General features: G+C 36.7%; 2 long non-coding RNA genes across 4 annotated transcripts; one reads left to right on the top strand and one right to left on the bottom strand.

Moving 5' to 3' along the window:
• Positions 1-23305: 23305 nt before the first annotated feature.
• LOC310896064 lies at positions 23306-37173 on the bottom strand. Of its 2 annotated transcripts, none has more exons than XR_014581156.1 (5): positions 35236-37173; positions 28483-28558; positions 27395-27446; positions 26708-26797; positions 23306-26403 (listed from the first exon to the last, which is right to left on the bottom strand). It is a non-coding gene; the product is annotated as an uncharacterized lncRNA (long non-coding RNA). The 2 variants fall into 2 exon arrangements; XR_014581157.1 differs by having other exon boundaries at positions 23306-26244.
• An 11472-nt stretch (positions 37174-48645) lies between these two features.
• Positions 48646-51854, top strand: LOC310896057. Of its 2 annotated transcripts, XR_014581149.1 has the most exons (3): positions 48646-49760; positions 49853-49961; positions 51341-51854. It is a non-coding gene; the product is annotated as an uncharacterized lncRNA (long non-coding RNA). The 2 variants fall into 2 exon arrangements; XR_014581150.1 differs by lacking the exon at positions 48646-49760 and having other exon boundaries at positions 49809-49961.
• Positions 51855-69094: the final 17240 nt, after the last annotated feature.

Raw genomic sequence — 69094 nt, 5'->3', positions numbered from 1 at the left:
AAATCTCTTTTATGCCGAATCCGTGGGAGAAAGAAAAACAAACCAATCTCTAACAAAGTTGATAAACATGAAACGAAATACAACTGTATTTATATGTCATATTTTTATTCAGGTATTTATATTGCTGCTGTTTTATACTTTGATTCTGGTAATTATTGTCTTAAATAACTAAAATAGCAGTCAAGAAGTTTTTTTTTCTTTTTTTTTTTTCTTTTCTTCCCAGTGACATCTGTTGTACATGTAATCAGGCATTTTGTTTTGCATCATCTCCAAGTTACTACTCCCCAGTATAAAAATATGATAATATAGAATCACAGAAACTTTTAGGTGGGAAAAGACTCCTAACATCATCAAATCTAATCAGCACCTAACACTACCAAGTCCACCACTAAACCTTATCCCTAAGCACTACATCCACATGTCTCTTACATACCTCCAGGAATGGTGACACCACCACTTCCTTGGTCAATCTGTTCCAATGCCTAACCACTCTTTCTGTGAATAAATTCTTCCTGATATCTGATCTAAACCTCCCTTGTACAGCTTGAGACCAATAATAGGTACCTTCAGAAATCCTTACCTACACTCCAGAAAAAAAGAATGCACTTAAGAAGACCAAAAGGTGCATGCTGGAAACCATTTGCATTTTTATGGAAACTAACATGTCTCTGAAGAATTCAGCATATTCATTCTTGAACACAATCTACCATCACTTTATATATTATCTAGCACTCTCAACATAGGCAGTTGTACAGAGTTCTGTCACAAAACTATTTCAGATTTCAGATTCCCACATTTCTTTGAAATAAGGACAAATCATAGAAAACACTTGACACCTGTAAATAAAAATCATTCTAACAGCCTCCTTATTAACTCACAGGCCTTCACATATATCCTTTTTTTTTTTTTTTTTATGAGTATTTTAAAATATTAGGGTTGTCTTGATCCCACAATTTTAACTTTTCTGGTTTGAGCCCAGTCAAAAGAAAATCATTATGTTTGCCCAAAATCAAATATTCAAACTGCATGCTTTTTGAGAAGTTTATAGGCATCCCATTGACCCAGGATAAGGCAGTGAAGATAAATATTTCCTCCTTTTCAGATGGCTGCTATTTCCAAATATGTTTTCTTTTTTATATCTGCTCAGAAATCCTTCCTACACTACAATCCTTTATTTTCTTTCTAACTACACACATAGGAATGACACAGAGGCCGTAAGTGGCATACTAGAGCTTTCTGACACTGTATTGGGAGCTAAAATTATGTAAAAAATGTAAACCAGTTCTCTATAGCATGGATGCATTTCACCAATAGAGCTCCCGAGTCACAACATCTGCTATACAACTGTAATTGCTGGTCAAAGGCCTTCTTCTTCACTTCTGTTCATAGCACAGAATCTATTTACTTTGTTCTATGCATCAGAATAGTTGAATTTCACCCTATTGCAATATCTATCAAAATCGTGTTTGATGTGATGCTAAAGTAATTGTGTGTGCAAAAATACAAAAAGAATTGCAATTCAATGACCATCATCACTGGAGTAATAGTTTCCAACTCCCATAAAAATTGGTCCAATATATAATAGACCATTATGATAATGATTTTTTTTTACTAACTTGGCTCAAATCACAAAGCTAAATCTCTGCATAATGTTTTCACTTTTGGATTACTCTAGTGTACTCAATTCTTTTGCCTGTGGCAGTTACATATTCCCAAATACTATTTTGCTCTTACCTTCTTTGTTGGTCAGCTGTTTGTGACAAAAATCTTGACAAATTAGCTATGTTCAGAAGCCAGCTGCCTTGACCTATTGACCTAAAACGGGAAAAAAAAAAATAAATAAATACATCTCTCTGACCCCAGAGTGTGCTGATATTTAGGGAAAAGGATTACATTTGAAGTAGATAATTCTTCCATTTAATACTGTTTTTACAACCGAGGATGCAGACGTCAATAAAAAGCAAACAAATTATTATGGCTATTTTTGTTGTTGTGTTGCTGACATTGTTTTACAATGTTGTTATTCTGTGCAACCCATTCTTTGGGGATTATGGAGGAAGGGGGAATTTTTATGAAAAGCCACATAGGAGATGACAATTCACCATGGGACTGAAACAAAAGAAAGGCTCATTTGCATGCCTACTATGGCTGGTGAGGTCACTCACCTTTTTTAAAAGGATACAAACTAAATATATGCAGGTACATTTTTCAGTTGGTGTTGTGTGGTTAGCTTGATGTATGCTTATTGGCTTTATTCTCTCTTCTGGGTAAATACATACTATCCAGACATGAAATTTCAAATAACATTTTTCGGTTGGTGGATGAAATTTCTGTGTAAATATACAAAGATTAAGGTATTGTGCCTGCTCCATATCAGGATAATTGGGACTGCACAGTTTGAGAAGGTTGTATTTTGACTTCCTGCATTTGCACAAGGAAAATCTGATGTTTTATCATCCTGTGTTAGGTCCATTCCATCAGAATGCAAAGCAACTCAGATAGTTGTATTTTAACTACACTTAGTCCTTCCTTAAAAGACTAGTAACATCGTACACATTTTAGAAATCTTTTCCAGCATTTGTTTAAAATAGATTTTAAGTTAAAATGGCTTTTTAAATGCTGTTTTCATTTTAAATTATTTCAAAATAGGTGGGAACAGGAGACTCAGGATTTTGTAACCCACAAACATATTTGTGTATTGCAGCATAAAACATTACATTGTCCAATATCTAGTTGTTCCAGATACCTAAATCAATCATATCTAAATTAAAGTCCAGGTTCTACACAAAATGCATGAGAAAATTAAAACTCTGAAGAAATGTACCACAAGATCTATGGAGCTTTTGAATCCTGTCATGGTTTTCATCCCTTGTCCCACTCTCTCCGTAAGCACAGCAATATGTGAGTAGATAGAATTGAAATGAGCTTTTTAGTACTGACATTGACCTTCAAATAATCGTAACAAAGAGCTCTGCTTACATATGTTTTTTGGCAGTATAGATGCCTTTGACTGACACTGATTTAAACTTGAGGAGAGAGTTGATAATGAGCATGCTGAAGGAAATATCTGAGGTCAGCTCTTCACTTACAGAGTTGAAAAATTCACAAAGGATTGAAGTTCTTAGAAATTTAAGAATAATTGTGGGATGGAATTTAGTAGGACACTGCCTGTGCCAGCTTAATTTTATGGAAAATGCTTGATGGGTAGACATACACCATTTTGTTTTTTATCTGACACTTATGATAAAATTAATTAATTAATTAATTAATTAAACCTATTAAATCCACAATTCCTATAAGACAGCCAATCATACAGCATACAAAAGCAGATGACAGACTAATTTTGCAGGGTTTGAGTATTTGAATCACATTTTCTTATAAGTTTCAGCTATTCTCTACTTAGGTAATAATGTTGGCAAATGATGGATTTAGAGAAAATAAGCAAATGAACAAAATAACATAAAGTTTTCCTAGAGAAGAAAATAATTTGAAGATGCATACTTTTTAAACGTATGTGAAATATACTATTTGAGAAGAGTGTAATGTAAACTTTTCTTGCTTAAAATGAAAATTTTTAAAATAATAACAGAAGCTTCAATGAAATAGTAATGGAACAAAGAAAATATACGATAGAGGTCGGGTCAATGTGGTGATTTTTCTCATCCTAATTGTGAAATAGGCACAGGCCAATTTTTTTCATGTTCCCCTTATGAAATGTTCTGTCTTCTGAAATATGTGCAACAAACAGTACCAAATGGCCATGACCTCTTTCATAGAATCACTGAATCACAGAATATCCTGAGTTGAAAGGGACTCAACAAGGATCATTGAATCCAACTCCTGGCTTCACACTGGACCACCCAAAAACCAAACCATAACCATTCCAATGAGGTAAGGAAATATTTCTATTTTATGGCTAGAAAAGCTGAGACAAGTGTAGCTGAAATTTATTTCATCAAAGGTTCCAACTGAATTATATGTGAAAGGTAAGACCTGGAAACCAGATATTTTGATTCACAGTCCTGTTTGCTATCCAGAAATCTCACTTGACTGTTTGTGACAATATTTCTGTAATCTTCTATTGACATCAATACTAAGTACCATTAGACCATTAAAATGGGCAAACCGTGTCATTCTGCAAATTCAGATGCAGTGATTTATTATTATTATTAATTATTATTATTAATAATAATATTTTAAATTGGGAAATGGGGCTTTATTATCTCTCTGGTATGAAATCTAGAGACTGAGACAAATGGTGAACATTTTATAAGACCATTTCCTTGGAAAACAGTGTGGGGTGAAAATAAAGTATGGTGTTAATTATGGCCCTAAGATAGGGATCAAGCAGTGCAGTCAGCACAGGCCCTTTCTGTTCAAGTGTTCCAGTCTTAGTGACAGCCTGGATGTTAGCTTTTCTGTTAGTGTAATCAGAACTATCTTTTCTTTTGGGTTTCATGTTTATCCTGTATTTTTCCAAGAAGAAAATTTAGGTTGATAATAATATTAACTTTATAGTTTTCACAAATACCTAATATAAATGTGTGCATAAATCTGTGCACTATGCTTACAACATTTTGCAAAGTGAAGGGTAATAAAACCAAGAATGAATCAGGGGATTTGTGAGAGACATTGACATGTGTTATGAAATGGCCTTCATATGTGCAAAAAATAACATCATTACAACTTCCCATTTATGTGATGTTTAGGCAACTATTTTCACAGATTCTTAGACTGATAGCAAAAACAAACAAATAAACAAAAACCACCACCACCAACAAAACAACTGGGTTCTGTGGAGATGCATGAAATTTTGTAATTGGTTTTAATGTTCTAAAGCTTGGAAGTATTTATTATATGGTATGTATATATCACAGATTTTGCTCCAGCTGACTTATTTCCACAGTAGAGTGTTTCCACATACCGGCAAATAACCCACATTCTCTGCATTCATTTATATGCCTTTGCAACTATCCTATCTTTCTAGACATTTTATGAATTTTCTCATCTTCCCTGAATGAGCAAACACTTTGCAAAAGCTACACAACATCTATTATCTACTAGATTGTGGCAGAATAGTAACAGCAGCTGCAACTGAAATGGAAAAATAGTTTCCATTATAAGACCCTAAATTCAAATGGCCATTTTCTAACATTTCCTCTTAAACTGGATTTCCATTTTTGTTACTGGCAGATTTTATTTTCCATGAAAACAAGGAAAGAATGAGAAAATGGGCTCCAAAAAGTGACTCGGATGTTTTTGACATAGTTAAAACTGACAATCAGGCCATTATCTTAGATGACGTATGAAAGTTTTATTGCTGATGTCTACATCAGCAAACAATGATGAACAGAAGCATAAGTGTCAAGTGCCATGCAAAGAAATGTTGGTAAGATGTTAGAAATATTAAGATGGTTGTTATTACAGACTGAGATTGGGAAACAAAGCTAAGGAGAGGACTGACATCTATTCCCAGGTGAAGATATTGAATCTGGCTTCTCTCCAACTGAATCTAGCTGTTATAAGAGAAATAACTAATTATTCCCTTTCATGTCCTCCTAGGAGCAGTATTCATCCCAACTGCACAAACACACATGAAGAAGTTTAATGCCTCAAATAAAATAATGGAAAAGTCTTAAAAAAAAAAAAAAAGTTGTTTATAAAACAAATTTTATGAAATGAAAAAAAGCATTAATAGTGGCTCCTGTATAGTGTTGAAAAATATCATTGCCTTTTCTGGGAAAGTAGAGCTGAAAGGAGCAATGAGAGTGTTAACTCAAGTCATATATAGCAGTCCTGTAGTAGTAAATAAAAAATAATGTAAAAATACCTGGGTTTGTTTCAGTCCAGTCACTGAAAGCAAGAATTTATATTTCTTACATTATTAAGCAACATTTACCTGTATTATTTGATAGCTACATACTGACTACAATTCTGTGATTCTGTGATTCTGTGACTTAGTCTGTGGTCTTGGATGGGCAGACAGTGGGATGGATATCTGAAAGGATGGAAACCAGATCTCCTATGCCAGTGGACACAGGGGAATAATTTGGCAATGAACACTTTTGTGCTAAGTTCATTTGACATTAGAACTGCTCAGGTGTCACTTACCGAACAGTGTAATGATATATGTTTGTAAGACACATAAACAGGACTTGCATTGTTTCTGTGCTGGGAAAACCTGACATGAAATCAACCTGCAGTTCACACCTCTGATATTAATAGTATATTACATAATTTTTCAGTTACTGTATGCCACATAAAGCTTTAAGTGACCTTCTTAATATAGTAAATCCTGCACTATGTACTCCAGTACTTGAACCAGTTACTCTTGTATCTTTCATGATTGAGTCACCTCCTCTAAATCTGAATCTTGAATGTAGTATTTTTCTGGTGGATTTGTGCTCAATTTTATCACAATCCTCTTTGAAAACCAAAATATTGATCTGATAATAGTCTGGAAACTATGTGTGCCATGTACATGTACTAGTATATATATATGTATATATATATATGTATAAAATTTAAATACTTGGCTGAAAACTAGAAGTTCCCCACACTGCATTTTGAGTACAGGCATGACCCATTGTTATACATTGTTTCAAAAAGTGTAGATAAGCTTACACTTAAGAAAATGTTTTAGTGGTCTTTAGAGAAAATGAGGAGTGAAAACTTAGATCTGTCAATCCTGAGTATGTGCTTGAACTTGTGCTATTTGTGATATTCAGCCCGGTACCTGGTCTTGTCAATTTACACTGAGTATTATGGTATGTATGATATCAAATGGATAACTTAAAGATCCCTGATTTCATTATCCAACAAAGCTTATGAGATCTGCAAGTAGCCACATCTTCACTTCTCCCTTAATGCATAGCGAAAAACGTTGCACACTGCAGACTGCATAGAGGAACAGTGAATGTTATGTCTAAATTAGCAGTACAAAAAGAACCAAACGTTGAACAAAGCAGTTAGTGCTGGAGATTTGTTGTGCACACAGTATGCACTTGAGTGAATTTAATTTCATTTTGCTCTAGCCTGTTTCCAGGACTGATGACTATTAGCAGACAAAGAACATTTAGGTACATTCCTGGAGCACATCTTCTGGTTTAATTTCATCAGAAAAGAACCTAGGTTGTGATCTTTGAGCCCATGCTAATTTATACGTGCAATAAAAAGCAGAAAGTGGGATTATCAGAAGAGTTGAGTGAAAACCACAGTTCTAACTTGAACTAAAATGCTACTTTAGGCACAACAATATAGTACTGAGCAAGAGTACGTACTTCTTTTAGAATCAACTACATTACATATAATGTCGATTTTGCCTACTATTCTCAGCAACAGGAGAAAAGCTTTTACTGGTGACTCTCAATACTGTTAGGTAGCCTGTGCATAGCCACTTCTCACTGTTCCCCATATAAAAGCCAGTCCAGTCACAATGTAATCAAAGAGGAAAGTCACAATGTAAATTTTAGGCAAATTTTCACTTTTGCATCACTGGTGCCAAATTACAGCATAGTACTGTAGTGGATAATACAACATTTTTACTTTTCATTTTACCCTCATTCCTTTTAGCCCACTGTCTGTTCCTTAACAAATGCTGATTTTAAAATTCAAAGTTCTTTCAGTGTTCTGGATTTCATTCATTTCAACATTTACATCTTTCTCTGACAGACAGAATACAATAACAGAAATCAATACAAATTATTAGTGTCCATAATATTCTCTTTTCCTGGAGGTTACTGTGCACACATTTACCAAAGAGTAGCACATTGAACTACCAGAAAGCTTCCCTTATGAAAGGAGGGCTTTGTGAATTCTTTTGTTCCTAACTGCAGGGGCTTCTAGCTCTAAAAAGATCTTGTGATCTGATAGCTGTTTTTCACTTCTGTGATCATGGACAGTTTGCATAATATGACAAAGGTGGAAGATTATTGCCTTCCCCAGGGTTGCTTAAAGTTACAGTCCTGATCTTTTGACCTTTAATTTCACCAGGTTTGATTGCTCGAGGAACCCTGGTATGCGTACTTGGAGGTGGTATAGCATTTTGCTGTTCAGTTTATTCTAAAAGTTTTAACACTGACATAGTTTTAAGAGAGCAATAGTTTCTGGGGGTCTCATGCATATCTTATAAAGAGCAGCTGCCAGCAGAGAATAACCCCGAGACTCAGAGTACTGTTCTGGATATTATAAGTACTGATGTGTCACAGGACAATGATGCAAATGTCAGAGGCTGTTTGTGTTATATTCACTCAGTAGATGATAAGACCTAAGCAAGGGGGAGTAGAGCTCACAGAAGAGAGACCAGAATAGAGGTTAAGAATAAATTATAAAATTAAATTAGCTTATCAGATGAATAAAAGAACAATAATAGCAACAAACAAGATGGGTCAAATAGTTTCCCTTACCAGACCTTTTTTGTTTGTTTGTTTGTTTTGTTTTTCTTTTAAGCAAAATAAATAAAACCTTCTTTTCGCCATAATGTATAATATTTTGAAAATGCCTAAACTGTTTTAAAAAAAATATTTTCAAAACGTTTTGCTTCCAATTTTTAATGTATGATAGCTGCAGTTTTTAGCTAGGAAATGATTCACCAAGAGAAAATGTGTCCAGTTGGGAATCCTTAAGGCACATCTCAAAGTCTGCACACTGGAAGAATGGGTGATGCACCAAATGATCACCAGAAACATTTAAATGGCTTACAGCATCACGAAGACAACCCCTCTGTGGTGAACAGCACTACTAACTCAGGGAAAAGATTTGTCTAAGTTGGACTACTGGCAACAGTGGACTGAAAATCTAAGTTTAATCTATATTAATGACTATATACTATGGTATGGCAAAATGAAACAGAGCTAGCTATAAGGGGAGATACAAAGGGACAAAGAAAATGACATAAACAAGTGAAAAAAGCTACAATTAGCTACAAACATTTTCAAGAGCTATTTGAACCAAAGAATAGTAACTGAGAACAGTCCTGGGTTTCATTTCAGAAGAACAGTCTTAGCTCAGACTAAAAGATTTATGTAGACACAACCACAAAGACATTTATACTGATGTTGTTCAGCTGCCTCCTTAAACATCAGTGCATTAATTGGTCCTCCATGTACAAACCTTGAGAACCACTTTGCATGACAATGCCAGTTGTCTAAATCATTTCATATTGCTTCTGAAGAACTAACTAGCCTTGAGACTTCCTGTGTTTCTGCATACCACCTTGCATTATACTGTATAGCATAATTTTCTTCATAGGCACCAAGATTTCAAGCATGCAGTTATTAAAAATAATAGGAGTTATTTCAGCAATAATTTGCTATTAGCAAACAATGGAAATCTTGGTGAGACCTGTTGCATTCTCCCTCTGTTCCTGATGGATATCTAATCATGACATTTCTCATTTATTCTACCAGAGTAATGAAGAGTAATGACGTTGCACTTGTGCTTGATTTGTTTCACAGATCTCTTGTGTTAGGTTCACTTTTTTTTTTTTTTTTAATCAAAAGACTTGGTATTAATCCCAGCTTCTATGCAAATATTAAAGTTCTAGTCTTCATGGTTATGAGGCAAAACTTAAATACCTGACTCGAATGCAACTCAAACAGCTCAAAGATAGATGCAAAGGAAAAAAACAAAACAAAAAAACCCCACAGCTTTTATTAGTACATGTAAAAACAAACAAACAAACAAACAACAACAAACAAAAAAAAACCAAACAACTAATTTGGGTTATATGTCTTATTTATCTCAACATGGCAACAAAGCAAATAACTATATATACACAACACATTGATTCTTTTTTGTAGGTATTTGCTTAGACCCTGGTGTTTTTCTAGTAGTTCCATAGCTGTAACGTAAAAAGCTTAGCTGGATGTTAATTTAATGAGACTATTTATTTATTTATTTCTCTTTCACATCACATAAAATGAAAACTTGTTTGTGTTTTTGCAAAAGAAATGCAGTTTCTAAGGAGTTAAAAAATTACAATGGAAAACACCAGGTTTTGTGCTTACATCTGTTATTTTCTATGTATTTTGTATCTCCAGTGGTCACCAGAAATTGAAAGGTTTGACTTGCCGTCCTATGTCACACCCAATCTATTATTGTTCTCAGTGTGTTATTCTTTTAATGTAGAACTCCCACTTCAATTTTTTTTTCCACAGCCTAGTGAACAGCATAAACTGGAAGAAATATCAAGCTTTCTTTTGCGCTCAGGAGCTCTATATTTCATATAAATAAACTGGGACACATGCTCAGTCTTTAAAATGCTTCAGTCTCTTAAATGTTGCTGAAGACTATTTGTTTTTTCAATGTTTCAATTGTCATTAGTTACCTCTGACTGCTGGACAATATCAACTACCTTCATTTTGTTTTTAGTGATATTCTTATTGCCCAGTGATCTGAACTTCTAGCATACCTTTGAATTAAAGTGTTGATTTTAGAAGAAATTTTTCATCAGCTTGAATTGGAAAATAACCAAAATGCCAGCAGTATGTATTTCCACAACACTTATTCGTTCTAACCAAAGATGAAAGGGTTTTCATCTTTTGCTGCATTATTTTCCCTTATTTTTCCAATTAATTAAAAACTAAATCAAATAAATAAATAAATAAATTGCCCTGGTGTTCTTATGATTTTCCGATGACTCTGTATAACTCTTTGCCCAGTTCTGTCAATGAAGACAAACTGACTTGAGAGAGTATAACTATCTCTGAAACAACCAATTAAGTCACTCCTGTGCTGTTTAATAAAGCAAAAATCAATGTCAGAGTAGTTTTTGTGAACAACTGCCAAAACAATAAACAGTGTTTATTCTAGTAATGGCCTTTAAAATATTGAGATGAAAAGCAGTGATCTCTGGGGAAAAAAAAAAAAAAAACTTTGTGCGGAAAATTTAATACTTTTATTGTAGCATTATTGTAGCACCTGAACATGAACATATCCATGGTCATTTTGCAAATGTAGATATTTGTCAGCTTTTACCCTGGAGATCTCTAATCCTTCCTCTAGCATAGATTTATTTTTTCATCATTGCTATCTTGCTGTTGTTTCATCTCTGATGAAAAATGCTATATATATGCCATATAATACTAAAGAAAAGTAAATATATAATATATGATCTGAGACAATAAGTGGGAGGTTTCTATAAAACCTTTTTTTGTGAAGTTCACAAGTTATGTACATGACAAATTTTAAGAAAATTTTATATGTTTCTGTTTCTTGCCTCAAAAGAATACTATAAAATGATTTACAAAAGGGAATCAAATGAAAGCTTTTCATTACTGCCAAAAAATAATTTTAAAATGTTATCCAAATTAAAGATTTCATTTTACTTAGAAATAAGAAATAGGTTAGTAATGCAATTAAATCTTTTTTTTTAATGCCTAAAATTATTATTTTTAAATATATATAATTTATATACAGTATTTGTATTCCTGAGCTTTATTTAGATAGAAAAACGTTTACTGAAATAATTTCTAGAGTTCTCCTGAGCACTGATTTCCATCACAAGAACTTGTCTCAGTTGAAGTATGGTATTAAATTTCACGCTCAGACTAGCACTTTTCAATGTGAATTAGCATATCACCATCTGATTACTACTTCAAAAGAAATCCTGTGAAAATTTAAGTGCCTGTGGTTGATCCAGTTGATCCATGCCCCTTAACTCTCACAAGAGTCTAATATCCTCTGTCAGCTTTTCCATTCAACTTCAAATCTCTTGATAGAAAATTTATTTGATTTATCTGTAGTCTTTATTTACCTTTACTATTAAACACTGACATTGACAAGGCCTTCGTAAATAGGTGAATGCTATGGTGTCTGTCTATCGGATTCATACATACACAGTGTTTTAGACTTAATCATCTCAGAATTTCTCAGAATTTCTCACCTCAACCTCTCTTTTTCTTGTGTTTCCTTTCCTCGGTAGAAGGACATGGACCAAAGTTAGTTTAAGTGAATCCCACTGGAATTTGTACGATTCATTGTTTTGTTTACACCTGAGTTAGTTTAGTGACGTCTAATTAGATTGTAAAGTGATGAGCATAAATTCTGACCCTACCTATTATAAGTGAAAAACAAACAAACAAACAAAAAACTGTTAGTTCTTGTCATTTGTCCTTCCACCACAACTGTTTATGTCCACTACAAAGTTAAATATATGAGGCAATGGGAATTTTCCATGTTCCTCAGGAATATGAATACAGAATTTAATGGATCTCAGTGTTCAAGTTTTTATTTCAATATTTAAATTTCTCCATTCCTAAATTTCAATGCTTTCATTCTACTTAATCACCCACCCTTCCACCTGATATTTATGCAGACCTATTAATGTAAGCATAACTTTTACTCTCTTGGTAATTTTTTAGCAAACTCTATACTGAAATTTCATTTTGCCACCCTTTAAACACTTGAATTGTTCTTTTCTAAATGTTCATTACCAACTCATCAGTGCCAATATATTTTAAATATATTTTTATTTCTACCTATTGCCTTTCAGATATATCTTTACCATATTTGAGGCTCAGGGGAAACCTCATTGCTCTCTACAAGTACCTGAAAGAAAGTTGAGAGGAGCTGGGGGTCATCCTTTTCTCTCAGATAACTAGTGATAAGACTAGCAGGAATAGCCTCAGGATGAATCAGGGGAGGTTTAGGTTGGATATTAGGAGACATTTCTTCTCAGAAATAGTAGCCAGACATTGGAACAGGTTGCCTAGGGAAGTGGTGGAGTCACCATCCCTGGGGATGTTTAAAGAAAGGTTGGACTTGGTGCTTAGGGACATGGTTTAGTGGGTGACATTGGTAGTAGGGTGATGGTTGGACCAGATGATCTTGGAGGTCTTTTCCAACCCTAATGATTCTATGATTCTATGAATCTATGAATCATAGCAAAAATTTCAGTTATGATGATCCTCAGTGAAAAGTTAAAGTGCTGAAATCTAAACTTCTTTTTCAGTTTGGGTATTCCATGAAGATAACTGGATTTATTTTATTTTATTTTATTTTATTTTATTTTATTTTATTTTATTTTATTTTATTTTATTTTATTTTATTTTTAATTTTCTTATCATATATTCTTTTAGATAATAGCTTTTGAGTCTCAACTGACGCCTCTTACTACAGCCTGAGTTTTTAAACCCTGAGCTAAGATGTGTATCATCTGACATGTAGTCCCCTGTTAATTTAAAAAGTCTTGCATTATATGTCATGGCAATAGTGCTCATGACATTTCTTGCTGTGAATAAGTGGTATCAGAGCCTGTGACAGAGGACAAAATAGCTAGACGTTTAATACATCTGCCCCCTTGAGACTCTCTGTAGGTGGTCAGCTATTCTGAATTACTTTTGTTGCCTGATTTTGCTTGCTGGTATAATACTCTAGAGTACAATGTTTCAAACCAAGTGCTCTGTCTTCGAGTTTGTCTAATAACAACACCATAGTGTTGTTAAACATAGATCTCAATGTCAAAAGGAATCACTTTTGTCATTTAGTCTGATTTGCCACAACACTGTGGTTGTAAGATTTGCAGGACAATCTTTTTTGCTAAAACTGAGATTGTCTCTCAGAAAGCAACTGCTGATTAAACGTTCTTGAAAAAAGCAGAACCTAATGCTGGAAAAAAAAAAAAAAAAGGAATGCAGCAAATTGCAATAACTTCTGGTAGTAGGAACTGTTAATTTTATTATTATTATTGTCCATTGCATCTGGTTATTTGATATTCGATTCCTATCTCTGCTTCATGAAATCTTCAGCCAAGGCCATGGTTCTGTTCAAATAAAAATGACTTTCCATTTACTGTGACATTTTTGAAATTAGAATTCAGATTCCAAAATTACATTCCTATCTTATGTCCTAGCTTGTCCTTTATTTAGCTGCCAGCTAGAACATGCATGGAATTGCTTCACAGAGAAGGGTTAGTGAAGCTCTGGCAAAACCTGACCACAGCTAGATTTCTTTTTCACAGATCTGCCTTTCAGGTATAATTCCATATGCCACTATGTGACTTATACATAATTTCAATAAGTGGTGTACAGACTCAATCAACAGGCAGATTTGATACTCCAACATAAACCATTCTTTATACTTGACTTACAAGGCTATGGTAAAGTATTTATTTTCCTTTGTATTTCTCTCAGGATCTGTACTTCTGCAGAAAGCTGTAAACACAATGTGTATTAGATTCAGTTCAAGGGAGCTAGCTCTGTTTGTCCTCAAGCTCTTTTTTTGAATTGTCCTGCAAACAGCAGTAAGAACAGAAAACAAGATGAGTAGATGATGGTCTGTCAGTGAGAGCTCTGAGATTTTTCCAAGCCTGTAATAAACAGAAACAACCAAGATCAAAGAAGGGAATAGAGTTCATCCCTAGACTTCAAAATCTGGCAGGTATAGGCCTATCTTACCTTTTACTTTGTTTATTTTCAAACACACTTTTAGACACATTAAACTTTACCTGTAAATGTTGCTGGAGGCCTATTATTGACTAAAGTCCTTGAAAATGTAGAGGTTGAATAAGGTCTCTGGAGATGTGCTTTAAAGAGTAGAGAAAAATGTCACTAAAACACTGATTTCCATTCTTTCCATCACAAATAGTGATGTAGAGAAAATTTTGGACCTAGAATCTTATCATTTGGGGTATCTGTTTATAGGGGTACCTGTTTATAGGGGTGTTTGATTCCAACATTGCCAGAATGGTATGAGATACAGAAGGCCTACCTAATCTAACAGACTTAGTAGAAAGGACTGTGTTCAACATTTCAAAGACTAAACTTCATGAGATGGTGTGGTGGTTTTACTCGGGTGGGTAGCTGAGTTCCACCATGGCTGCTCTCTCACTCTCCCTCCACAAAGGGGAAAGGGGAGAAAATACGACACAAAGGGCTCAAGGTTTGAGATAAGGATGATTTAATTAAAGGGAAAAGGGAGAGGGAAAAAAAAAAAAAAAGAAAAAAGAAAAAAGAAGCAAAGGCCATGCGGAGACACAGGGAGAGAAAAGCAGTTACTCTCTGCTTCCCATCAATGAGCGATGTTTGGCCACGTCCTAGGAAGCAGGGCCTCAATACCTGTAGCGGTTGTTCGGGAGGACAGACGCTTCCACGACGAGAGCCCCATCCCCCCTCCTTCCCCTTTCCCACCTTTTGTTACTGAGTAAGACGTCATATGGCTTGGAATATCCCTTTGGTCGGTTTAGGTCAGCTGCCCTGGTGATGTCCCCTTCCCATCACTTGCCCACCCCCAGCCTGCTGGCTCTGGGGGGGGTTGGAGGGAGTCCTGATGCAATGCCAGTATTGTGCAGCAATAGACACAACACTGGTGTGATACCAGTGCTGTTCTAGCTACAAGTGCAGAGCACAGCACTGTATGGGCTGCTGCAGGGAAAGTTAACTCCATCCCAGCCAGACCCAGCACAGATGGCTTGGAGATCGGAAAGACAAAGGAGAGCGCTGACTGGGAACCCTCTTTGTATGTTGTATAATCTGTACTTTGCATTAGCTGTTTTGGATGGAGGACATGTAAAGCTACTTCAGCCTTTAAGATGTGTTAAATTGGAACATCTCAAGTTATTTTCATTTGATTGGTTGTATTTGTACAGAAGTCTTACTGATAGCAACTTATAGTAGCTCATTCTGCCTCCTAAGCACTTTCCTTCTCCTGTTTCATAGTTTATCTTCTATTATGGTTAAGATTTACCTCACAATTCATTTTGTCATTGTGTTCCCCCTGAAAAAAAATGTAGGCTTTAGATATCTTTGTAGATAAAGCAAGACTGATTTCTGGCACTGAGGCCAGATGGGACAGATTGATCACATCCACATTAGTGGCCCCTTCCCCTAGATTTTAAACTTTCTGTGAATGTACATTACATTAATGTACATCCTGTACATTAATTCAAAAATCTCCAGAAATCAGAATCAGTTGCTGTTTGAAATTATTTTTTTTTTTGCAAATATGCAATTTCAACTTTTAATGTTCTCTTTTAAAAAAAATATTACTAATTCTGAATTCCTTCTTTTTTGAAAATGAATATTCTTAAAGGATATCTTGTTAGTTCCCTCTAATGAGCAAATACTCTTGAGTATTCAGAACTTGAGGAATGCTGTACTGTATGTATTAACCCTTTCTGTAAGCATGCTCTCTATCTTCATTCTGTTGTTGTTTCACAATTGTACGATATTTCTACTGTCGTTATCTATAACAATCCTGAAAATCCCAGGCATTTTTGTCACATGCAGGTCATAATTATTAATCAAAAATATTTTTTTTCTTAGTTTTCTTTTCACTTCTTCTGTGGAATATACCTTCCTGTGAAATACTGCCTAACATGGATACTATAATGATTCAGGACCATTGACCACAAAATGTTCAGCCCAGTGTGGTGAATGCAGTGACTGGCATAATCAGTTATTCATCAGAGTGTAATAGACTTGTCATGCTGATTGATGCAATAAGATTTGTGATTGTATTTTTAAGGTCAGGAAGTGCTCAGCTGTAATTAGCATGACAATTCTGTTCCACCAGAATCAGTAGCAGACTGTTGTGAACTCTGTGCTCAGACTTGTCTCCTGTTATCAAATATTTTGCATGATATACTTAGTGGATGCAAATTATAGAATTTTGAAATAAGAACTGATGGTAACATTCATATTGATTTTAAATAATTTCTAAAAGTGACTCTTAGATTAGCAGAATATTTCCTTAGTTTGCTTGCTACACAGTTGACATTCTGCAGATCTGACATGAGGACATAGTTACAGAATGCTGTACATTTATGTGAGTTGTACATGTATAAGTGAAAAAAAAACAAAAAAAAGCCACAGAAATCCCATGTAGAAGTTATGACATTTACTTAGTTAAGATACGTGAAGATGATATCTGCAGTTTAGAGACAGAAACTGTTTGGTTCTGAAGAAGAAGGGAAAAGAACAAGGGAAATCCTTGGAACTAAACATCCATGGGAAACAGAAATGCTTTAAACAAAGAGGTGTCATCATCAGAAGACAAAAACAAAACAAAAATAAAAACAGCAACAACAAACAATAACAAAAAAAAGAGAATTGAACCATGGAAATGTAATCCAACAACTGCCTTACTTTCTAGTATACATAGATGAAAATTGGCTGGTGTAAAATATGTGTAAGACACCATAACTCTTCTACTGAGAAAACTATCTACTCTTTTATATTAAGCAGTCTTCTGAATGTCCTACCTGATGAAGATGAGCACCAAGTGCATATGCCAAAACCCAGTGTCTTCCAGAAATTTCCTCAGGCAAGTGATGGGCAAGACACAGAAAACTAACACAGAAATATTTTTATAGCATCATAGTGTGGTTTGGGTTGGAAGGGACCTTAAAGATCATCTAATTCATCATGCCATGGGCAGCTGCTGCTGCCTTCTGCTGGATCTGGTTGCTCGAAGTCCCATCCAGCCTGGCCTTGAACACTTCCAGAGATGGGATACCCACAGCTTTTCTGGGCAACCTGTTCCAGTGCTTCACCACGCTCATAGAAAAGAAGGTCTTCCAAATATCTAATCTCAATCTATCTTCTTTTAATTTAAAACCATTACCCCTTGTGTTATCACTACACTCCCCGCTAAAGAGTCTTTCCTCATCTTTCCTGTAGGCCCTCTTTAAGTGCTGGTATCCCCAGAGTCTTCTTTTTTTTCCGGGCTGAACAACCTCAACTCCCTCAGCCTTTCTTCATGAGAAGTGCTCCAGTCCTCTGATCATCTTTGTAGCCCTACTCTGAACCAACTCTAATAGGTCTATGTCTTTCTTATGCTGAGGGCCCCAGAGCTGAACAGAGTACCCCATGTGGGATCTCATGAGAGTGGAGTAGAGGGAGAATCACCTCTCTTGACCTGCTAGCTACATTTCTTTTGACATAGCCCAGGATACGGTTAGCTTTCTTGGTTGCAAGCACACATTGCTAGCTCATGTCAAACTTTTCATACACCGACACCCCCAAATCCTTATCAGGGCTGCTGTTTCATTGCCCAGCCTGTATTCATGCTTGGGATTGTTCTGACCCAAGTGTAGGACCTTGCACTCGGACTTGTTGAACTACATGTTGTTTGCATGGGGGGGACTTATCAATGTGAGCTTATGACAGGCACTTACTGGGAATTCCTTGTTTGTGGGGAATAATTTCAGTCCCCAATCCCCAACATGAATGGGGTTCAATAGGTTACCTATGCTAGGGTAGACACAGGCTGAGCCAGTCAGTGTAACGCTTGTGCAGCCCCAGACATCTAAGGATAATACAGACCTGTTATTGCTCAATCTCAGGTAGATGAACATCACTTGTCCCTCTAAGAAGTTAGACATCAACCACTTGAGGAATGGGTAACTAGTTCATATGTCAGAGTCTCATTTATTATTGGAATTAACCAGACAAATCACTCCACCACCCATGGAATCAATTAAGAGCTCTCAATCTGCTAGTCCTGTCCATGTCCGGGCTGGGTGACATTTTCTATGTTTCCTTTTATTCTATCTATCTATCTATCTATCTATCTATCTATCTATCTATAATCCATTTCTTCACTTTATTACAGTTTGAACATTATAACACATACAAAAACATCTGGGTTATTTTCTGCTGGTTTCCATGGAGCATAGATTAATCCCATACTGCTAGGACAGATAATACCCAATTAGCTCCTGCAGATAAGGAAATCAGAAATTCCTCACATCTAGTAAATATAAGTGAAGAATTGCTGTAACTATCCTCTCTTCAAGTTTGTCTCCTTGTTATCTGAATTAAAATGCAAGCAAAATAATGCAACAGAAAATTTTACTACAGGTCTGACCATGGAAATGTATATGGCTAGATATGCAGAAGAAACTTAAGGGAATTAAAGACCCAAGTCCAAGAGGAACTGAATTGTCTCTCTATTGTCTCCCTTAGGCTTCTTTTCAAAATCTTTCACAAATTATTTCTCGCTTGTTTAGTATTCTTTTTTAGAGTAAAATTGGCAGTCCTTACTCTGTGAAAACCTCTGTTACTTTTAAACTGTCAAGGCATTATCAGAAAGAGTTTACTAATTCAGTAATGCAGAAATCAGTAATTTTCCTTCATTACTGAGGTCATTATATAAAAACCAAAGGGAAAATAAAAAAAAAGAAATTAATTTTAATCTTTTTTTTCACATAATTTTTTTTCCCAGTATTTAAACCATAATTCTATATTTTGTCTAAGTGTCTGGGAATGTGGGATCAGCCCCAATGTATGGTTGATTGTCAGACATTTCCACACCTGGCTTCTTGGCACTATGTCAAAAAGAGACAAGGCAAGTCATAAAACCATGAAAACCATAAAGCAGAGGACTTAATAGATTTGATAATACTCAAACTTTAACTAGAAAATCTATCTTGAAAATCCATACTGGATATTTAATCCTTAGTTGTTAGGTGATGAAGTATGCCTAACTGCAATTTTTTTCTCTGACCAATATTGCATAAAGTTCACTCATGAAAGATAACAAATGGCATAGAAATGTCTGAACCTAAATGTCTGTGTCCCGCAGGAGTGCTGAATGTGTCCTGCTGTTCATACCGCCTGTGAGCAAAAGACAAGATGGGCTGGCTCCAGATAGGTGTGTCTCATTGTTAGCATTTACTCCACTGCCTTGGTGAAAGATTGAGGCATTTTCCTCAGCACTTTTATATTTAAAGATTGCTTAAGGGAATCACAAATCTTGCTTTGTCGTATTTTCTAGTCTAACTTACTTTCTCCATACATTCTTTTCAGAATCACTCTTTTACGTCTTGGGTTTCAAGCTAGTTTCTCAAGGCAGAGTTCTTTTTGTTTCTTCTGCTTTTATCTAAGATCACGCAATGTTTATCCTCTGTTCAGCACCTGTATTTTTCCCCTGCAGGAACAATCACATCATAGCCATGAATTGAGCTTCTTAAAGCGTGATATGACTTAAAATAAAAGAATTGAAAAGAAAAGTGGATCTGAAAAGTAGCCTATGTTCAGACTCATCTTTACTTAAGGCATGCCCTCCTTTAGAACAAGGGAATGGCCAATATGATCAATTTATTTAATCTCTTTATAAAGTGTGCCATCCTCTACACAATTATTTTTAAATGTTTATAGTACCTGTTCTCTTCTCTAATTTCCAGTCTAAAGGAAATGTATTCTCTTTTTGTTCCTAGAAAATTTCTGAATCTTTGTTTGCATTGAGTTGTTTCCCTGCTTGATAATTCTTGAATGCCTCCCCATTAAGCTGAGGGAATATCTTAATAAAACAAAATATTGCATCACCAGGAAATTCAGCTTCATCTGACAGTACAGGAAATTCTGTGTGTCCTGATTTTGGCAGGGATAGAATTAATTTTCTTCCTAGTAGCTGGTATGCTGTGTTTTAGATTTAGAATGAGAATAATGCTGATAACACACCATTGTTGTAGTTGTTGCTGAGCAGTGCTTAGACTAAGTCAAGAGCTTTTCATCTTCTTGAGCTGCCCTACCAGTGAGGAGGCTGGGTCTGCATAAGAAGCTGGAGGGGACACAGCCAGGACAGCTGACCTAAACTGGCCAAAGGGATATCCTATACCACATGGCATCATGCTGAACAATAAAAATGGGAAGAGTTCGCCAGAAAGGGGGGGGTCTGCAGCTCAGGGTCTGTCTGGACATCAGTCAGTGGGTGGTGATCAATTGCATTGTGCATCACTTGCTCGATTCTTTATTATTTTTACTTTATTCTTTTATTATTGTTAAATCATAAAATCATAGAATATCCCAAGTTGGAAGGGACCCACAAAGATCATCGAGTCCAACTCCCAGGTCCCCAAAGGACTACCCAAAAAGTCAGACCACGTGTCTGAGAGCATTATCCAAGCTCTTCTTGAACTCCAGCAGGCTCAGTGTTGTGACCATTTCCCTGAGGATCCCGTTCCAGTGCCCGACCACTTTCTTGGTCAAGAACCTTTTCCTGATATCCAGCCTGAACCACCCCTGTTGCGGTTCCAAGCCATTTCCTTGGGTCCTATCTCTGGTCACCAGAGGAAGGAGATCAGTACCTGCTCCTATTCTCCCCCTCATGAGGAAGGTGTAGATCATGATGAGGTCTCCCTTTAGTCTTCTCTTCTCCAGGCTGAACAAACCTTCAGTCAAAACCTGACTTCAGCCACTCGCCTCACCCTCCAGACTCTTTACCATCTTCGTAGTTCTCCTTTGGACACTAACAGTTTTATATCTTTCTTATGCTGTGGCACCAAAAACTGCACACACTACTTCAGGTGAGGCCACACCAGTGCAGAGTAGAGTGGGACAATCCCTTCCTTTGACTGGCTAGCAATGCCGTGCTTAATGCTGTCCCAGGGTACGGTTGGCCTTCCTGTCTGCAAAGGCACACTGCTGGCTCATGTTCAGCTTGCTGTTTTCCAAAACCCCCAGATCCCTTTCTGCAGGGCTGTTGTCCAGCATCTCGACCCCCAGTCTCTATGTACAACCAGGGTTGCCCCTTCCCAGGTACAGAATCCAACACTTGCTCTTGTTATACTTCATATTATTGGTGATTGCCCAGCTCTCTAATTTGTCAAGATCTCTCTGCAAGGCCTCACCACACTTGATGGAGTCAACAGCTCCACCCAGTTTGGTATTGTCCATGAATTTGCTCAAAAAACCTTCAAGTCCTACATCCAAATTGTTTATGAAAACATTGAAGAGGACTGGTCCTAAAATGGAGCCCCAGGGAACCCCACTAGTGACAGGTCACCATCCTGAAGTAAACTCATTTACAAGAACTCTTTGGGCCTGACCCATCAGCCAGTTGTTCACCCATCTTATTCCACTTTTATCTAACTGTATTCCAGTCATTTTGTCCAGAAGTATACTGTGAGAGACACTATTGAAAACTTTACTGAAATACAGAAAGATTATGTGAACTGGTTTCCTTTGGTCAACTAGATGGGTGATCTTGTCATAAAAGCAAATTAAGTTTGTTAAACATTACCTTCCCCTTGTGAACCCATATTGGCTGTTACCAACGTCTGCATTGTACTTACTGTTTTTTTTCAATAACTGCCAGAATAATCTTATCCATAATTTTATTGGACACTGAAGTGAGACTGACGAGCCTGTAATTGCCAGGATCTTCTTTCTTGCCCTTCTTGAAAATTGGGACCACATTTGCCAGCTTCCAGTCAAATGGGATCCCTCCAGATTCCTGAGACTGTTAAAAATAATTGAGACAGGTCCCACAATGACAGCAGCCATATCTCTGAGTACCCTGGGATTAATCCCATCAGGCTCCATGAACTGATATGCATCCAGGTGAATCAGCAAATCTCGCACAAGTTCAGAGTTAACTGGGAGTTTGTCATTCCCACAGTCACAGTCCTCCAGCTCAGGTCGTCTGTGGTCCTGAAGCCCACCACTGATGTTGATAACAGAGGCAAAAAAATGCATTAAATATCTCTGCTTTATCTATGTCCCTCTTTGTTAGGTGACCATCCTCACTGAGTATTGGAGCAATGTTTACTCTGGTCCTCCTTCTCTTGTTAACATACTTTAAAAAAGCCGTTTTTTCTGTCCCCTACACTGCTGGCCAGCTTCAACTCTAATTAAGCCTTGGTCACACTAATTCTCTCCCTACAAAGGCAAGCAGCGTCCCTGTAATCCTCCCATGTTGTCTTACCTTGCTTTCAATGACCATACACTTTCTTTTTCCGCCTAAGCTCTTGAAGAAGATCCCTGCTCAGCCAGGCTGGCCTTCTGCCCCTCCTGCTTGACTTTCCACATTTAGGAATGGCCTGCTCCTGCATTCTTAGGAGGTGGTACTTAAAAACTGACCAGAACTGATGGACCCCAATGTCTTCAAAAGCAGTTTACCAGGGAACCTCACTAACTAGTTCCCTGAGCCGTTTGAAGTCTGCTCTCCCTGAGTTCACGGTTGAAGATTTTGTGGCAGTTTTCCTATCACCAAATATTTTAAACTTGACTACTTGGTCACTATGGCCAAGGCAGTCACCTATCACCATTTCACCCAGAAGACCCTCCCTATTTACAAGAAAGATGTTGTTGATATTAATTATTATTATTGTTATTATCCCCTCCTTTTCGATCCTCTTAAACTGTCTTAGTTGTCTTCAAACCTTGAGCTTTTTCTTTTTTTTTTTTTTTTTCCCCTTTCCTGATTCTCTACCCCATCCCACCATGGGGCTGGGGGAGTGAGTAAATAACTAACTGTGTCGTGCTTAGCTTCCTACCAGGTTAAACCACAACAGTGAGCTTTGAAGATACATTGAAGATAAGACATATCTGTCTTACCATATCTGTCTAATTCATGAGGTACAGAACAACAGGAAAAGAAATCTGCTAAACAAAACAGTTTGTGCTAAGTTTTCATATCTACACTATCCATATTTCAGGATTTGGTGATTGTTTTGTTTTGTCTTTAGTTCAGATTTGTTCTTGTCTGAATCCCATGAACCAAATACTCTTTAGTGACATTAGAGATACATACCCATATTTAGTTTCACCCCAGAGGAAACCAGCTCATGATCTTTGATAGATCTCCGGAAGGCAAACAAGAACACAGTAAGTGAGCATGACTGAGAGATACCCCTCCAAAACACACTTCTAGCCTAAGGAGGAATATGGATTATGAGTTGATCCAGTCAGACATTGCCAAATCTCGCAGCAGAACTCTGCCATGATTACAATGGGATACCAGCTACTGGCCTTGATTGTGCTACAGGTAGAGAAGCCCTGAAAGCATTGAGAAATGGAGCCAGTAGAGATGCCAGATATTCATACTTTATTGCTATGATGCTCCAAGATAAGGAAACTTAAGTCTTAAGGATATTTTTTGTGAATATTTTTGTTGTCTGAATTTTCCTTGCATGACTGAAAGCTTCTGAATGTCTCTTTCTTTGTAAATCTATCTGAAATGCTAAAAAGGTTATCCACTCTTGAAAAGAGAAAAATAAGATCCTTAGTAATGAACAGAAGTTTGTGTGTGTGTGTGTGTGTGTGTGTGTATTCAGGGAAATTAATGTGTTTAAAACTAAAAAAAAAAAAAGTGAATGCTCTTAGTAAATAATGTGAGATTGTGTTTTTCTTACTTATACTGGTAGAACTAGAATAAGAAATTTCAGGAAACACTATGAGAAAGTCAAAGTAGTTGCAAAAATAATTACTGGAGAAGATGAGAGAGTACACTGTACCCATAACATTTCTTGGAGATTAAAATGCAAAAAGTACAATTGATCAGAAGCAAAGACCAGTATATTGACTGCTGGAAGTAGAACAGCTTTCATGAGGTGAGAATAACCATTTTAAGAACCTGCTTTTCCTGGTGTAGACCAAAGGCTGGTATAAGTAATATTTTGTAAATTATCCATATGTTCTGTCAGTCTCTTTTGAGAGTTCTTTTGCTATGCTGAGATGAATGTTCTTCTGTTCACATAAAATAAAATGGTAACAATTATTGAGGCATAAAAGATGAAAGACTTAATGCTGGTAGAAGAGCTAGATTCTGGAAAATTTAGTCTGTCTGTGTAATCTCTTCCCACTGCAGGGACTGTAATGCTCAAATAAATGAATTCAAAATAAAGAAAAGAAACAGGTCATGAAAGACATCAAAAGGATTAAGCAGCATTGAATGGAGCAATGAGACAGAAAGAAAATAAAATGGGAGGGAAACAGCAAAGTTGTACAACGTTGAATTTACTACAACCTCTCTGCATGGCTGTCAAAAATACTTTTACCTGAAAAAGCCCTACATCATACATAAAGAATCACATGGACAAAAGGTCTAACACTTGAGTTGCATGAAATTTTAAGAGGAAGGAAATAGAAGATCCTATTGTGGGAAATAGTTCAATCTTGAAGGTACTAGAAAATATATGAGTTGTATGTTTTCTACATAATCTCTTAAGAAGAGATGACATTATGTAGGCTTCTTATTCTTTACTGTCTCATCCTTCCTAAAATAATGAGCAAGACTGAAATTCCAGCCTTCATCTGTGAGGGGATTCCACAGGATGATATGTAGGCCAACTATACTATTAGCTTTTTGGGACTAATGAAGTGAATAACTTCCTAGGAAAGGATTCAAAACATTGTGCTTTGGTTATCTACACATTTCTGAAGGAATTGACATAAGTTTGTCAAAGAGACAAAATGGTGCTATAGTTATCCTTGTCCTTCTTGTCTGTTTTAAAAAAACTCCATAATTTCTACACAGTACTGTAAAAACACAGGTCTATAAAGATCAATGGCAGTTTTGTCACTGATTTCAGAGGCACCAGGACTGTATTTTTGACAGAGAGGTTACTGTCTGAATACATGCATGAATGTATATGTTTATGAATGTGTGACTGAGGAGCATTAAATCATATCCTCTAGTTTAATAACTCATTGGAGACTACTAATTTTTTTTTCTCACTTATTTTTAAGATCATTCATAATGCACAGCTTAATGAAATACTACATTTACTTAGTCCCAAGAGTTACACAACTATTCGTATAAACAGACATCCTTATTTATGCACTGACATTGCAGTCAAAACCACTTTATATGGAAATGCAAACTATGTTATTTGTACAGAACTGTTTGAATGTCAGCTACATTCTTGTTACTGTAAAGCTTGCTGCTAAAATTTATAATGCTCTGTCTTTATGAAAGCCCAGTGTTCAAAAAACCTTTATGATCAAGGCTTGCAGAGCATGCTGAGAAGCTTGGTTCATCCAAATGTATGAACCAGACCAGGCCAAACCAGGCACCTCCCCAGTTATTCCAAGGACATAGATGCAAAATGGACTTCGATAAATGGACCTAGCTAGAAGGGCGTTTTAATACTATTGGCACTCAAGAGAGCACTAATGTATTCTAATTCTCCACAGAATTTTTATGTGTGTATGGTTTTTATTTTCATTGCCAATTTGTAAGTTGTCATTACAACCCCAGTAGGAATTTTAACATTTTATACAGGTTGAAACGATCAAAAAATGATAATTTCTAGAATGAAAGAAAAAAAGAAAGCAAAAACAAATAAACCAGAAGCCAAAAACCAAAACAAAATCAGCCATCCAACCAAACCACACCGCCCCCCCCAAAAAAAACAAACCCTCCTGATATACAGGAAGGACATCTACAGTCAAATTCTTTCTGTAAATCAGCTAAGAAAGACCAGCCATCCTGTATTCAAACTATGTTTTTCAAAAAAGTGAGATATATTGCTTGAGCAGGTGAAAAAACCATGTATTTTCCAGTCCATGTGCCAGAAACCTGCAATGTAGAACTCATCAATAGTATTTAATCTTCTTTCTCATCAGTAGTTCTAACACAGAGGTGACCAATCCGAGGTTATTATGGTGGCAAAAATATAGCACCCACAAAAGCCTACCAACAGCCATCAGGTGTCTAAAAGGGCATCCGCTTACAAGGCTAATAAGAAAATAAGTTATTTTAGTTTATTAAATAGATAAAGAATTTATCTGTAAGTGAAGATGTTTCTGTCTTTTTTATGAATCAAATAAAAGTACGTTAATGTATAAATGTGTATATATTATTTAAATACTATAGTGTTTATTTAAAATCTTTTAACTTCAGTAAGAATTGACCCTAAGTAAAATATCAAAATAAATACATACATAAATGGAAAAATAAATCCAGATGTTAAATCTATGTAGAAACATCTCTTTTATATGTCGTTTCACTGTCACTTATTATAAAGAAGATCTCTACTTACATATACAGCATGAGGGAGTTGTGCATACATCAGACAGGGCTAAGCACATCAGTTTACTTTGCCGTGCTTGTCAAAATATCATATTTTAGACTAAAAACAGGAAAGAAGAGTAAGATAATATTGAAGGAATTTGAAGCTGTACAAGCATTAGTTTTGATGAAAACTCATTTACATTTTTATCCAGTGTTGTATACAGGGGTACATTGTATATATTTTCTTCCCTTAAAACTTTCCTGGTTTTAAGGGACAATCCAGTTAAGCTGAGAACAAATAAGCGACAGGAAGAAGTAAAGGACTAGAGGAGACCTAGATGGAGAAACTCATACAGTATTCAACAAGAAGGAACACCAAGAAATCAATTTTCCCATTGCAAAAATAATTCCTAAAAAAGTTCCTAAAAAGAGTACCTTTTTTCTAAAAAAAAATAAAAAAAATAAATAAAGTCAACCAACCAACACCAAAAGCGGTAAAAAAAAAATAAAATAAAAATCCAGGAACAGAAATTCTACATCTTTGCTTGGCAATAATTTTCAAAGATTTAATATCTTCATAGAAAGAAGCATTTTCCTAGTATCTGGAGAATGGTACTTTCCCATATTCTTTTCAGTACCATTTTTCATACTTGCAGAATACTATCTATTCTTCTGTTTGCTCCTTTCCATTTTACAGAAACAGGTTTTCACTCACCTCCTCCTACTGATTTGGACTAGCGCACATGTATTTTGGAGTGAGCCTAAACCTGGGTTGACAGAGAGAGAGAGATGCTTTAGGTAGCACTAAACTGAGTGAAGTTTTTCTCCCTATATGTTACACAGGATACTTATTTTATATTTCATGCAAACAGTGAAGAAGAGCAGTGTCTTCCCCTCCATCTCTATGCAGTTCTGTATCCAAAATGGAAGGTCTTTTTTAATTCCTTTTATCAAAGTATTTTAAAATATGCCCATTTAAAATGATGATCAGCTTAATGATAAAATGTATTAATCCAGATTTATTGAAAATTGATAAAGATATACATTTATTGAATATTTTCATTATATTGATCTTTATATTTGTAATATACATTTAATACATGGATATAGAAATAATTATGAATATTTACCAGTTATAAATAAGAAATCATGTTTATTTGTAAAAGTATATAAATGTATGTTTATATTTCAGTATGATATGTTTCTTAGTATTTCAATTTCCCACTAGGAAAGTCTAAATAGTTTTAGGACATTTGATCCATGGACTGTAAACTGTTGCACTAAGACAGACCATTTTGCATCACATTGACAGAATCTATAAATTTATGATGTATATGATAGATATAAAAGTTAGCACCATTCAGTTAATTCTCTTTTTTGTGAGGATTTTTGACGAAGGATCCAGAGATGAACTGCCGTTTGGAAAGACTAAGCAATATCATGGTTAAAAGTAAAATAGAGCATAAGAGGAAGGCAGAGTGGTCAAAGCTGAACATCATTATTGCATTGGTCTTCGCGTAGTAGAATTTATTTACCTCTAAAGGTCTTGATATCAGATTTAGAGACCACAACTTAGGTTAGAAACTTCCCCAACTCCCCAGGTATCCCTTTGTCAGCTAAAGAAGAGAATATAGTCCTTTCCATCAACTCTAGCTAGATAATTTTACTACGTTTTTCATTTCTGTGAAATCTGAGAACTTACAAAGAGCTGCCACTTAAAATAACTTGAAATTTCTTTTGCTACAGTATGCCATAATCTGCATATTACTTGTTGCTTCAGGATAAGCTTATCAGCACACTCACTTGGTTTTACAGAGTAGTAGCATATTTGGCCTTTTCATTCCTTCTCTGACTGTAAATCCAGACAGAAGAGAGAAAGCTGTAACAAAAAGAAATGTAACTGAATGTCCATATCAGTTTGCCAGAACTGGCACAGATGGGAATAACGCTGAACAGGCTTATACTGTCTTTGCAGGTATCTTCAGGAGAAACAATTAAAACTAGATCTTGGCATGACTGCAGAGCTGGCAAGAACATTGCAGTGAAAGTTTTCTATGAAGTCAAATCCAATGCTTTCTTTTTTTTCCCCCCATGAATTTAGCACATGGCTTCCGCTTAAAAGTCCCATTTCTCAAATATAAATGGCAGTTGCTGCTGATGCACTACCGTTTCAATGGTGCAAAAGGATGTCTCCTTTAACACTCACCATTCTGTCATATCTCATTAGGGACCTTGCCATTAGACTGTTTCAAGACACAGAACATACAACTTCAGATGACTGGACAGTTCAAATGTAAAAGCCAGCAACATTGACTAGCTACCTGCTGCCAGTCTAGTGTTCTAGCTGGATAGTCTGCAGCTGAAGCCCTGCTAGAGCCAGAGAGAAGACAGCTGGAAGTCTCTTGGCACTTCACTGCCCACTAATTTCAATATGTCCTCCAAATACTGCAGGAAAGAAGCTATTGAAGTGATGTTTAGAGACAGGTTATTTATTTTTAAAAGGTGTTATTTTTAATACCTATATCCACAAAACAAAATAAGCTTTAATTTTTTATTCAAATCACAGTTTATGAAGTTAACATTTAAGAAACAATAGTTTCTTGAAAGCAGATTATTGTCAGTCACAGAAACCAAAGGTTTCACAACAGCAGCAATGCAAGTTTTTACCTTAAATCCACAATTGTACTCTATATGTGATTTAAACAAAATCTTTCTTGAAATGTAAGGGGCGTACAATTTCCTAATAATTGGTTCTGATTTTTTATATAGAAAGTCTTGACAGCTCAACTATTAGTACCCTATACTATGTTTTGATTTAACCTTTGTTAAAATACAGCATGGAAGAGATCATTTTAGGTCATCATATCCACTTCTCTACTGTCACAGCTACCATATATCTTAAATTTGTCACTCCTGAACAGCAGGTTGGTTTATTTGTCCCTGTAGACTTACTGAATGACTGTCCAAAATCTACACCTAACTGAAGCTCAGGAATATTCTCATCCTTGGCCCATCACTGCCCAGTTCATTTGTTCCTATGCCAGTCTCACATATGTTGTTTATCTCTTATGTACTTTACACAAGGTAGTCATATCTCCTTACACCCCTTGCTAGATTAGCCAAATCCATAATTTCTGTTCCCTCTTACTATATATATATATACACACATACATATATATATATATACACACACACACAACTTTTTTTTTCCCCCTGGCCGTCTTCACAGATTCACAGATTTCTCTAGGTTGGAAGAGACCTCAAGATCATCGAGTCCAACCTCCGACCTAACACTAAGTACTCCACTAAACCATATCCCTAAGCTCTACATCTAAACGTCTTTTAAAGACCTCCAGGGATGGTGACTCCACCACCTCCCTGGGCAGCCCGTTCCAATGCTTAATAACCCTTTCGGTAAAGAAGTACTTCCTAACATCCAACCTAAAACTCCCCTGTCGCAACTTTCGCCCATTCCCCCTCGTCCTGTCACTAGGCACGTGGGAGAATAGACCAACCCCCACCTCTCTACAGCCTCCTTTCAGGTAACTGTAGAGAGCGATAAGGTCGCCCCTGAGCCTCCTCTTCTCCAGGCTGAACAAGCCCAGCTCCCTCAGCCGCTCCTCGTAAGACTTGCTCTCCAGACCCCTCACAAGCTTGGTCGCCCTTCTCTGGACTCGCTCGAGCACGTCCATGTCCTTCCTGTAGCGAGGGGCCCAAAACTGAACACAGTACTCGAGGTGCGGCCTCACCAGAGCCGAGTACAGGGGCACAATCACTTCCCTCGACCTGCTGGCCACACTGCTTCTTATACAGGCCAGGATGCCGTTGGCCTTCTTGGCCACCTGAGCACACTGCTGGCTCATATTCAGCCGACTATCCACCAATACTCCCAGGTCCTTCTCGGCCAGGCAGCTTTCCAGCCACTCATCTCCCAGCCTGTAGCTCTGCTTGGGGTTGTTGCGCCCCAGGTGCAGGACCCGGCACTTGGCCTTGTTGAACTTCATGCAGTTGACCTCAGCCCATCGCTCCAGCCTATCCAGATCCTCCTGCAGAGCCTTCCTGCCCTCGAGCAGATCGACACACGCACTTAGCTTGGTGTCGTCTGCAAACTTACTGAGGGTGCACTGGACGCCCTCATCCAGATCATCAATAAAGATATTAAAGAGGACCGGCCCCAGTACCGAGCCCCGGGGGACTCCACTAGTGACCGGCCTCCAACCAGATTTGACTCCATTCACCACAAATATATATCTTATATATCTTATATATCTTATATATTTTTCTGTTCAAGGCTTAATTAATCTTTTACATGGCTTCTGAGAGAAAGCTAGCAACTTCTGTCATGTACTTTTGTTGTGATTATGCTAATGTCTACTAATTGGGGGTGGGGGGGGAGCCTGCAAAACAAGCAAATAAAAGTAAAAAAAAAAAAAAGCAGACTTATCAAACCTTTCCGACTTTTTTAATAAAAGGATCCTGAGCATTCTGGTATTGCCTTTTTCCAAAGAGTCACTCGACAGAAAGAAAATGTTTTACAGGAAGGATTGTCTACTAAACAGCCCAATCAAAATATTATTAAACAATTACACTGCAGTATGCTGCTTAATTAAGTGTTTTCAGTGTGGTTTGAACATTAATAGCAACAGTGTTAAGCTGATTTGTGCTCTGTGTATCAAACAGCCTGGAGTAATGTGAGCTGACTAACAGCCAAATAAAATCTTGAAGCGCCTCTGACAGACAATATACTTGTGCCAGTCTAAGTCTTGTCATGCATTATTATTGCTCACAGAAATGACAAAAAGGAATGTCAAGAGCTTCTACGTAGTATATATCATAGTTAACTCCATGATAATGGGGGACCTCCTGCATTCTTCCTTGTGGCTGCCCTGTGCTCTAATGGGGATTTGAATCTTAGCAAGAATTTGAGGCCACATATTCTACAACTGTGTGAAAAGAAGTTTAGATTTCTTTTCAGATTCAGCAACACTCCTGGACTGTTGCTACGGGTGCTGCATCAGCATATAACTTACAGATAGCTGCTGGATCCCAAAGGTTCAATTGGCTTTAAAAGGAGAGAGGAATACTCAAGCGAATGAGGAAATGGCCTGTCTGAATCTTTGCTGACTAAAGCTTTTCTAAAGCTCAGTATCTGTGAGATTTTTGCTTCCTTTAGCAAGAGGCCAATGATAGGATATCTGGCCTATCTTAAATGGAGACATAGGCATACTATTTCAGGATTTTGTCCCCAAAGCAATAAAAAAAAAATCATTAAGAAGATCCATTGTTACTGAATATCAACAGAAAAGGAAATTGATAGTGTGTGAAAACACAGCTAAATCTAGATTTAAATCTGGACTTCCTAGGGATGGGTTGCATTACCATTAGTATAAGAAAAGAAAAAAAGAAGTGGATAAGTGAAAAACTGTAATATTTCAATGTTCTTTCATAGTTATTCCAGTTATGGAACGTAGAGCAATGGCTAAGGAGTTATGGTGATTGTCTTTAAAAATGATTGAAGTAACTGTCAGTTGTGCTTCCCCAACACCCTAGATCAGAACTGTCCCAAAAGAAAGAATGTCTGCACTTCAGCTGGCCTCTCTAGAAAGTCCTCATCTTATCAAACTGCTAATAGAAGTGGCTTTAGGTTGGGGTTTTGGTGCTGGAGCATCTGAGCTGAGGACATACTTTCTTTTCCAGTAACTCCACTGTATCTAGTAGGCAAAGAAGCATAACTTCTCACTGGCTGGCAGAATAAAGAGCTAGGCACTACCACCTCTCAAGCACCCCACCATGAAGTGCCTGGGACATTGTTTTTAAATTGAGCCTGTGTCTATATGGATGCCTATGTAGTGAACTCTGCACCCTGAGTAGCTCACAGTGACATAGCCCAGGACTTGCTGAAGTAGTGAGCAACTCTCACCTCTGCTTGTACTCAAATTTAAAAGGAGGCTGAGCTCCAAGGTTTATTTCCTTTAGTCCCAACCTGGTCTGCCTTCACCTCAGTGTTTCTGTATATGCATTTTACATAAGCATGTGCAAGCTTTCTTAATTTTTTCACACTGCCACAGCAAGACTGTCAATGTTGGTGTTAAGACATGGGTAACAAGCACCTTTACTATGGTAAAACAATGTCATCTTCTGGCAGTTAATGTTGCACAGTATGGAACCTATTAGTCTCAGAGGCACAAGTTGCATTGCAGTTGTAGCAGGGTAAGAGTATAGGAGTAGTTGAGCTCTAAATAAACCCTGCAGCTTACATTGTGAATTTACCCTACAACAGCTTGTTCATTTTTTTATGATGCTTAAGCATTTTTAGTCTTCTTCAAGAAGCTTTTGTCTGAATTTTGCTGAAGTGTGAAGAAATTGCAAGGTTGAGGTATTGTTTTCTGAACAGCTACTGAAGCCAACAAAGATGGAACAATGTTTTGTCTCTCCTTTCCAACTTAGCAACACAATGCACTGATTACAGTAATTCTCTCTTCCGAAAAACATCTTCCTCCACTTCCAAAAATATCTTTTCCACCCATCATCAAAGTGTTTCCTAATAGCAGTGAGAGAGCCCTAATGGGGTGGTTGCCATGAGATAATTGGATAACATACTCCTGAGATCTGAGGTGTTGGAAGCATGGCTTAGCTGTGCTTTGCCTCACAACACCCTGGAGATGTGATATAGGCAATTGAAGTTTCTGTTTCCACTTATGCCTCATTGCCTCAGCACACCAGATCACTCTCATGCAAACCTTGATGACACTTCTGGGCCTAATATAGCCTATGCTTATGTGTTCTGCAACACAACAATTTGATCAGCAGTAGCTATAGTATGATACAACAATATTAGATCTGGCCAAAAATAAAAATCCAAAACCACAGGTTTTCATTAGCAGATGTGGATTTCTGCAAAACAAAGCTTTTCATGGGAATATAGTATCCATAAAGGAAATTACCAATCTATTCGCTCATCTTATCATTCCTGTTGGAGTTATTCCACTGTCATATAAATATTTAAGTTCTGATTCAGGAGGGGAAAAACATGACTATACAGCCACTGGATTTGGGAATACCAGGCTCTGAGTGTCTCTTCCACTGTAATTAGGGAAATATGGAAGAGATAGCCATACCCAAATCCATTTCGAGGTCAGACTGGGCCTTTAGGCTCATTCACAGTTTTGGACTTATTAACTTTGGGAAAAATCATCACTACTTTAGACACTTAAACCAGAAATGCCTAGAGCTTCTGCACAAAGCAGTGGATAGTCTTGCAACAATAATTTCTCATCAAAAAACAAAACAAACAAAAAAACCATAAGAGGTTAGAAATATAGTAGAGGCAGCACCCCTGAGTCACACTGACTTACAACAGTTAAGGCTGGAACAGAGAGAGTTTGATTGAAAGAGATTAAAAGAAAAATATTCATTAGGGGAAAAACACATCCATACAGCTTCAACTTTTGACCAAAAAGACATTGAAGGTGAAGAAATGGGGATCCAGATTTTCTTTTCTTTTTGTCTTTAAGACATTGAGAAGAGGGGGAAAAAGTAGAAAGGAAAAAAAAGAAATCTGGTTCCAATTACTCCAGTTTTTCAAATCTCTACAGCATGTACAGTTAAATATTTGCTTCCAATAAGTTGTTTGAATTACTATTTGTATGCACATACAAGTCTTTTATGATCTGCAAGAATCTGCAAAAATATCATAGAAAAAAAAATAATCAGTGTTCATATTTCCCAAGAAACTTCATGCAGTGATCTGTGGTGGGAAAGTTCCTGGCTGATAACATTTTTCATTGTTCTTTTTTCCTTTTTTTCTCCTTTTTGTAATTGTTGTTGCTGTTTTTGTTTTTCTCACTGAAACTCTGATTTTAAACTAAGCACTGTTGTTCAGAATACCGCTGGCAATGTCTTTAAATTATTACATTTGGAAGTACAGAGCTCTTTAAAAAGCATGAAACCTAAGACCTCTCACACTAATTAATTTTTCATCCTTAAGTACTGACATTAAGGAAGTTGGATGGTCCCCAGTATGACCCAGTTTATCCTAGGCACTTGCATTTTAGTAGCATTTTGCTACATAAAAAGATTTTTTTCTGCTTTTTCTAGTTGTGTAGATTTCTTAACACATAACCTCAGGAGAAGGAAAAAACAAGTTTGACACCATGAATTGACATATTTAGAAAGTGAAATTTGTTTCTGAAACATTGCTTTGCTTGCTGTCACTAGATATTAAAAATAAAATCAGATAAAACACAAATAGTTTTTGGTACTATTCAAAACAAACAAACCTAAGTAAAATTGTGACCAGATAATATGTTACATAATGTCAGTATTATATCATATACTTTGCTTAAGATCAACGTCTTAGGTGTTTTCCAGACAGAAACAAAACCCAGTGTAGCATTATATCTAATTAAAAGAAATAACTCCCTTCAGTAATGAGAGAAAGGTGAATTATAACTTATACTTGGAACTATTTTTATATTTATTGTTTTATATTTTAAAACATTCATCTGTGAAAAGATTTATATATCAAAGATCTTTAGGCATGCAGGATGTACTCACCTCTACCTGTCTACTCAATACCTAACCACCCACCCGTCAAACACAGCTCTGGCATAGGGTCTGCCACCTGAAAGCTTGTGGTAATAACCCTGGAGCTACAGGGGAAGCTCTACACCAGTATCAATTACAACCTCAATCTAGGTAAACCATGCATTTATTCACCTGATGTTTCCATTCGTTTGGGTGGTTGCTAGGTTACAAATGCAGTATTGCCAGGTTTGCATGTTGTGTATTAGGTGTTGTCACACTTCATTATGTGCAAATGTGTTGTAAATGAGTAAAGGATTAGGGCCCAAACTAGGATATTTTCTTTCAATCAAACAGTATATTTTGAAGACCAAAACATCAGATACATCTGCAAGAAATGAGGTTGATACTATTTTTATTGATGCAAGTATCGTGACAAAAAAAAAAAAAAAAAACAACAACATACAAACTAATTCTTAACACATTCAATGTGCCTGTGATGCTATCTTTCTGTTCTAGGTAGAATCATTAAAAAGAAATATTTCCAGACTCAGAAGAGAGATTGTTCCACTGACAAGAATGACTTAACTGGCAGTGCCAGAACAAGAAGGGCATCAAATGGACTAATTTATGCTTTGTATTAATTAGATAATTTTTAATTCTATTAGGCTCTTCCAAAAAAAAAAAAAAATATCTGCTAGAGCTAAGTTAAAACTCAGAGCAGAAAGTCAAAAACAGAACATTCGGAAATACACAAGCATTGTCTAACTCTTTGTATTTTCTTTCACTTACCTCTTATTATATGTCTTGACTCAGAAATTCACCTGTATTCTACTGCAGGTATTTAAATTACACCCATTCATGGGGCTTAAATCATATCTTAATTGCTTTTCTAAATTAAAACTAGGTTCATATTATTAGTGCTTTAATATTTGACACAATCTAAAAGATACTTCATAAACCAACATCAAGTCTGGCTGTGCTGGAACTATCTATTCAGTGTATTCAATTTATGAGTAGGAGGGAAGTGGGTGTGGTACTGAAGATCTTTACAGTCTTCCTGAAGAATGAACATGTCACCAGCTTTGTGTCTTCCATCTTTTTTATTCACTTGTAACTTTTGTAACCTTCACAATAGTTTGAATTTATAGACTTCCAAGATCTAACACAGATTCCCTAATGAATTTATGGATTTTCTTTCTCAGTTGTCTCTGGAATCCCTGAGACTATTAATCTCATATGATTTCAATGTCCATGTTGACAATGTAGAAGATATATTTACTTTCATGCTCGTCCTTTGCATCATAGGCAAAATCATATGTTTATTGGATTTGTTTATTATCCCTCTGACAACTCATGACTGCAAGATTTAATTCTTCCCTCCATGCTCATCATTGGATTGAATGACAGTTCTTCAATCTCTCCAGTTATATGGAAGCATTCACAATAATTCTACCTAGTTTAATATCACCAGCTATGAAGCCCTTTCTATTTATTTTTTGCCCTCATCTGTTTTTATTTTTTTTATTTTGTAATTATTTAATGTAACCACTTGTACTCAATAAATGTAATAAATACTTTTCACTTTTTTTTTTTTTCATGTAAAAGCATACAACATTTTTTGCCTTTAAGATCAGTTTTTGGATGTTTTTATTTTTTTTTCTATTTTTCTATCACGTTAGGGTTTTAATATTATTTATCAGCTAATTCTATTAATTTAGTCTGCCTTTTCTTTATAACTTATGTCATCAATATTGTCTGGGCTTGGATTTTTTTTTCTCTGTTCTCCAGTACTATTTAATTTATGAGATTATTTTCTTCATATCTTAATATTCACATTTTAAATTCATTTATCCACATTTGGTTTTGGTTTTGATTTTTTGTTTGTTTGTTTGTTTGCTTTGTTGTTGTTGTTGTTTTAATTTTAAATTTCCTGGTTATTATTTCTTATATATAACATACCAATTTATACCATATTATAACATACCAATTCTTGTTGCATCTCTTCTAATCTACAGAAATGTCCAGTTTCCAAAAATGTTGTGCCTTGTTATTTTGGACTTGCATTACTTCAATTAGCCCTGGGCAATATTCCTTGCTTTTACCATAGGTGGTAAAAGGAAGGAGGAATTATTTTCTGTTACCAGTAAAATGAACAGGCAGCGAAGTGGAAGCTGCAAAATCTGGTGTAAAATTAAGGTACAGGCTCAGACTGGTCCTTCAAGACCTCAACTGTTTGACTAATGTTTATTGTTCAAGTTCATCCTCAGAAACTGAGGTAAAAAAATTAAACAAAGATAAAAATGTTTCTACTCCATAGAAGAGCAGTATCCCAGACAAATCTTGGGATCTAAGTACACCACTTGGGAGCTACAGTCACATTGCACAAACCCTAAGTAAGAAAACTTAGCAACATTCCCCTGCATACGCATTTCATGCAGTTGGCAGGGAAATCCTGGACCTTGGATTTGGTTTTCCTTTGGTGCTAACAACAGTAACCATGGGAGGAAAGATGCCCACAAAAAACAGTTTTTAAGCTCTGTTTTCTTAAAATTATTTGGCAAGAGCTAAAGTGATCCAAAGTCATCCAAAGACCCAGTGTGAAGTGATAATCTTCTTTTACCATCTCTCTCAACTACATTTTGTTTGAAAGGAATAATTTCTCTTTATATGTTGGGACATTTTCTATTGCTGCTCTCCTCTCCTAGTAAAGGCATAATTTTCTTCTGCTGATGTCCCTGTACTGGCACACATATTTTATATTTTCTAAATATTTCTTACTTTCCTTAGGGAGTGAGATGCTATGATATTCAAAACTTCTTTTGAAAAATCACCCATAATCATTGCACAAAAATACTGTTTTTATTTATTTCTGTAAATAAAATAAAAATAATAAAATGCAACTGTTAAAATCAAGGATTTTTGATGCTGGCTGTTGACATCTCACAAATGTAGAGCATCTTTTGTGTCCATGTTGAAGTCTTTGAGTGTTTTATCTTTCAGTGCTGTAAAAGTTGCATAGGGCCTGAAATTCAAAAGTAAGAATCAGAAGTAATGGCTGAATTTTACATGTGGGGAAAATGAAGTGTGGAGTCACGAAGTGGCTTCTTCAGAGTCAATGTCAAAACTAGGAAATGAACCAAGGATTTCTCATTCCTAACCTGAGAATTTTAGCTTCTTCCTCTGAAGTGCATCATTTAAAAATTAGAGCTTGATGGCTCTGGCTGATAACATTAATTCATGCACAAAGCACTTATCCTTATTTCTTTCTGACTGCCATAAGTAAAATTTTCAGAAACAACAAAGAAAAACAAAATTGCTTTGACTGCGTTTATACAAATAAGCTAATGAGCTAAATTAGTCTATCAAACTCAGTTTTATGGCAAAGTGTTTTTGTCTGTTTGTTTGCTCATTTGTTTGTTTTGTCCTGGAAGATTAGATGGTGTTTGGAAAACAGCGTGCAGCAAGGACATTTTGACATAGTTGCCATCACAGAAACATGGTAGGATGTCTCACACAATTGGAGTGCTGCAATGTATGGCTATAAACACTTCAGAAGGAATAGACTGGGGGGGGGGGGGGGGGGGCAGGGGAGGCTGGGGAGAGGTAGTAGCCCTGTATATTAGGGAGTATTTTGATTGTCTAGGGCTTAACAATGGTAATAGCAGGATTGAGTGCTTATGGGTAAGAATCAGGGGAAGGCCAAAGAGGCAGAAGTCATGGTGGGAATCTGCTATAGACCACACAACCAGGCTGAAGCAGCAGATGAAATATTCTATAAGCAAATGAGAGAAGCCTCACAATCTCTAGCCTTTGTTCTCATGGGGGACTTCAATTTACAAGACATATGCTGGAAATACAACACAGAAGAGAAGAAACAGTCTAGGAGGTTACTAGAGTGTGTGGAAGATAACATCCTGACAGACCTGGTGAGAGAGCCAACTAGGAACAACACCCCACTGGATCTTTTGCTTGTTAACAGAGAAGGAGTAGTGAGTGATGGAGGCCATCTTGGGCATAGTGATTATGAATTAATAGTTCTCGATTCTTGGAAAAGTAAAGAAGAGGGTCAGCAGAACTGCCACCCTGGACTTACAAAGGACAGATTTTAGTCTGCTAAGGAGACTGGTTGGCAGAGTCCCTTGGGAGGTGGTCCTGAAGGGCAAAGGAGTCCAGGAAAGACGGACACTCTTCAAGAAGGAAATCCTAAAGGCATAGGAGCAGACTGTCCGCACATGCCAAAAGATGAGCTGGCATTGAAGACCGGCCTGGATGAACAGAGACCTGTGGCTAGAGCTCAGGAAGAAAAAGAGGGTTTATGACAATTGGAAGAAGAAGCGGGTCACTCAGGAGGACTACAAAGATTTCATGAGACTGTGCAGGAAGAAAATTAAAAGGGACTTGATGATCTTAGAGGTCTTTTCCAATCTAAATGTTTCTATGATTCTGTGATTCATATGCTCCTGGTATTTAATCATCTTTTTCAGTCTTGGATTGCCTGTCATAATTAAGAATTTAGAAATATTTTCCATTTAATATAGTAAATTGCTTCTGTCTGTGATTTTTCTGTGATTATTGTGCATGAAAAAGGTCATAGAGATTCTTTTGCACTAAATTTGAAACAAACAAACAAAAAGGTGATTATCATCACACTGCTAATGTACCTGTGTAATCATCTGAATAACAACATGTGCACAGTTTTTTTCTCTGAATGTACTTTGTAGGCAGCTACATTTGGATAAAAAGGACTAATCAATGACTCACTGCAAAATAAGGATTTTTAGACCTCTCCCTGCTTCATCCTGGCTATAAATCTCTTTACCACAAAGTTTTAATGGCCCAGAATTAACTAATATCCATAACATGCTTTTCAGCTAACAATAAGTGGACTATTGCTGTCACATTTTCAATAACAAAACAGGCAGTTCTGGAAATAAAACACTACTAAGAAGCAAGATTTTCAGTAATACAAAGTCTGCATTTGCTGAAATCCAATATTAGCTTATTAGCTTTTTGTTGTTATTATTTTGTTGTTGTTGTTTTGTTTTGTTTTCCTTGATCGCTGACCAAAACCAAAAATCTTGTTGGGACTTAAATGAAATTTAAATTCTTCTTTATAAAAATGTAGTTCCCTGAATATGCCCGTTAGCAGCTACCTATCTTTGGAAGAATCTGAACAGTATAACTGCTTCAAATATTACCTTTTCACCTAAAGAAATTAAGCTTATACAATCTTGCTGTCTACTTGTATCAATTTTTTCCTCATTAATCTCTTAACCTAATGGCTAAAAGACTGAAGTCAGCGACAGCCCTGTGCAGTGTACACAAATGCAGTTTACCATATCTAGATCTTCAGAGTCTCAGAGTCCACAAGCCCATTCAACTCATCAACAATTAAGGTACAGTGTCCAGAAAAGACAGTCAAAAAACACATAGCACCAGCTAAAAACAATGTTTTTTCTTTATTCACTGCAAAGGTAGATAATATATGTAGATGAGAGCTAAGAATGCTGGGAAAATTAACATAAGATAGTGGAGAAGATGGAAGGATTGGAGTCAAAAAAGGCTGCAGTGCAAATATGAATTTATACTGAAGTTTGATTCAGTTAGGAAGTCAATCAAATAATAATCTCCCGGAAATTAAACTATATTATTTTTTATGTTTGTGGATTTGCTGCAGTCAGAGATTCCCATGTGTCAAATCTTCTTCAGTTGACAAGTCTGACCAGCTCTCTAACTAGATTACATTTAAACCCTGTCCAAAACGTACGTGTTCCACTGACTGTCTGGCAGAAGGCCTCATGTTGAGGATATTCCCTATGCTCATTTGATAAAGCATGCTTCAGTTACAGTAATTCAGAAACTGTTTCTTTTAAATTGTAGCAAAAAGACAACTTTCTTGTCTGTATTAAAAAGCTCTGTGTTTACAACTCTTCAAAGATATGAAGGACTCGGAGTTTGTTCATTCCTCTGCAAACATACATTTCTCAGCTCTCCAGAGTGTTTCTTGATATGGGAAAGAATGAGAGAGGAACATTCAACTCATCCTTTTGAAGTAGTTCAAGATCATTTTAAAAGAATTGGTGAAGTTGCTAAAGACAGGTTGGGAGGATCAAATGCTATATTTTTTCTAAATAAAGCTTAAGCTATTTAACCAGTGATTTTTTTCAATGCAAATATATAATGAATTTTTATGAAAAACTTGGAAAAGTGAAGAACTTTTACAGTGTAGAATGAGACAAAAAGTTATATATCTACAGAAATTTCAAGGATTAAAATATAAAATATTTAAAAATATTGGTTATAATCATTATTTATTTATTTCCTTAATTGCAAGTATTATAAGACCAATCAGGTAAACCAGTAAACTTTGAAAATCTGCTTTTAGAAACTATTTTGTGACTTGTCTGAGATTTCTTTCTGTCTTCATGACATTCTTTGCACAGTCCTGTTATGTTAATCATGTTATATCTAGCCCATAAAGACCTAAAGATTTACCACCTTGTTTTATGTTATTTGCATAAGCAAACACCTTGAAAAAATGAGTAAAGGTATGACATCTGAGCATAAGTGGATACTTTGATGATTTTGAAATTTATGTCTTGAAAAAGTCTCGAATTAATTTGTTTCCCGCACTTTGGTTTGTTAAACAGAAGAAATAGATAATTGGCTTATATTCTCAAGGCAATTCTATGTTGTGAATTGTAAATTGACTTTTATTTAACATCAAATGACTGTAGTATATAATAATAATAACCTTATGAAAATGTCCTCTAAGAAATATATTATTGACACAAATATCTTGGTTATAATGTGGATATATATATATAATTAAAGTTCAAAGGGAGGTTTACAAATTTTCACTTATACAAAAATAATATCATATTAAATTTTGTAGATGATAAGAGTCATTTACCTATATAGAATCCAATTCATTTTATCTCCATTCAATTGTGTAGGACATTCCACTAACTCTAGATACTCTGGATGTACTTTGCCTTGTACAAAGAATACTTAAAGTATATCTTTTAAATGTCTAATCTGTATTCGTTTAATATGCAACTAGCTCATTAAAATTAATTGTATGGTCTAAATTAATTAACTGCATTGAATTTGACACATTAAGAAGTATTGGTTTCATAAGGTCAAAAACAGGTTAAAATTTAAAAAAGGCATTAAATCGTCCATTAGATATATCCACAGTATGTAAAATAGTTTTCTGAATTCTGCAGTATTTGCTTCTTCTCTTCCATCCCAGTACACCAGCAGTGGTTATTGGCAGAGCCACAACTTTATTTGATTTTGATTAAAAAAATTAATGCTCATCTGTTGTCACACTGTCCTGCTGAGATTTTTTTTTTTTCCCCCCATTGGTCCCACAATTTGTCATACACACTTGACTGTATAGCATCTGTCACTTTTCAAAAATGTTTTCCTTAGTGCAATTGCAAGATCATTAATAATTAAAATAGATTAATAAATAAAAAGCATGAGATACAAGTTAGCTGAGTTGAAGATTTCATCAGCTGTGAGTCAACATTTACTGCGATTAAAAAATATTCATGATACTAATGGAAAAAGACATACAATTGAATTTGGTCCCAGAGCATAAGCATATTAGTAGAGAAGGAAGGAAGGAAGGAAGGAAGGAAGGAAGGAAGGAAGGAAGGAAGGAAGGAAGGAAGGAAGGAAGGAAGGAAGGAAGGAAGGAAGGAAGGAAGGAAGGAAGGAAGGAAGGAAGGAAGGAAGGAAGGAAACATTTTGTTTCAAAACAAGATATTTCAAGAAAAGATATTAGTGTATATCACATAGTGATACCTCAAGATTACAGTGGGGCAACTAAGCTTTCAGTCTTCTCTGCTGGGAATCAAATAACGTAAAAGTAACTTTTTCTCATTCATGAAATTAATATTTTTCAGCTGCAGTGACTTTATGGGTTAAATACTTTCTCCTAATAAAACAGATTACATTTGTTCCAGAGTCCTATCTTAGCAAGTAAAATAAATGGGATACATCTCATATTAATCCTTAAATGAAGAATTTTCTTCTTTTTCTTTTAATTTAATTTATTTTAATTTAATTTAATTTTCTTTTCTCATTTTATTTTATTTTCTCTTATTTTATTTTCTCTTATTTTATTTTATTATTTTATTTTATTTTATTTTATTTTATTTTATTTTTAGTTCACTGTTCAGCAGTCATCCTCAAAGCCTCAAAGAGGCTCAGTTTTTCATGGAGGAGAATGTGTCGTTATTTTTTACACCCCAGCTAACATAAACATATTTGATGTGTGTCACAAATACCACTAGCAATCATGATCATTCTACGTAATTCCATACATGGTAAGGAATATGCATTACTCAGCAATATAATAACAGAAAAATAAAAATAACTCTGAAGATCTCGCAACTAAATATTAATTGAATACTCTGGGCTTCCAGGAACATGACTACCTTGCTAAACTGAACTGAGTTTAGATTCAAGATTTTCAGACCAAGAGACCTACTTTTATCAAAAATGATTTCCTGCATAGTACTAGAGATACAACTTCAACAAGTATTGCTAGCGTCGGGTTCGATAACTTGTCACTGAACAATCTTGAATCAAAGTCCGTACGTGACAGAATATCTTTCTTATACACGGAATCACAGAATCGTCTAGGTTGGAAGAGACCTCCAAGATCACCTAGTCCAACCTCTGACCTAACACTAACAAGTCCTCCAATAAACCAATATCACTAAGGGCTACATCTAAACGTCTCTTAAAGACCTCCAGGGGTGGTGACTCAACCACTTCCCTGGGCAGCCCATTCCAATGCCTAACAACCCTTTCGGTAAATAAGTTTTTCCTAATATCCAACCTAAACCTCCCCTGGCACAACTTTAGCCCATTCCCCCTCGTCCTGTCACCAGGCACGTGGGAGAATAGACCAACCCCTACCTCGCTACAGCCTCCTTTAAGGTACCTATAGAGAGCGATAAGGTCAACCCTGAGCCTCCTCTTCTCCAGGCTGAACAATCCCAGCTCCCTCAGCCGCTCCTCATAAGCCTTGTTCTCCAGACCCCTCACCAGCTTCGTCGCCCTTCTCTGGACTCTCTCGAGCACCTCCATGTCCTTCTTGTAGTGAAGGGCCCAAAACAGAACACAGTACTCAAGGTGCGGCCTCACCAGAGCCGAGTACAGGGGGACAATCACTTCCCTAGTCCTGCTGGCCACACTGCTTCTTATGCAAGCCAGGATGCCATTGGCCTTCTTGGCCACCTGAGCACACTGCTGGCTCGTATTCAGCTGACTATCAACCAATACTCCCAGGTCCTTCTTTGCCAGGCAGCTTTCCAACCACTCATCTCCCAGCCTGTAGCTCTGCTTGGGGTTGTTGCGCCCCAGGTGCAGGACCCGGCACTTGGCCTTGTTGAACTTCATACAGGTGGCCTCAGCCCATAGCTCCAGTCAATCCAGATCCTCCTGCAGAGCCTTCCTACCCTCGAGAAGATTGACACCTGCACCTAACTTGGTGTCATCTGCAAACTTACTGAGGGTGCACTCAATCCCCTCATACAGATCATTGATAAAGATATTAAAGAGAACTGGCCCCAGTACTGAGCCCTGGGGGCCCTTCCTTCCTTCCTTCCTTCCTTCCTTCCTTCCTTCCTTCCTTCCTTCCTTCCTTCCTTCCTTCCTTCCTTCCTTCCTTCCTTCCTTCCTTCCTTCCTTCCTTCCTTCCTTCCTTCCTTCCTTCCTTCCTTCCTTCCTTCCTTCCTTCCTTCCTTCCTTCCTTCCTTCCTTCCTTCCTTCCTTCCTTCCTTCCTTCCTTCCTTCCTTCCTTCCCAGTCAAGGGCTTGTTTCTATGAATAATTTGTTGGGGTAGCACCACCTGCTGCCTTGCCTCCGTGTACTTCTGTGTATATGTATTTTAGCTTTCAGTCACATAACACCACTCCTGTGTATCGGACTGGTTTGTCCATACTACGGGTAGGACTCACTGTGAGTTTCAGCTTGTGCAGCGATCAGTAATACCTGAAGTACTAGCTCACAGCATGCAACACAGTGCTTATTTGACTCAGGTATAACGCAGAAGAGTAGGAAATCTGTTTTATAATCAGATTAATTTAATTATCAGATTATAATCAGATTAACAGTTTACACTACAGTGCAAATGGCTTGCAGTGGGATTCACTGTGAAAGTATGTCAAAGTGGGTAGCTGGGTGGAAGGGTCCAGAAGTGAAACAGCCAGACAGGTAATGGAGAGACTTTCTGTAACACAGGGTATAATCTCAAATAGCTCAAAACTGTATTTGACAACCTTTAGGCTTAAAATGTTATTCTGAAGAAAACTGAATGTAGTTCTAGGCAGTATGTTCTTTAAGGTGAAGAAAACAACAAGGTTTCCTTAATATGGTTAAGTAAATCCACTAACTCAACTTCTTTTTACTGTTATTTCTGAAAAGGAGTTAGCTCTTATTGACTGAACACATTATTTATTCAAAGTTTTCACTGCTGTTTATCACCTTAAATGACAAAATTGTTGATTATCAATAAGGAATATATCAAGCGCGACTAAAAATGTAAGCATAAAGGTTTTCTGTTATGCACATCATTTTAAGTGCTTTAACAAAACTTATATTTTACTTGTAAAATGACTGACTTTTCAGAACATAAAAATAAATAGTAAAAAAAAAAAAAAGACAAGAAGTAAGATTTTATACTTAATCATCCAGAATTTAAAATTCTGTTTTGATTTGTCAACATGACAAACACTTTGACTTGATTTACTTCTGATTTCTTTATAAACTTCAGACCTGCCATGAATGAGCTGACCTTGGAATCTGTATCAATAAAAAATTTTACTACTCAGAGAATACAGTTTATCAGCTATATGTATAAGCTAGTCCATAGACTGTATATGCAGGACAAAGTAAAGTGGAGTCACAATTATAATACCTATGAGATGATAACAAACCAGGCTGCACTCAATTGCCAGTTTTGACTGCAAAATTTTAATTGAATTTAAATCAAATATTTTGACATTTTCCATTTTAACTCACTTAGAGATATAATCATGTCCAACTATATACATTTCATGCAGTATTTCATATTGGAAATGTACTTGTGAAACAAATTATCCCTACCTATACTTTGATTCCCTGTATAGAGTACATAGAATGGATTCCATTTGGAGGAAAATAAACTAAAGGGCCTTATCTAGTCTGTGGGACTAGACTGGACTCAATCTGAAGTAAATGTTCTTGAGAGGTATATATTGTACCCAGTAGGTTTTCAGCAACAGTCTTTTGCTCTTTGTCTGTTAGACCATATTTTTTGTGAATTTAGACAGTCTCCATCACTATTACAGCTAAGATATCAAAGAATGGATTTGAAATATCCACACAATTGAGCAATTCAGCAGCATTATGAAGAGTAGAAACAGAAAACAAAAAATGTTTTACACATGTATCTGTAATGGATACAGGCCTAGGACAGCACATGCTTCATCTTTTTGAGGTTTCAAGGAGATAAATATTTCTGAGTAAATGTTCCAGCTGTGGACATACTGTAATCGTAGAGGAGTTTGACAGTAAATCAACATTTCTTCCACATACAGACAACAATTAAAGAAGTTTGGCATGCACTTGTATAGGATTGAAGCAGACAAGAGCATGTGAGCAGACCTTACACCTAGCTTCTAGTTAAGTATGAAGTTAAAACACATCTACATACCCGTTTAACTGCATTCTTTCAAGCCATGTACTTTGGCTTTGGTACCAAACTCCAGCAGTGGGATATAGATTAAAATTGAAGCCATTAATTTCAAATTCTTTCACACCATAAGTTCATTTGAGGGAAAAAGAAAAACAAACAAACAAACAAACAAAAACACCAATAATAAAGCTTCACACACAGCCCTTTGGAATTGCATTTTAAAAAGTGATGTCATAATGCACAATGAGCCATTGTAACTTACTTCATTGAAACACTTTTCTAGTGCAGCTATTTTAACATTCCATTGTGTAAGACTGACATTTTGAAGCAATATCTTGCATTTCATCATAGATATAAGTCCTAGCTTCCCCAAAATACATTTTATGGTGTGTGGTCTACCCAGTGAACTTTATTCTCTCTCTCTCTCTCTCTCTTTTTTTTTTTTTCCTTTTTTTCCATATTATGGCAATGAATATGACAATGAATAAGACACAACAATCACTTGTTAAATTAATTTTGATAAAATGAATATATTTGAATTTTAAATTAATATGTTAACTACAGTGGAGTTTTTTATGCAGAACAAAAAAATTCATCCTTGGATTCTGAGATGGCATCTGTGACATTCAGTGTTCAGGGCTGCAAAAAATATCCCTATATTAGGGATCTTTTACTTCTGAGTAGGCCTATCCTGGTCCTGTTAACTGTATTTCTATAAATTTTCATGTTCATTAGCTAAGACAGTTTTAATTATCATTTAGTTATATGAACTGTTAATATTTTTAATGAAGACCTGTTCTTCATTGCTGTGAAGAGCAAAGAAGAATTTTGTTAAAATACGTGTCAACTATTTTCATATTGCTAATATTCATAATATTATTGTATGAAAAAAAAATGAAGGAAACTGGAACATATCTGATTTCAACTATGTGAAGAGAGTTTGAAATATTTATTTCCATGTATGTTTACCTCCACTGTAATTGGTCTATTATTTCATGATTTCTAAGAGATTTATAACTTAAAAAAATAATAATAAAAATTATATATATTTTGATGGGAAATATTGAGGTAATCTTTTAACTCAAGTAACTTGAGTTAATTTTAATCAAGCAACCTGAATTTAACTTTAATCAAGAGACCTGAGTTACTTGAGTTGATATTTCATAGAATTGTAGAATTACAGAACCACGGAATCATAGAATCATAGAATAGATTGGGTTGGAAGAGACCTTAAAGATCATCTAATTCCAACCACCCTGTGATGGCAAGGACACCTCCAACCAGACCACGTTGCTCAATGCCTCATCCAATCCGGCCTTGAACACTTCCAGGGATGGGACACCCATAGCTTCTCTGGGCAACCTCACCACCCTCATAGAAAAGAAGTTCGTCCAAATATCTAATCTTAGTCTACCCTCTTTTAGTTTAATGCCATTACTACTTGTGCTACCACTACAGTCCCTGATAAAGTCTCTCCCCATCTTTCCTCTAGGGCCCTTTAGGTACTGAAAGGCCGCTGTATAAGGTCTCCCTGGAGCCTTCTCTTCTCCAGGATAAACAACCCCAGTTCTCTCAACCTGTCTTCATAGGAGAGGTGTTCTAGTCCTTTGATCATCCTCATGGCCCTCCTCTGGACTCTTTCTAATAGGTCCATGCCCTTTTAGTGCTGGGGGCCACAGAGTTAAATATATTACTCCACTTGGGATCTCACAAGAGCAAAGAGGGTGAATCACCTCCCTTGACTTGCTGGCTACACTGCTTTCATGAAACCCAGGATATGGTTGGCTTTCTGGGTTGCAAGTGCACATTGCTAGCTCATGTTGAGCTTGTCATCAAGCAACACTCTCAAGTCCTTCTTCTCAGAGCTGCTCTCAATCCATTCTCCATGCAGCCTGTATTTCTGTTTGGGATTGCTCCAACTCACACACAGGACCTTACACTTGACTCTGCTGAACTTCATGAGGTTTGCACAGCCCCAGTTTCTTGAATGCCTTGCCTATTTTAATTGGTTAATTATTATATATATCATTGCAGTGATACACTCTTTCTCAGTTGCATTTCTACTAATTAAGGTACATTAATTAAAGATAAAAAAGAAATAATAACCTCCACTAGGAGTAAACACTGATTGTACTTTCAGAGGCTGAAATGCTCACAATTTTTGGTCACAGGGACACAAAGAAAGCAAATTTAATATTTTATAGATAATTCTAAGGTTTCAAGTTATCATTTCATAGCACAGAGAATAATCATTTATCAAAAACAAACAAACAAACAAACGGGAAACCAGGAGTTGTTGCTGATGTTTTTAATCTTCTCTGGAGTTTTTGATCCTTGCATTCACCAGAACTTATTGAAATAAGATAAATTATTATGTTCCTTTTTATATATTGTCTGCATTAACTTTGGCTAATCTGTCACAATGTTGTGGTTTAACCCAGCTGGCAGCTAAGCACCACACAGCTGTTCACTCACCCTCCGCCCTTCCACTCTGGGATGGGGGAGAGAATCAGAAAAAAAGTGAAAACCTGTGGGTTGAGATAAAGACAGTTTATTCAGACAGAAAATAAATGAAAATAATAATAATGATAATAGTACTACTAAAAATAGTGTGTACAAAACAAGTGATGCACAATGCAATTACTCTCCACCCGCTGACCGATGCCCAGCCTCTCTCCCGGAGCAGCCGGTCTCCCGCACCCCAGCCAGACACCCCATATTAATTGCTCATCGTGATGCCAGATGGTGTGGAATACCTCTTTGGCCAGTTTGGGTCAGCTGTTCTGGGTCTGTCCCCTCCCAGCTCCTGCTGCACCTTCAGCCTGCCCACTGGCAGGACAGTGTGAGAAGCTGAAAAGTAAGTATTTTCACACAAAACTATAGTGCCAATATTGTCAAATATATTGTCAAATATGTATTTTTATATTATTTACTTGTTTCTCTTTTCAGAAGGTGTAGGATCAAACACAACTTCTGATATTCTCAAGTTTTAGAAATGGAGTGTCTTTAATTTAATTTATCCATTGTACAGTTCATGCAGTTGTGACTCTGGTGGAAGGTAGGGGAAAGATGTGTTGCTTTCACGTGACTCAGAACTTTTGAACTTACTCACTACCAAAATATATTCCTGCTTCTAGAACAATATGGTTTGGTTTACAGGACAGACTTGCATGCAATATAATTGGTCCTCTGTTGCAATGAAGCTGGGAACATATCCTGTGAGAAAAGAAAACTCCTAACTTGTTCAGCTGCTGACTGAGTTTAGTTAGTTTACCAAGCTGTGATTAATTTTCATTTTTCTAAGGTCTGGCTACTTTGTCTTTAAACCTTTTAATGCACAGTTTTTAGTAAGTAAGAATAGTAATAGAATTATTTTTCAAGAGTTGCTGTTGCCCATGTTACATATCTGACAATATAAGTATACTAATATAATCTGTGTAAATGTATACAATATACTAATATATAGTTATACTAATAATACTTATATAGTTATACTACTAATAATATACTAATATATAATATACTAATATATAATTAGTATATATAATATACTAATATAATCTGTATAAATGTATAAACAATACATTTGTTGCAATAATTGTCATCAATTAAATTTTCCTGAATGCTGTGAGTTCTGACAGCACATTGTGAAGCAAGGAATTTAGTACTCTACAAAGATAATCTGCCCATTGGCTTCATTCTAGAAATTTAACATATTTTGATCTGGTGCTTTTGCTGTGATATTTACTTTATATCACCCTTCAGAATGGCATTCACTGGGGTGAACAAAAGGCATCATGTTTGGAGAAAATGGAACAGCCTGGTGGAGGATTGGGGAAAAGGCTACATTTTATAATTAATGAATAATCATATGATTAAAATGTATTTTGGCTAATAAAGGGACCATTACAGGGTAGATCCTAAACACCTTAATTTGCATTATTTTAGGTAGTAGTAACTAGCAATAAAGGTTTAGGACATAAAGGGAATGCACAAGTGTATCCATAAATTAAATGGAAATGAAACAGATATATCTTTGTTTTCATCAAGCCTTGATTGAAGATTTGCCACATTTTTAATGTGAGTTTGTATTAAGTCACAGTGCATATTTTTGGAGGTAGATATAAAGGGGACTATGATACACTGAGAGGTGGAGTAGTGAGAAACATTCTTCTCACTAAATGTGTGATCTGTTATCATTCATTTGTTTTGATTTTACCACATAAAGAAATAGAACATTTACAATAATGGAGCTAGACAGATTTCAAAATGCAAAGTGATTCTTCATTCACAATGCAGACTTGTGTATGTGTCACCAACACAGAGGTGGTGACAGGTAGCCCTGTAGAAAAAGATTAATGACACTAGAATTTTCCAGCTTAATGCTTACACTGCACTTTCAGCGTGCAGGGACAAACTGTTTGTTTTCCCTTTTAGATTGCTTACCACTGCTTGATTTACTGGGCAGCAGAGTGAAGAGAAGGTTTTAAATAACAGTGGTATGGCTACCATTCTTCTCAGCAAGCAACTGAACTTCTTTTGGAGACTGAAAAAGAGTACTTGTTCGAGTACTTGTCATATTTCTTGCTACCAGAATTTTCTTTCATGAAGCATGACCTTTGAGGATACTTCAGGTGAAACTTGTTTCTGATATTGGTCATCTCTGAGATCTTTTGGACATGAGGAAAAGAATCTGAGAGTAATGAAAGGATCTGTGAATAGATCCCTGAAAAATTATACAGGCAGTAACATCTTTCATTTGTATAAGAATGAACATTTAAAAATAAAATGAACATTTAAAAACAAAATGGATTAATTACAGAATCATAGAATGGTCAAGGTTGAAAGGGACCTCTGGATATAAATATCTAGTCCGACCCCCTGACAAGCAGGGCCACCTTGAACATGTTGCACAGGATCACATCCAGGGGGCTTTTGAATGTCTCCAGAGAAGGAGATTCCTCAGCCTCTGTGGGCAACCTGTTCCAGTGCTTTGTCACCCTCACCGTGAAGAAGTGTTTTTCATATTCAGCCAAAACTGCCCACATTTCAGTATGTGCCCATTGCCTCTTGTCCTTAATATTGTTTTTCACTGAGTTAAAAAGCTACAAAGTTCTCACAAACTTCGAAGTTACTATGGTATAAGATAACTGTGTGAAAATCTGCTACTAGGTTTTTCCATTGAAACCACATTATTTTGAATGCAGATACAACTGCTACAGATATTCAGGTATATTGTTTTGAATTCAGATGGAACAAAGGAAAGAAAAACTTCCTTCTTCACATTATGTTGTTACAGGTGTAACTCCACTGGTATTGAAGGAGTCACACCAAAATTAATTTCATCCATTATGTTCCGACTACTGACTACAACTCTCTACACAACACTACAGCTCCTGATTGTGCTCCAGTTTAGCAATCTCGATCCCACTTAGTCTCATATTTGCACTTACAACAGGTTTTGTGAGGGAACTGTCACTCCATCTGGATAAATTGAGCATCTTGACAAAACACTGCAAACTTTACCCTGGAGAAAATGTTTTAAAGCTAACTTGATTTCAGACATTTTACCAGGCATAGAGCTGTCTGAAACATGCTTTGTAGTACAACTTCATCTTCCTTACTAGTCAGAAATTGTATTTACTTGATATCAACTCTTCTTTTTGAGTGTGCTTAAGGATAACGCCAAGTTTATATAGTTATATGTATAAAACAAATTTCTTTCAAACAGGCTTTCTCCAGGTGTGCAAAGGTGGGTGGTTTCCTGGGGGGTAGAGGACTGCTCAGGGCTTCTTTGTTACCCCACTAATGAATCACCCAGAGAAGGTGGACTTGGCACTTTAATTGAGGATCTCCAACACTTGACTCAATGTCATTTGCATAGCACTGAAAACTGGAATCTTACTTTTTAGATACTTTTGCTAAGACAGTGCAACACGGTGGGAGAGCAAAGCTAAAACGAAGCAGCAGTAACTGCCCCTGGCAAGCAAAAGAGATGTCCTCAGCCTCTAGAGGACAGGCAAGAAGAAGTTCATTTAAAAATTATAATCCCGGTGGTTTGCATACTGTAAAGAACTGTATCATACAAATAATAGAGCATGGCTTTCCTTGAACCTCTGTGATTTATTTACAAAGTTGTAGGCCAGCTCCATTAGTCATGAGTGGTGGAATAAAACTAAGCTGTACTGTACATAGATAAATGCACAATTAGTGCAAATCACAGAATCATAGAATCATTAAGGTTGGAAAAGACCTCCAAGATCATCTGGTCCAACTATCCCCCTACCACCAATATTACCCATTAAACCATGTCTGTAAGTACTACATCCAACTTTTCTTTAAACACCCCCAGGGATGGTGACTTCAATGCCTAAATACTCTTTCTGAGAAGAAATTTCTCCTAATTTCCAACCTGAAATGAATCCAATGGTTCAAAGGTCATTAGAGTATTTTGAAATGATGCCGCATGTCATTATGTGGAAGCTCTATTTTGTCACATGATTTCCCTTTTGACCTGTTGTCTCAGCAACAGGATATCGTGATACTGGCAAAGACAATATTTTTATCCTATAACATAGGTCTGTTTTTATGTGAAAAATAAGATTTCGTCTAGAAAGAGTTTTATGAGATCACAATGTTTTCACTGCATCTGTCTATCTGAGGCTTTCATGCCATCATCTAATAACATATTATCTGAGTAACCAGGGCCTGTTTATAATAATGTCACTGTAATGTACATAATTGACTCTGCATCAGTTCCTCCTACCAGGGAGGAACAATAATATAGACTTCCCACCTATACAGCTTTTTAAAGCTGGTGGCCCAAACCAAGAAGTCTAGGCTGGGAAGCTACTTAACTTATTTTTAGATGAATACATATCTCATCATGATCAAAAGAGGTAAACTACTCAGGTCATCTTCAGCTGTACCAAGATTTGTCTGTACTTTGGCCACAACAACTCCATGCAGTGCTACAGGCTTGGGGCAGAGTGTCTTGAGTGTGTAGAGGAAAAGGATCTGGGGGTGCTGATTGATGCTCACCTAAACATGAGCTGGCAGCGTGCCCAGGTGACCAAGAAGACCAACAGCATCCTGGCTTGTATCAGGAACAGGGTAGCCAGCAGGACAAGGGAGGTGATCGTCCCATTGTACACTGCTCTGGTGAGTCTGCACCTCGAGCATTGTGTTCAGTTTTGGGCCCCTCACTATAAGAAGGATATCGAGGCCCTGGAGGGTGTCCAGAGAAGGGCTATGAAACTGGTGAATGGCCTGGAACACAAGTCCTATGAGAAGCGGCTGAGGGAACTGGGGTTGTTTAGTCTGGAGAAGAGGTGTCTCAGGCGAGACCTTATTGCTCTGTACAAGTACCTGAAAGGAATTGTGGAGAGCTGGGCATTGGCCTCTTCTCACAGATAACTAGCAATAGGACTAGAGGCAATGGCCTCAATTTGTGCCAGGGGAGGTCCAGGTTGGAAATTAGGAGAAATTTCTTCTCAGAAAGAGTAATCAGGCATTGGAATGCGTTGCCCAGGGAGGTGGTGGAGTCACCATCCCTGGGGATGTTTAAAGAAAGGTTGGACTTGGTGCTTAGGGACATGGTTTAGTGGGTGACATTGGTAGTAGGGTGATGGTTGGACCAGATGATCTTGGAGGTCTTTTCCAACCTGATTGATGATGATTCTCATACAAAATATAGTCTTAAACCACATTCTAATATGTTTGTCATCAACCCTGGATCTGTTAAAATTTAGCAACAAACAAATGAAATTTTATTTAAACTTGTTAAAGATAACCTGAATGTGGGAAGCAGCCACTTCTGTAATTATATTTTCTGATGGTGCAAGCGGAAACCTACAGCAGGCAGCAGGTATGTGGGATAATGTGTATGGGGGCTGGTGGTAGACTGTGATCATCTCTTTGCCTAGATCAGCACCAGCTGGAACAACATAGCCAGCTCCACCCATAATCTCCTATTTTATTTAGGAACTTTTGAAAAATTTAACCCAGAAGCTAAAATATTTTCTTCATAAATTAGAAGATACTGTAATCGCATTTTCTTACGTCAGAAATTGCATTTACTATCAATTATGTTTCAAGTATAGCTATAGGCTAAGTTTGACATCGTGTCATAAGTTCAGTGCTGCTGTATATGTATGAGACACTTTCCTTTTCCCATTTTCCCATTTTGATTCTCTGAAATAACTTTCTATGCTTCCCTATATTGGGAAATAATAATAAGAATAATAAATAAATCAATTGTATTGAGATATGGAACACATAAAAACAAGATTATCTGAAGCAACACTCAACACCAAAATTGACAGAACATTTATCTCTTCATATAAAATCACAGGGCAAATGGATATATTCCACTTCTGAAATTTTATATTCAGACACAGTAACTTTGTTTTTTGTTTTTTGGTTTTGTTTGTTTGTTTGTTTGTTTGTTTTTTTAAACTGTTACTAATTTTTAGCTCCTCGAAGGCCAAGCAAGATGGGAGACTGGATTAAAAAGAGAGGAAAAAAGTTTACACCAACCCTTGTGAAATAAATGTCTAAATAAGTTACAAGAAGTGAATACAAAACACTACAATGTCATGAGGAGGGAGAAAGAGAGCAGAATCAAAAATGATGTGCCATAATATACCTTAGCCACATGTTTTTAAAAGTCCACTAAAATAAGTAGAAACTACATGACAACCCAATGGTTGGAACACTTTGTTCCAATGAGCTAAATACCCTGATTTATTGCTCCACAGTCTTCCAAGTAACTTTACGTTCCTTAGAACAATTTTCATTTATATTTAGAACTACCCCCCCCCCACAACCTGACATATTTGGGCGGGCCACTGAGGAGGACTACAAGGATGTAGCGAGGCTGTGCAGGGAGAAAATTAGAAAGGCCAAAGCTCATCTGGAGCTCAACCTGGCTACTGCCATTAAAGACAACAAAAAATCCTTTTACAAATATATCAACGTGAAACGGAGGACTAAGGAGAATCTCCATCCTTTATTGGATGCGAGGGGAAACCTAGTTACTAAGGATGAGGAAAAGGCTGAGGTGCTTAATGCCGCCTTTGCCTCAGTCTTTAGCGGCAATACCGGTTGTTCTCTGGATACCCAGTGCCTTGAGCTGGTGGAAGGGGATTGGGAGCAGGATGTGGCCTTCGCTATCCATGAGGAAATGGTTGGCGACCTGCTACGGAGCTTGGATGTGCGCAAGTCGATGGGGCCGGATGGGATGCACCCGAGGGTACTGAGAGAACTGGTGGAGGAGCTGGCCGAGCCACTTTCCATCATTTATCGGCAGTCCTGGCTATCGGGGGAGGTCCCAGTTGACTGGCGGCTAGCCAATGTGACACCCATCTATAAGAAGGGCTGCAGGGCAGACCCAGGGAACTATAGGCCTGTCAGTTTGACCTCAGTGCCGGGGAAGCTCATGGAGCAGATTATCTTGAGGGTCATCACGCGGCACTTGCAGGGCAAGCAGGCGATCAGGCCCAGTCAGCATGGGTTTATGAAAGGCAGGTCCTGCTTGACGAACCTGATCTCCTTCTATGACCAAGTGACGCGCTTGGTGGATGAGGGAAAGGCTGTGGATGTGGTTTACCTTGACCTCAGTAAGGCTTTTGACACAGTTCCCCACAACATTCTCCTCAAGAAACTGGCTGCTCGGGGCTTGGACTGGCGTACGCTTCGCTGGGTTAGAAACTGGCTGGATAGCCGGGCCCAGAGAGTTGTGGTGAATGGAGTCAAATCTGGTTGGAGGCCGGTCACTAGTGGTGTCCCCCAGGGCTCGGTACTGGGGCCGGTCCTCTTTAATATCTTTATCGATGATCTGGATGAGGGCATCCAGTGCACCCTCAGTAAGTTTGCAGATGACACCAAGCTAAGTGCGTGTGTCGATCTGCTCGAGGGCAGGAAGGCTCTGCAGGAGGATCTGGATAGGCTGGAGCGATGGGCTGAGGTCAACTGTATGAAGTTCAACAAGGCCAAGTGCCGGGTCCTGCACCTGGGGCGCAACAACCCCAAGCAGAGCTACAGGCTGGGAGATGAGTGGTTGGAAAGCTGCCTGGCAGACAAGGACCTGGGAGTATTGGTTGATAGTCGGCTGAATATCAGCCAGCAGTGTGCCCAGGTGGCCAAGAAGGCCAACAGCATCCTGGCCTGCATAAGAAGCAGTGTGGCCAGCAGGTCTAGGGAAGTGATTGTGCCCCTGTACTCGGCTCTGGTGAGGCCGCACCTCGAGTACTGTGTTCTGTTTTGGGCCCCTCGCTACAGGAAGGACATGGACGTGCTTGAGAGAGTCCAGAGAAGGGCGACCAAGCTGGTGAGGGGTCTGGAGAACAAGTCTTACGAGGAGCGGCTGAGGGAGCTGGGCTTGTTCAGCCTGGAGAAGAGGAGGCTCAGGGGCGACCTTATCGCTCTCTACAGTTACCTGAAAGGAGGCTGTAGAGAGGTGGGGGTTGGTCTGTTCTCCTACGTGCCTGGTGACAGGACGAGGGGGAATGGGCGAAAGTTGCGACAGGGGAGTTTTAGGTTGGATGTTAGGAAGTACTTCTTTACTGAAAGGGTTATTAAGCATTGGAACGGGCTGCCCAGGGAGGTGGTGGAGTCACCATCCCTGGAGGTCTTTAAAAGACGTTTAGATGTAGAGCTTAGGGATATGGTTTAGTGGAGTACTTAGTGTTAGGTCGGAGGTTGGACTCGATGATCTTGAGGTCTCTTCCAACCTAGAAATCTGTGATACTGTGATATATTTGTGGAAGAAAGTGTTCTAGGGAAAATGAGGGCTAATTATAAAACGATGGAGTTTTCAAGTTGTGTCAGTATGTGGTCTCCAGGGGAAAACAACATGGGAATTTCTGAAAGTAAACCAAAGATAAGATTTCATGTACTTAATTCTGTCTCCCAGATGGCCAATTGTGTAGAAAAAATGAGAGATGTTTCTGCCACCATATTTCTTACAAATGAGTCTCTAGTGAAGGAGGCAATAAATTCATTGCTGTTTGGGGTTTGAGGCAGTTAAAGGATATAATATTTTTAAAATAGTACAATTGTCTTTCCAAAAATATTCTTCCAGAAGTTCCTACCTTAGTTCCAAATAAATTTACCGTTTAATAAGTCTAGTCATTCACTTGAATGCATTCATCATGTATTTTAACACTGCTATTAGTATTGGTTAATATTTATTATAGGTCTCTATAGGTTTACAGGAGACGTCTTTTCTTTTACACTTCCAGAACAGTCATTAATGAGAAGAAAATCTCTGAAATGTGCATATCTCTTTCTCTACCCTTCCTCACATTTCCATTTTTTTTACAGTGAACTTATCCATTAAAAGAAAACACGTTGTTTGTAGCTTGCTTAAATACCATTAATTTCGTTTTACGCTAAGCATTCCATTTATAGAAAAAATATGTATTTTAAATGTGTATGCATCTAACTTCTTGCTCACTTGGTCAGGGTCATCTTCTGGTTAAAGGAGAGACATGAGTCAGGAAACCTATGTTCTGGATATCACTCTGTTTTTGATTTACTGTGAGATTTTGGACAAATTCTGTTCCCCTTTGTGCCTCAAATTCCCATACACAGAGAATGAGAATATTATTCATTAGGGTTTTAAGATTCTTTTGTAATCTCTGGAAAAAAAATTCAATGTTATGATTAATTTTTACTGTCAATATATGTATTACTGAGTAATAAACACTAATCACATTTAAATAGCAAACCAGTCTCTGGCATTTGCACAATATTCAGATGTAAGATAAAGAGAAAGAACTTTCTCAAACTTAAATTTATGGTATTTGAAATATGAGACAAAACAGAGAATGTAAAACAGATTTTTTTTTTCTGTATATAATCATAGCTTTAAAAAATAATAATAATAAAAAAATCAAGCAAACCCAAACCTTGTCTTTTGTTAGTTTTATGTTTTTATGAACATCCACATTTGATTTAAAGAACTACTGAGCTAAACTTAGTTTACTAGGAAAGTGGATAGTTGCTCTCTGAATATGTATAGAATAACAAATATAAGTATAGTTATAGCTTTATCTCTAAAAGCTAACTAACTAACTAAAATTTCTAATTTTAATACCTATTGTAATTGACATAAAACAAAATACTTCTTTTATCATTTTAAAATTGTTTATCAGATTTTATAGTAATAAAAATATATATAATATAAATCACTTTAATCGATAACTTTTTTCTTATGTCTTGTGTACCTTGCCTATTAAAGAGTATCCAAAACTGGACCTCTTTATAAGGTATATAAAGTACAGTACATGCTTTTTGTTTTACAATTACAGGAAATTAGACAAGTTTCAGGAATATATATATATATATAATGACCAGTGTGTGCCCTTGTCTCATTCATTTTGTGCAGTGGAGGGAAAATTCCCATCATTTTCTTTACTCAGTTTACAAGAGTTTGTTTCTGGCTTGGAGCACAGCCCGTGTTTTCTTGAGACTCCATACTATGAATTATATCCTTAGACAAGCTCTTGTCCTTAATTGATCTTAAAGTCTTGGTCTAATGGTTTACTCGACAATGAAGTAATAATGGTTCTCAGTCATTATGCAGATTACACTGGTTTCCCACTCTCAAAATATTAGAGTAAGAAAACTGCAAAATAAGCTTTGTCTCATAAGATTAACATCTGCAGGAAAATACAGAAATATAGAAAACTGATGTTGCATAAGACAAGATAAACATTGAGCCATATGTTTCAGTAACACAATGTTTAAATTGCCTCAAAATCTTGCACGTAAGCTAAAATTAACTTTATTATTAAAGGAAGACAGCAAGATTGTGTTGAATGTAAAGGAACCACTGGAAAGCAAAAATCACAGAATAGCAGTTACAGAATGGTTGAGGTTGGAAGGGACTTCTGAAGATAATCTAGTACAACCTCCCTGCCAAACAGGATCACCTAGAGCATGTTGCACAGGATGGTATCCAGGTGGGTTTTGAATACCTTCAGAGGAAACTCCACATCCTCTCTGGGCAACCTGTTCCAGTGCTCTGTCACCCTCACAGCAGAGAAATGTCCTCTCATATTGAGACGGGACTTCCAATGTTTCAGTTTGTGCCCGTTGCTGGACACAACAGAAATGAGTCTGGTTCCATCTTCTTGATACCCTCCCTTCAGATATTTATATACATTAATGAGGTCTCCCCTCAGTCTTCTCTTTTCCAGGCTAAACAGGCCTAGTTCTCTCAGCCTATCCTTGTAGGACAGGTGCTCCAGTCCTCTAATTGTCTTCATAACCCTCCTCTGAACTTGCCCCAGTAGTTCTATGTCTCTCTTGTACTGGGGAGTCCAGAACTGGACACAATACTCCAGGTGTGGCCTCACCAGGGCTGAGCAGAGAGGCAGGATCACCTCCCTTGACCTGCTGGCAACGCTCTTCCAAATGCACCCCAGGATACCATTGGACACCTTGACCACAAGGGCACATTGCTGACTCATGGTCAGCCTGCTGTCCACCACGACTCCCAGGCCCTCTCTGCAGAGCTGCTCTCCAGCAGGTCAGCCCCCATGGTTTGGGGTTGGGATTGGGTGCTTGGGGTTATTCCTCCCTAGGTGCAGGACCCTGCGTTTGCCCTTGTTGAACTTCATGAAGTTCCTCTCAGCCCATCTTTCCAGCCTGTCAAGGTCCCTCTGAATAGCAGCACAGCCCTCTGGGGTATCAGCTACTCCTCCCAGCTTTGTGTCATCAGAAAAATTGCTGAGGGTGCACTCTGTTCCATTGTACAGATCGTTGATGAATAAGTTGAACAAGACTGGTCCAGTACTGAACTTTGATGGACACCACTAGCTTACAGGCCTCCAACTAGACTGCACCACTGAGCACAGCCCTCTTACCTCTGCCATCCAGCCAGTTATCAATCCACCTCACTGTCCACTCACCTAGCCCACACTTCCTGAACTTGCCTATGAGGATGTTATGGGAGACAGTGTCAAAAGCTTTACTGAAGTCAAATTAGATCACATCCACCTCATCTACCCAGCTAGTCATCCCATCATAGATAGCTATCCGATTGGTTAAGCATGATTTCTCCTTGATGAATCCATGCTGATTACTCCTGATCACCTTCTTATCATCCACGTGCTTGGAGATGACCCCCAGGATGAGCTGCTCTATCACCTTTTGAGGGATGGACGTGAGTTTGACTGGCCTGTGTTTGCCTGGGTCCTCCTTCTTGCACTTTTGAAGACAGGCATGGGATTGGCTTTCTTCCGGTCCTCAGGTACCTCTGCTGTTCTCCATGACCTTTCAAAGATGATGGAGAGTGGCCTAGCAATAACATCGGCCCACTCCCTCAGCACCCGTGGGTGTATTGCATAGGACCCCATGGATTTGTGGGTGTCAAATTTGCCAAAATGCTCTCTGACCTGATCCTCCTTGACCAAGGGAATGCCATCCTTTCTCTGGGGTCTCTTTCTCCAGAGTCTGAGATTCCTAAGGGGTGGTCTTAGCAGTAAATACTGAAGCAAAAAAAGCATTCAGAAACACTACCTTCTCTGTATCCTTTGTCACCAGGCCACCCGCCCCATTCAGCAGAGATAAAATGAATAGTTTTAATGTAAATATGGACTGTATCTGGGTAAAATCATATAAATATATGGGAAAAATTATATAACTTACTAGAGAGAAAATACTCCATAATTATTGCTTGATAAAGTCACAAATGTAATATAATCATCCCTTCATTATATGTCCCAGCATAAAACAATAAATGTCAATGCATATGTGTTTGTGTTTGGTTTCCATCTCACATAAGAAAGAACTTCATGAAGTTTGCATTGGAAAAGTCTCTTCTCTTAGGATGAATTTGTCCATAGTAGCTATGATGAAAGAATATTTAATAATAAATATTTAAACTCATTAAATATTAAATGCTATTAAATAATAAACAATCAATTAATTATCAATCAAACAAATACTTAACTGTAGTTTCTAGACCAAAATTACCATTTGTTAACTTCCATATACTCCAGTATGAAGCCTACTCAAGGGTGTGAGTGAGGTTCATTCTCTTAATAGCTCGTGAACTTTTAATTTCATGACAAAGAGCCTACTGTCAATGTAAAGGACTGAAATTCAGTAAAGAGACTATCACTTACTTTCATGTAAACATTCACTAGAGATAATTCCATTTTTACAGATTTAATAGAATTTGACATTAAATATGTTTACTTTTAACATATATCTAACTGGGTATAAAGAACCTACAGAATTATTCAACAGACTAGCTAGTAGGGATGTAATTCACTTACCTAGATAAGGAAGTTTACTGTCACTTGAAACACCCTAGATCATCCAAGCTGTCCACATGAATCTAGCAGATGTGCCATAGTTAACATCTACACAGGTAACCCCATTGCATTTCTGGAGAGGTCAGTAAAGGCTAGGTAAAATAGCCTAGAAGTTTTAAAATACTAGAAATCTATGTCTGTATGTATATGTTCTGTAAATACCCTTGAGTCTGTAGATTTGATTTCCACTGGGATCTTAGACTGAAAATATATATAAAGTCACCAAATTTTAGAAAACCTAAATGGTGTCTGGTACCTGAATTTGAATCTGAATCTCAGTCTTTGTTGCCTATGATAAGATAAGTAAATAATTGACTGCATCAACAGGTTTGAATGCAGTCCAGTTAGTGTTCAAAAAATTCAGAAACTTCAGAAAATTTCCATGATCTAAGGAGCTAAATACTAAGGTTAAAATATAAGGGATCGTGGATTTCAAGTGTCTGGAAATAGAGATTTAGAGCATGGTTTCAAGGTTAAACAGCACTTTGGTAAGATACACAAAAATCTTGAGAGAAAAATACCGTTTGTTTTAATTCACTGTAGGTTTGAACTAGGAAGGGGATATAGGAGACGACAATTCAGATCCAGTTGGAAAACTAGACATTTTTACGTTAACTGTTAAATGTCTAACAACATGCATGTTACAAAAGGGAATGGTGAACTGAGTTCAACCAGAATAGAAAACTAGGTGAAACAAGCAGAAAAAAGTTTTGAATTATCACCTACTTGGCCAAAAACATAACTTAAATATCTGTCCTAAACAAACACAAAATGAGTTTAACATGGTACATTTCTGAAATTCCAGAATCAAACGTAGATTACAGTCAGGACAGATTACAGATTACAGATTACAGGACATTTTGTATTAAAAATTAAAATGCTAAATGCCTATGTCAGTAAACGTTTTGTCAGGTTTGGGCTGGGCTATAGGCTAAAACATAAAATAATGATGACCAGTTCATACATTATCCCCTGAATTCAAAAGATATAAAGATATTATTAACTTCTTTCCCGCTTCTGTCACTCTTGCATTGAATATTAATTTTAATTCCAGAAAAAAAAAGAAAAAAAAATTGGAGTATATGGGAACCACTACAAAACAAGCTGGTTGGTGATCAGTGTTGGAAGATTTGCAGAATATGGACCAGGTACAAAAAAAAAAAAAAAAAAAAAAAAAAAACAGTAAAAACAGTAGAAGGATCCTTCTTTAACTTGATGAAATAGCTAGACCTTATTACCTTATTTCAGGGCAGGCTGTTTTACATAAAGTTGTATGTAATGGGAAGTTATATTTATCAGTGAATGTGACCTAACAAATAGTCCAGTGCATAAATTTATATATATATATATATATGTATTTTATCCAGAAAATCAGCATAAGCCTTGTACATGTGAAGAAATATAAGCGTGTTGCTTTTAACGTTTCTGTGTTTTTATTTTATTTCTCTATGGGGGCACCTTTGAACCACAGAGTTTTCAATCTACCAGATGAGTTTACTGCAAGTTCCAACTACAGTTGTTTTTTATTGCTATTCTGTCAATATAATAACAGAGAAATTAGAATTAAACTTATGTTTCAAAACTTTGATTGCCTTAAAGACCTCTGAGGGTAATGCTGAGGACTTGGATGGATGAGGGATGTTCTCAGATGGTGTATTTATTTGACAGATACAAGAAAGTATTTCACCTTTAGCAGCAGAAGAAGTTACTGGCTGCAAGCTTTTTGGTAAATATTTATCTTGAGCAGCAGACACAATATTTCCCAGCCATTGTTTTCTGGAAAAGGATTTTTTTTTAATTTTATTATTATTATTGTTATTGATATTTTCATTACCATTCTTGTTATAATCTAGTAGTACCTATCAGAATTTAAAATTATACAAGAAGAGGGAAATAAATTTTAATAGGAAAAAAAATGTATTGACAGTAGAACAAATAACTGAAAAAAAAAACATTTTGGACATGAAAAATAATTCAGAGGAAAGATATGAGCTTTGGCTTGCTTTCACTAGCTGTGACAAAAGTCACATCTGACTGCTTTGTATGTGGCAAAAGAAAGATTAATGATTGAGAATACATATGTTATTGTATTCAGGATTCAATTCATACCTTTCTCCTTTGTTTATTAAAAATAATAATAATAATGAGAGTGAGAGAGAGGGAGAAAGAGAGAAAGAGAGAGAGATTGAAAAGTAAATTTAGTCTATTAGATTTAAGTTTCTATTTTGATTTTGTTTGGTTTTGTGGTCTCCGAGGAGGCAAAAGCAGAAAGTGAGGTCTCCTATTTCTCCTATTTTACCCCTTTAGGAATCCTTGCTAATGAGGAAGGTAAGGTATGTTCTCATTCCGGTGTATGTTGCTCCCTCCAACAAAATCACTCTGAAGCTTTTGAAAATTTTCAATCATTCATTTGGAAAGGATTATAATAAGAAAGTATTCTGAACTAGCTCAAACTCACAGTAGTGTCTGTAGTTCAAAACTCTGAACTGTGGACTGAAGTACTGAGGCCACAGTCTTCTGCCCTATAGCTTAATGGCATAGACAGGGATATTTTTATAATTATTGATTATATCTCATAATTTGAAAAATAACTTTACTGTTATCAATACTACAAAAGGGAACTGGAGAATAATGGAAAAAGGTGAGACAGTGCACATCAGAAATGGAAAAGGCACAGAGTATGAACAGTAGCAGACTGAGATGTAGCAAGCAGGTTGCTATATTTATTTCGTTTTCAGTAGGTTCTCCATCTGGGGAAGTATGAGAAGTAGTCGGGCCTTGTGAAAACATTTTATTAGCTCCTTTTTTCCCTAGATTATTTTCATTTTCCTTCATACAGTTTGTGCTAACCAGTAGAAACTCATCTCTTTGGTAACATAATATGACCTTTTCACAAGTTCTTACTAGTTGGAGCTACCTTTTCAAATTAATATGTGTAGAAAGCAGGCACAGGGTAACCTTGTGCTGAGTATAGGCACCTAAAAGGAATTATGGTAAGAGAAAGATAGCACTGGGTGCTAGGCTAACTGCTGGAAGTACTTTTAGTGCTTACATCAAGCTCCCAAGTGAAAAGTGATATTTTTTTTCAGTTTCCAGGGGGTTTTCTCTGCAGAAGCACCCCATGTTTGCTAGCTAACATTATAAAACGTCATATATTTTTTTAAAGCAATTGAATATCTAATAAGTAACGTCTGTTATCTCACATTAGCAAATAAAAATATGAAAGCTGAGCAATTGCTTTCAAGTCTCCTAATGTGATTTGTTGTGTATAATCAAGATTATCCAACACATTGAATCATTTAAAGACTCCAAGGCTGAGCAGGAGACTAGAAAACAGAGAAAGGTAATTTTAAATGCCAGTAGATTTGACATAACATCTACTTCTTGATATAGATGACCAGTGGGCTTTATTTATTTATTTATTTAATATTGCCAAGGAGGTATTAAGATAGGTAAGTCTTATTAAGGAGGTTTAAAATAGGGAATGGAAGAAGGTGTATGTTTCTTCCCAGGTATAAAAAAGTAGTAATGAAGAAGATTTAAAATATTATTAACTGTTTTAGTGATTTTTTTTTCTTGCTATTGCTGGTGTTTTTTCTCTTTTAGGTATTTTCAGCAATTCCATAATTTAATTTCAAGTTAGTCTTTAAGAAAAGTTGTTATTTTTCATAACCCTGTCAGAAAACAGTCTTGCTGTTGTGACAATAGTAAAAGTATATCTATATACACAACATGTTGCAGTAGTGCAGACAATTTTTTTTTTTTTCCCCACAGCTATCTAAACAGAATTTGGAAGGGGAAAGTGCATATAAATACATCAGTCTAGCAATGACAAGGATGGCTTTGCAAAACACATTCTAAATCAGTGAAGTATACATTTAACCATTATGAAAATGCACCCTTCTAATTCCTGAAGTAAACAGACAAGATTTTAAATCCTAACATAAGCTGTAGAAGTCCTAAGAAGAGTTATAGAAACACATTTAAGAGTTATAGCAACACATTTTAGGATCTGATCATGCTTCCAGTTTAATCAGAAATATTTTTTTCCAATTATTTCAAAAAGACAAGAGTCAAGACCTAAAATTTCTTGTCAAATAAAACCTCACATTTATCTCTAAATCTGTATATTCCTGCTGTTAGTGTCTACATGTTGGTATATTTTCCTCAGAACAGCTATATATATATTTTTTTTAAATTTAAAATCCTTACTTTAAGAAATTGAATTTGCTTGTAACGTCTCAGAATCAGGCATAGAGAAGGATAATTTTGTTACACATATTGTGCCAGATGGAAAAATACCAATGTAAAATATATGGAGGGTGAGAGGACATGGCATGTAGTAGGGAGAAGGGCTTGCTGTCCTTTATGTCACAGACCTTAGGTAGGCCTAATCAGTACTCAAAGGGACTCTGCATTTCTTATCTGGATTGAAACAGAAAGATTGAGCATTCAAAATGGACATATTACAGGGTCATACATCTGTGTCTTTCCTAAAACAGCCAACCAACCAACCAACTAAACAAACAAAACAAAACAAAACAAAACAACAACAAAAAAAGATATATGAAGAAATCCCACTAATTTCTGTAGGCTTTACATACTTATTCCTTAGAGAATACTTGTAGAGCATATGTACATATGCATAGATATTGTTTTAGTATGCTATTTGGATAACTGTTCTTTGCTGGTCTAAAAAATATTTTATTGTTAAAAATTCAAACAAACCAAATCTTATATACCTTAATACTTTTTCAAAGTTTAAATGCCATATTACAAATGGAAACAATATCCAGCCATACTTATAATTCTCAAATATAAAGATCTATCTTTCCCCTGCTTGTTTCTCAATAAAGTCCTAGAAGTAAACATATAAACTTACTGTAAAAACCTAAGCTTTATCTGAAAGTTCCTTAGAGAAAACATGCAAGATCATGTTTTCTGATCCTTTTAAACTACTATGGTTTTGATCCAGAGCACAGTGTCTCAGCAATGTCTCTGAGTCAATCAAGCTGGACTTTCAAAGGCATCACAACTACCAAAGATGATTTAAAGTCTCTCTATGGGATATAGGTATGCAGTTTTCCATGATGTCTTTTTATCTAGGGGCAAAACAGGTAATTTTTTAAGACGCAGGAACTTTGTCACATGTTTCCATGTCAATGCTTTACAGAACATAAGAAAAAAAATGCATTGTTTTGGGAACCTATCTGGAAGTCAGAGGTAGAACAATCTTCTCACAGAGTCAGCCACAAAATCTTAGAAACATTGACTGGAAGTGGCCTCTGGGAGTCATTGTGCCCCACTTCTGACTAGAAGAGATAATATTACCAAAACCATATCTTGTATGTTGGAGCTTCATTCTACTATAATTTAAACTTCTAATTGTCCTTAGTGCGTATCTGAAACCGGACGCAAAGTCAATCAATGAGTAGAGTTTCATCTGGCATTAACCAACTACTGTTCTTAATCTCAACATTTCTGTATCACAGTTTTGTTGGTGGTGTGGAGGATGACTAAATACTATCTATTTGTACACAGCTGTCATTCTTGTCCAGAACATTGTCTGGGAAAAACGACATATCAGAGATCAATCAACCTTCTAATTCCTTCATACTGTCTCAGTGGGGGTTGGGGGGTGGGGGGCAGAAGTCAGGAAAAGGATGTAAAAAGACAGAAAAAGGAAAAAAAAAACAACCAACCAACCAACCAAACAAACAAACAAAAAAAAACAGAAAAAGGAAAACTCCCAAGATGTATTGCTTGCTTATCGAAACTTAAACAGAAGTTAACTTGTATCTACCAAAAAACATCAGTTCTTTCCTTCCCGTATGAGCCATCTGTTTGTAAGGATAAGAAATGTTTTAATGTCATATAATTCCCTCTCAAATGACCAGTTTAAAGATGATGTCAGTATCTGTTGTGAAATCTAAGGCAAATAAGGTATATTACATTTTGCAGAGACCTGAAGGATTATTTCTTAGTTAGATAACACCGAGAGGAATGCATTTTAGCAAAGTTTTCCTCTGAAGTCATTGACAAATTGATAAATATTTCGTGTCAGATATACATTGTTGTTAATGTCAGATTTCAGTTTCAGATTCTGTAGAACTCTCTACAGCCTTTTTACTGTCTCAGTGAACTGCAGCCCACACTCTTCAGTACAGAAAGGTCAAGATATATAGGAATGTTAAAGAGCAACATAATATTAAACTGCTTAAGTGTTTTTATATTTACTCAAATTGCATAGCTACATACTAAAGACATCAAAATGGTAATCCACTGTATGAAAAGATATCTTATGTAATTTCCCTCTAGTCTTTTCACTTGAAAATATTACCTATCAACCCTAATGAAGTTATGAAACTTCATGTCACAAGAGGTCTTAACATTGTATTTCTCACCATTTTTTATTTATTTTGTTTGTTTTTCTGATTGCCAGCACTTTAAGTCATTAATGGACAAGACTAAAATTACTATATATACATTTAATGAAGATATTTTTCACATTCAATCATCTATTCGTATAGTCCATGATACTATTGCAAGTCCATAATACTACTGCATTTGCAAAATCAATGCAAGGTATCAGTCAAAATCAAATGCAAGGTATCAGTCTCTGTCGGACTTGACTTGAGGAATTTTAATAACAGATTGAAGCTATTGTGTTCATATTTTACTCCAATGATACTTGATTTTATAGCTCTTGAAAATCATTATTTGATATTTTGATGAAGAAGTAATGATTATTAATTCCTTTTATGTAGAGTACCAGATTGTGTGGTGTCATTTACGAGATTTCATTTGAAATAATATCATAGTTTTTTAATTAAGTTTGGACTAAAACTCTCATACAGAGATA

Source organism: Anser anser (genome assembly GCF_964211835.1).
Source record: "Anser anser genome assembly, chromosome: 3".
NCBI classification, from domain to species: domain Eukaryota; kingdom Metazoa; phylum Chordata; class Aves; order Anseriformes; family Anatidae; genus Anser; species Anser anser.
This window is presented reverse-complemented; position numbering and strand designations above follow the sequence as displayed.